We start from the raw sequence: 62314 nt of genomic DNA on the forward strand, positions 1-62314 counted from the left end.
GAAGACCCAAAGCAGCCAAAAATAAATTAATTAATTCATTAATTTAAAAAAAAAAAAAAAAAAAAAGACTTCTGACGTCCAGAACTGTAAGATAACAATTCTGTGTTGTTTTACGCCACCACCTTGGTGGTCATGGGTTACAGCGGTAATAGGAAACTAATAGAGAAATTTGGCAAACTATAAATGTATACACTCTTTGGCTCAACAAACCACATCTAGGAATTTAACTGAAGATACATTCACATACGTGCAAAATGATGCATGGTCCGTATTGTTGTTTGTAACAGCAAACAACTAGAATTCATGTAAATGTCCAACAAAAGGAGGTTGATTAAATAATATGATAAAGCCACACAATGTAATATTATGCAGCCATAAAAAATGAATAAGAAAGGTCTTTATGTCATGATACTACAAGATCTCTAAGTTATAGTAAATTTAAAAAGGAGGATGCTTTCAGTATAACAAGTACAGTGGGTACAGTATGCCAACAATTATATAGAAATGGGGAGGAGGGAAGACATATACTAATTTGCATATATACACATAAATATGTCTGGAAGACTAAATAATTAATAGTATTTGTTGCCAGTGGGGAACGGAACTGGATGGCTGGACATTAGAAGGGAACAGGAGACTTCTTACTATATACATTTTATGTTTTGTTGAAATCAGTATATGTAATATGAATAGATACTACTTATTCAAAAATTTAAATAAAAACAGAAAGAGCATAAATTAAACAAGGAAGAGATTTTGCAGCTTGACCAGGTCACCAACCAATTCAGTAAAGATGCCATTACAATCAGTGGGTCTCTGAAGAAACTTCTGTTATTTTTGAGGTAGGCAATGCCATGAATTCCAATCATTCTAGAACCTTTGGGGGTGGATTCATGGCATTCTCTGTGACGTAAGGAGCAGGATGAGAGAGGGATTTCATAATCAGGTGGGATGTGAATGGAGCCCGCGGTGAGCTATAACAGAGGTAACCTTACCTTGTCTCCAAATGAGGATCTATATTTGCTTTAAGCCATGGGCGAGAATTCTTTAGAAGTCCTTACAGAAACCTTATGCAGTCTCAGAAACCCTGTCGAGTAGGGTTGCCAGATTCAACAAGTAAAACTACAGGACACCCAGTGTAAATTTGAGTTTCAGATAAACAACAGTTAAATATTAAGATTTTTTAATAGGAGAAATATTTTTAAATTTTTAATCATTTGCCGTTTCTCTGAAATTCAGATTTAACTGGGCATCCTGTAATTTATTTGACAACCCTACCTCTAAACTTCCTTAGAGGCCCCATGATGGCCATGGACCAGCAGGTGAGGACAGACGGGCGCATGACGTGGATGCAGCCCCCTCTCCCGGCCACCGCCACTCACCCTTTCATAGACACAGCACACACCCTTCTGACAGGAAGGCACAGAGAGCTGAACAGGTTTGCATGGTAAGGCGTCGCTTCACCCAGGCAGCGTTACTGGCCAAGGACAAAGGTACGTGGCTCCAAGTTAAAGTAAGTCTCTGCTCATTTCTGGCCCTGGAAGTTCCTGAAGGTAATGTGTGGAATGCTCTAGAAGAAGTTTGGAATGGGGGTGGGGAGTGTCAGGCAACCTAGAGAAATGTTCTCCCAGCCCAGGTAATAAACGTATTCCTTTCCCCCAAAATACCGTTAAAGATGCTTTAAAAAAAAACACCTTAAAAAAAAAAAAAACCCTTTAAGCTGACCTCCTGCCAAAGTACACATCAATTATACAGCTTCAGTCAGGCGGATGCTCGAGGAAAGGGGGATAATGTTACACCCAGCTGGGCACTTTGTAGTTAGCACAAATGTAATATAAAGCACAGCAGAGTTCGTCAAGTGTCTGTCTGGATTTTCAGTTTTCATTAGTGCTATAATTAAAACCACATTTTCAGCTCTATTACCTGTAACAAGAAAGGAATGAGAAATGAGATTGTCAAGGTCAGGCTTTTCCAGCTATTTATACTGAGGATCTGCAGGCCACAAGTTGTTGGATTTGGTGTAAACCAGAGCGATGGCTGAATGTCGCACAAGGACCCATCCTGTGTGGCTTGAAAGGCACACTGATGAGGTCACTTCCTTTGAATGGCCACGGGGCCGTGTATGTCCACAGCGCATGAGAGCCTGGAGGGTGGGCGGGTGGGTGAATCCACTCTTGGCCACAGCCACCGGCCCCTGGATGGGTCTCTATCCCTTTGAGACCTGGTCACGCAACCTAAAACAGCCCCAAAGGCAGTCCTCGGACACTCTTGTTGAGGGCAAGAATCCTAAAAATCTAAGGCCATCTTCTTCTCACCTCGACTGTAAAGGTGCAAGAGGGCTGGATGGGAATGTAAATGTTAACCCTACCGCCCCAGTCCCGCCCCAACCTGTGCACACGCTCCACAGGGGCCACACTCTGCAGCAAATCCTGTTGGCCTGGCCTTCAAAACAGACCTAGAATCAGGTCACTTCTCACCACCACCTGGTCCATGGCGCCACCAACTCTTCCCTGAATTCCAGCAAGAGTCTCCCTCCTAAACCCGCGGTGGGGTGGGGGGATGGTGGTGTGCTGAATTGGGCGATTGGGATTGACATGTATACACTGATGTGTATAAAATGGATGACTAATAAGAACCTGCTGTATAAAAAAACAAAAACAAAACAAAACAAAAAGTCTCCCTCCTTCTGCTTCACACTCCCTGCGATGGTCTGAAAGTCTGTGTCCCCCCAAAATCCATATGTTGAAATACTGACCCCTAAGGTGATGGTATTTGGAGGTGGGGCATTTAGGAGGTGATAAGGTCATGAAGGCAGAGCCCTCATGAATGGGATTAGTGCTCTTATAAGAGAGGCCCCAGAGAGCTCCCTCGCCCCTTCCACCATGTGAGGACACAGTGAGAAGTCGGCCATCTATGAACGAGAAGGTGGGTCTCCCCAGATACCAAATCTGCCAGTGCCTGGATGTCGGACTTTCCAGCCTCCAGAACTGCGAGAAATAAATTTCTGTTGTCTACCAGCCACCCGGTCTGGTGGTACTTTGTTATATAAGCCCAAATGGACGAAGACACTCCTCCCACACCCCAGTGCAAACACACACCTCCTAGGAGCAGTCAGACCACGTCACTCCTGGACACAAAACCGTCCCGTGGTTTCCTGCTCACTCAGAGAAGAAGATGGAGCCCTCGCTGTGGCCCTCAAGGCCCCACTCCTCCTGGCCTTCTCCTACTTCTCCCCCTGCACCACCCACTACTCTCTCCCCTTTCATTCTATTCCAGGCACACTCCTTCCTCAGGGCCTTTGCACTGGCTGTTCTCTCTGCCCGGAGTTCTCTTCCTGTTATCTGCGTGACTTGCTCTTTATTCAAAAGGTAACTTTTCTTCCAGTGAGGGCTTCCCTGACCACTCTACTCCATAATGCAAACCACCAGCCTCCCACTCGCACTGCCAACCATGGCATTCCCTATTTTTTGTCTCACCTTTATTTTCCTCCTCGGCACTTATCACCAGATGGCCTATGACACTTTTTAAATCTATTTGTTTTCTTTAAACGTCTGTCTCTCTTCACTTCCCAGAATGTAAGTTTCTTGAGAATAGCAATTTTTGTCCGCCTTTGTTCACTGCTGTTTCCTCAGAATTAGAAAGAGCCTGGCACAAAATAAACATTCAACAAATGTTTGTTGAATGAATATATGAATGCAATCCAGAGATGGCTCAAGCCAGCACCAAGTGAGTCCTCTTTGGGTGAGTGATTACTAGGTTCCTGAGGCCCACCCAGCTAAAAAAGTGGGCCTTTTTTTTAGAGTCACTAAAAAGTGGGGTGCTCACATACCCCCTGCCCAACCAAAAGATGGGTCTCAGGCAAATGCTTGTTCTCTGGACAAACCACACATTCTTAACCACAAGCACTTCCCTTGGGGAGCCGACTGGTAGTAATTTACAGTAGATGGGAGCTGGACTCCCCTCGCCAAATGAGAAATAGAAAGTTCTCCAGCAATACTGCCCTCTTTGCATTCCAGCCTAGCCCAGGTTGGACCCAAGCATCAAGTACGGGCTTTGATGGTTAATTTTATGTGATAACTTGCCTGGGCCACAGGGCTCAGACATGTGGTCAAACATTATTCTAAATATTTCTGTGAGGGTATTTTGGATGTGATTAACATTTAAATTGGTGGACTTTGAATAAAGCAGATTACTCTACCTGTGGTAATGTGGGTGGGCCTCATCCAATCAGTTGAAGACCTGACTAGAACAGAAGACTGACTTTCCCTGAGCAAGATGGAATTTTGCACAGATGGCATTCAGACTTGAGCTACTATCTGGCTCATGCCTGGGTCTCCAGCCAACCAGCCCACTCTGCATATTAAAAAACAAAACAACCCTCTCTCCCTTTCTCTCAATCTCTCTCTCCATGTATATATATGGAGAGAACCCTGACTCATATACTGCCTAAGCTGTTCAGAGGCAGTTCTCCTGAGGATCAACCCTCCTGCAGGAAACCACACTCTTCCAAGTGCCAGCTGCTCTGGAAGCATGAACTGCTGTCCCTGACAGGAATCCTTCCCTCCATCCATGCACAATAGCTAACACAGCCCAAGGCATTCCAAACAACACTAGCTGGTCACATCCCTAGCCGAGAGGGCAGCAGAGAATCCCATTTAATAAAGACTGCTGCTCTGCTGCTCTGCTGCTCTGCTAAGAACTGCAAGGAATATTTCTTTATTTATGGTATTGTTGTTGTGAACAATCTTAACAATGCAATAATATTCACATTTCATGCAAACATTACACTGAACTTTGAGCAAACACATAGCTGTAACCTAAGAAGCTGAACAGAGAGTAAAGCGGTGAAGAAAGTGGGCCCTGGAGTCTCACTGCAAGACTCACTGCAAGCCGGCCAAGAGCCGGCTGGGTAAAATGTGTCTACTCCCTAGGCCTCAGTGCTCCCATCTTCAAAATGGGATGATAATAGCAATACCTATCTCACAAGGTTGTCATAAGACCATTGAAATAAGGGGAAAAAAATGCAAATAGCACACGCATTTCCATGCCTGGCCCCGTGACCCATGCTTCGTGAATGTTACTGTTATTATTGCTCTGGCATGATCCCAACCCTCAGAATCTTCTAGAAGCCCAGTGTGGCACTTTGTTGAATGGGATTAAATCAGTTATGACCTGTGGGTTGCAAGTGAAGAACAGAAAATACTTGGGGAAGACCTGGAGCCTCAAAGAGCTGCTCCTGGAAATGTAATGAGTAAAAAGATTTGCACAAAAGTGTAAGAGCTGTGGACTAGAAGACCTCTTAGAGGTCATCCTGCCCCAGGAGGACTCTCTTCTGCAAGAGTCCCAGGGGTGATCACACCACCACATTGATTCACTCCCACAACAAGAGGCTGAGCTCACTGCATTGCTAGGCTGACTGCATAGGAAAAAAACTCTACTCATATTCATGGAGCCTGAGAATATATGATAAACAAGGAAACAAATGAATGTGGGCCACATATATACAAGGGAATATTACTCAGCCATAAAAAGGAACGAAATTGAGTTATTTGCAGTGAGGTGGATGGACCTAGAGTCTGTCATACAGAGTGAAGTAAGTCAGAAAGAGAAAAACAAATACCATATGCTAACACATATATATGGAATTTTAAAAAGCAGTACTGATAAACCTAGGGGCAGGGCAGGAATAAAGGTGCAGACATAGAAAACAGACTTAAGGGCATGGGGGGGAAGGGGAAGATGGGATGAAGTGAGAGAGTAGCATAGACATATATATACCACCAAATGTAAAATGGGTGGCTAGTGGGAAGTTGCCGCATAGCACAAGATCAACTCAATGCTTTGTGACCACCTAGAGGGGTGGGATAGAGAGGGTGGGAAAGAGGCTCAAGAGGGAGGGGATATGGGGATAACAACGTATACATATAGCTTTGTTGTACAGCAGAAACTAACACAACATTGTGAAGCATTTATACTCCAATAAAGATGGGAAAACAAAATATGCATATGTGCCAGAAAGGAAACAAACAGGGTGCTTTAACAGTTCAAACGAAGTGGGTGTGAAATGTCCAGAGTAGGCAAATCCATAGGGACAGTAGGTAGATTAGTGAATATGAGGGGCTGGGAGGAATGGGGGTGAGGAGTGACTTCCTAATGGTATGCGATTTCTTCTTAGGGTAATGGAAACGTTCTGAAGTTAGGTAGTTATGACAATTGTACAATCTTGTGAATAGACTAAAACCTACTGGATTGTACACTTTAAATGGTGAATTCTACACTATGTAAACTGTTATGTGAATCATAATGCAATTCAAATTTTTCTAATAAAAAAAAAAGCTGGGTGTGGAAGGACTTATTTTAGGTAGGGCAGACAAAGAAGAAAACCTCTCTGAGGAATTTATATGAAGCAAGGGACTGAGAAGTGGAAAGAAGCCAGCCATGGGAAGACGGGTGGATGGGCTCAATGAGCAGATAGAGCAGCAATTGAGGAGGACATTGAGTGTGGACCACTGAGCATGGTACATAAACTGTCCCAGATTCTGCCTGGGCAGCAGGGAAGGAAAAGAGAGAGAGAGAGAGAGAGAGAGAGAGAGAGAGAGAGAGAAGGTTGACAAGTCGAAAGAGGCTATATCCTACAAGGCCTTGGTCAGCACAGTAAGAAGGGGGTCGGGGGGGTTCATTCCAAACGAGATCAAAAACCACTAAAGGTTTTTATGCAAAGAGTGTCCTGCTCTAGTTGCCATTTTTGGAAGATCACCTATAGCTCCCTGCACACACAGTATCAGTTATCCAGGGGCAGGACCAACACAAGGTATAATATATTAAAGAGGAGAATTCTCACTGGGCAGGGCTGGTGCACTTTTAACAAAACTGTAACCAAAGGATACAAATTAGATGAGTTTATTCGTAAGAAGAAAGAAGTTAGAGAGGTAATATGAAAATTAAATGCACCTTATATCCTTTCCCATAAAATAATCTAGTAATAAAAGGTTACTCTCTTCCCACCACCTCACTGCTGCTTCTAGCAGCACTGGCAGTGCTATTATTAAGACATGAGCGCCCCCTACAGTTATGAGCCTAGATTGCATTTTACTATTGAACGGACTAAGCTTGGAAAAATGTCTTCTTTTATTAATAGTGTGACTGAAAGATTACCATCCCCAAAGCCCATACCACCCGTGATAAGCTAGCTCCTCCAACATTTTCCTGAAAGTGAAAAATATAAAAAGGAAGTGAAATTGGCAGCTTTCTTGGACAGTCATAGTGTAAACAGAGATTCGACTCTCTGCCCTTTGGGGTAATAAGCTCCCTCCACAGACCAAAAGGAGGGTTTGTGTGTGTGTGTGTGTGTGTGTGTGTACACATATACACATATATTCTCACTGCCAACATTCCATCTCATTATGTAATTGCAAGGACAGAACATGTGTTTGAATGATCGTCTCGTGTTCATCAAAATACTTGGTAGCAAGTCAATGAAAAGTACTTGCCATAAAACAACAGATCAAGGAGGTAAGGGACTGACTTCCCCTGGCCAGTGACAGTGGCAGGAGGCCAAGGGGAGAGCTGGCAACCACCAGTTGAACATGGTATGGACATGTTTGAAAATGCAATGGAAGTCTGAGAGGGTGGCCTTGAGTGGGAAAGTGGAGAAATGAGTGGAGAACAAAGATCTGTGTAAGGTGGTAAAAAATAATACCCAGGGAATTCCCTGGTGGTCCAGTGGTTAGGACTCGGCACTTTCACTGCCGGGTTCGATCCCTGGTTGGGGAACTAAGATCCCACAAGCCGTGCGGCCATAAAAAATACATATAAAATTTTTTTTGAATTTTTTAAAAATAAGAATATCCAAGGAAGGGATTTTTAAAAAAAAAAAACACACACCCAGAGAGAGGCACCATGCAACAGCTGGAGAGGGCGTGAGGAGAGGCTCTCTGTCCAGATTAACGCTGTTCAACCGGGACTGAGCAACATGGAAAGTGGGAAATCAGAATTTGTAAAAGGCTTTGATTGCTGCCTCCACGGTCTACTCCTCACCCCCAATATTCTTAGGCAAAGTTTATTCAGGAAGGAGAAAGAACGGGGAGATGTACTGGGCATCTAAACAGGGCATATGCGAGTTCAGAACCCAACTCAGTTTATAAAGCTTCCAGGGCACGGTAAGTACCAAGAAAGAAAGGGGGAGATGTCCCTAGGAGCCGGTAGAGACGTGGGCAAGGGGGCAGAAAAACAGACCCCTTCCCAGCGCTGCTTTCCGCTGACCAGCACGGCCTTTAAAAAATGAAATCTGTTCCCTAGACAAAATAGAGTCAAACATTCCTGCGCGCTCCAACCTTTAAGCAGATTTAAATATTGGCCTGTCTTCTCCGTGTTTGTTTTGGTTCCCTCAGCCCACACTGGAGTCCACGGGCTCTTTCCCTCACTCATCATCTTGCCTCCCGCTGGTTTGGCAGAGAATGGAGTAATAATTCAGCAAGCTGTTCGGGGCTTCTCATCCCGGGTTTTCACAGCCCCACATTCCAGTGGCGCTCGGCTCCCCGGCCAGCAAGCCGCGGGGAGGGACCTTGCTGCAGTGCGCTCTCCTGACGAAGTGAAAGCAGTTTGGGAAGCAGAGGAAGGAAAGCGCTTAAAAAGGACATCAATTTCTCCTTATCGGCTCTCACAATTTCTTAGGAAGCTGGACTGTCTGTAGCTTATACTTCCATTGCCCCAGTGGGGAGGGGGTCAGAAGCAGCTTTTAAAAATATATACAATCATATCTCAATAAAGCTGGGGGGGAAAAAAAGTGAAGATCATGTAGAGGCTGGTTGATAGATGGCTTAAAAATAAATGACTGATTTTCTTTTCCTGAGAGCAACGTGCCATGGCCTTTGGAGTGCTTCTTTCCTGTCCTTGCGTTTGCTTCTGTTTGAGCTAAAAGAGCCTGCTGGAGTGCCACCTTTTGGTTTATCACCCAGCACATCCTTCTCCCTTGGAGGACGCAGGAGCCTGATATTCATCGCCATTGGAGGATGTGTTTGTACCCAGAACTCTCCAGAATAAAAAGGTTTCCAAGTGCTTCACTATAGTGATTTAGTCACAAATGAATTTTGACATGTGAGAAAAACATGAGTATTTTGGAAGAAAAGGCGATCCTCCCCCCACCCCCCATTAAAACAGAAAGAAGCAGCATCTGAGCTCTGTAATACACTATCCAAAATCAACGTAATACCATTTTAACAAATAAGGGCCTAAATCAAGCTCGGCAGGGGCCTCTGGTCTGGTGATTTCTTGGAGAGGACTTAGTATCATAAAAAAAGCTTTTTCCCAATGTAATGTGGATTTTTTTTAAATGGACTTTTTTTTAATGGTTTATTTGGTTTTGGTGCTGGAAAACAGACCAGGGACTCAGCTCTTTGCACAGGGCTAAGTTTGGAACTTTTGCATAATGAATGCAATAAGAGAACCATGACTGCCTGAAAATCGTGAAGAACAGGAAAGTAGGATGATCAAGAGAAGGGCTGCACCAATGTTCACTGCAGTACTATTTACAATAGCCGGGTCATGGAAGCAACCTAAATGCCCATCGACAGACGAATGGATAAAGAAGTTGTGGTACATATATACAATGGCATATTACTCAGCCATAAAAAGGAACAATATTGGGTCATTTGTTGAGATGTGGATGGACCTAGAGACTGTCATACAGAGTGAAGTAAGTCAGAAAGAGAAAAACAAATATCGTATATTAATGCATGTATGTAGAACCTAGAAAAATGGTACAGATAAACCAGTTTGCAGGGCAGAAGTTGAGACACAGATGTAGAGAACAAACGTATGGACACCAAGGGGGGAAAGCGGCAGGGGGGTGGGGAGGGTGGTGTGATGAATTGGGCGATTGGGATTGATATGTATACACTGATGTGTATACAATGGATGACTAATAAGAACCTGCTGTATAAAAAAGTAAATAAAATAAAATTTTTTAAAAAACTAATACTAAACTTTCTTTGGGTTATTTATGTGGAAATACGTTAATATAAATGTTTCAGACATTAAATGAAATTCCTAAAAATCTTATATGTTCTGGTATAATGTTATATCATAATTCTAGTTATTACTTTAAAATGTGTATCTCAGAAATAACTAAATTTCCTTGTCAATTGCATTATTATGAACGTTCATCAAATCTTTAACCGTGGTCATTTTCAAGTCTTTTGTCATTTACAGACAGTTCTGGGTGTACTCTGATGCTTTTGCATAAATCTTCCTATAAAAGGGTTTCATCTTCAAGGAATTCATGGAAAAGACTCTGACAAGTACAGGTTTCTGGTAACTGACTGTACTGCTGAACTGAATGAATAAGCATTTTCAGAACTCTAATGGAAAACTGATGAATTCATAAAAGTGCTAACAAAAGATCAAGATTTAAAAAATTAATTACATGGGATTGAGTGAACTGATGAGGATGATTATAATTTTTGTGACTTTCTGTTTGAATAAAAAAAAAAAAAAAAAGAGAGAAGGGCTGCAGCCAGTACTCAGGAAGGCGGCCAATTCTCTAAAAATCACTCTGACAGTAATTAACTGGCTAAAAGCCAATGGTACAGGATTATAGTAAACATTGATAGACACTAACCGTAACTACAGAATTGTGAACGGTAAAAAAAATAATATGGTTAACAATCCTAAAAATGTTAGAATGGGCAAAATAAGAATGAATAAGGAAGCCACAAGGAAAACCTTATCACATATAATATTTTGACTACTAATTCCTAGCAATAACACTTACAATGATACAGTATTATCAAATTGACCAATAAATCTTTGAAACTACTAAAAAGGTTTACTGAACAGGAAAGGTGACTGAATAGGAAATATTTTTATGTGTAATATATAGAGAGAGAGAAAAAGAGAAAAAGTGAGAGAGGGGGGTCACAGGAAGACTACCCACTGTGGGTAAGTTGATAAAGTTAAGCCCATAAAGGCACAAAGTTGAGGGGGAGATCCAAGCGACCCGCCACGTGCAAAGACCCATAGCCACGCATGAAATACCGGCCAGCCTTGTGGTTGCCGTCGTCTTAATTCACTTAGCAGGCAGTCAATATTTACTGATAATTCAGCTTTAGCAGCAACAGTAGGAACTGTCAGAAGTTTCATTGTTTCTTAAATTGAAAGCCCCAAAGGGCAGGAACTCTGATTTCCTGGTTCGCTTGTCCCGTAGCACAGAACTGCAACAGATGAGGTTTTCAAGCATTGTCTTTATTTTCCCATCACTTTCTGTTTTTCAGCTTGTTTGCTTGAGGTATGTATTCATATGTACATATGTATGCATTTTGCAGATAATGAGAGCTAACATTTACTGTTCGCTGTGTGCCAGGCACCATCCTAAATGCTGTGCACACATCAATTCATTTAACGCTCACAATAACCGTATACAGGAGGGACTCTGAATGACCCCTCTCTTTGCCAGATGAAAAGACTGAGCTCCAGAGAGACTAATAAGTCTACTCCTCATATTCTCTATCTCAAGTTCCAGTTCCACCTGCTGGCAGAAATTACACTCCTGGCTCCCAAGGACATTTAGCTATTTCAAGTTTAAAATCAGTCTGGAGTTTCTCCTCCCCCTCCTTTTCCCTGGGTGGTTTTCAAGCTCCTGGGGCTCGTGCAGCATCATGACACCTGGAGAAGGCATCCTGTCCCTCGTTGCCATTATCTGCCGTACACCGGCTTCTGCTGAGATGTTCAGCCCCGTCTGGTTCTCGGCTCAGACGGATGACCCCGCAGGCCAGCGTTTGCTGAGGGGGCTGAAATCCCATCTGGTCCCCAGCCACACAGCACATACTCTCACCACGGCTGGTCTCCCGACCAAGAGACCCCTTCAGGCCCACCTGCTCTCGCTCTGCTTCTTGGCGATCTCCCAAGCCCTTCTAGAGAGATGTGAAACCGTGTCTGCTCTCCTAAGGCATGCTCGGCCAGGAAGCCAGCCAGGCAGGCTGTGGAGGCCCTCTCTGTGTTGACACATTCTGTTGCCTTATCTACATATCCTCAGGGACATCTCACCGGTGCAGTAGGAAAGCCTTGCTTTCTCAGACCCAACCCTGTACATAGTCACAAGTTCCCTCCTTCCTCATATCCCCTTACACATCTGAATGTCCTAGTATTGCTGACCCTCCCCCAGCACATAAAGCGAGTGGGAGGCAGCCGCTGCTCCTTTCTCTGGGAACACAGTGGCATCTGATCCTCTCATTTCTGCCCCTAACTATCAGCTCATAGGGGAAAAAACCTGACTCCTATATATGCTTTGCAAATCTTACTTATACCCATGAAATGGCTTTTGTTTTGTTTTGTTTTGTTTTTTGCGGTACGCGGGCCTCTCACTGTTGTGGCCTCTCCCGCTGCGGGGCACAGGCTCCGGACGCGCAGGCTCAGCCGCCATGGCTCACGGACCCAGCCGCTCCGCGGCATGTGGGATCTTCCTGGACCAGGGCATAAACCTGTGTCCCATGCATCGGCAGGCAGACTCTCAACCACTGCGCCACCAGGGAAGCCCACCAGCTTTCTTTTGATTTCCATTTGCATGGAATATCTTCTTCCATCCCCTCACTTTCAGTCTGTTTGTGTCCCTAATTCTGAAGTGGGTCTCTTGTAGAGCTCCGCGGCATGTGGGATCTTCCCGGACCGGGGCACGAACACGTGTTCCCTGCATCGGCAGGCGGACTCTCAACCACTGCGCCACCAGGGAAGCCCAGGCTTTTGAATATAAAGTGAAGGATCAGACACTTGTGTCCTCTGATTTCACACCAACAACCTTTCCCTACATCGATAGTGACTAATATGTTGTGTGCCCAGGCTCTGGGCAGGGCCTCAGTGTGATACTGAGGAGGTTCAATGAAGCAGAGGGAGATGGGTACACACAAGTTAGGACCCCAAAATATCATACCCCCAAAGAACCATTAGGAAAACAGTTTCATAAGTGATAGGGACTGTTGAAGGCACCCATACACTCTAAAAGCAAAGATCAAAACATCTCATTGAAATCAAAAGGCTACAGACTATATGATTTCATTTACATGACATTCTTGTAAAGGCAAAACTATAGGGACAAAGAAATGGATCATAGCCATACAATGGAACATTATTCAGCCATAAAAAGGAATGGAGTACTGATGCATGCTACAAAGGGCATCAACCGCCAAAACATTAGGTTAAGTGAAAGAAGCCAGACACAAAAGGTCACATACTGTATGATTCCATTTATATGAAATATCCAGAAGAGATAAATCCATAGAAACAGAATGCAGACTGGTAGTTGCCAGGGGATGGGGGAAGGAGCGAATGGGAGAGAACACTGCAAAGAGTTTTGCTTTGGAATAATGGAAATATTTTTGGAACTAAACAGAGATGGTGGTTGTACAGTATTATGAATATACTAAATGTCATGACATTGTTCACTTTAAAATAATTAATTTTATATTACATGTATATCACAATAAATTGTTTTTAAAAAAGATCAGTGGTCAAGGGGGAGGCTTGACTACCAAGGAGCCCAGGGAAATTTGCGGGGGCAGGGGGGCTATGGAACTGTTCTGTATTGGGTGTTATGGTGGTTGCACAGCTGCCTACATTTGTCAAAACTTGCAGAACTGTATACTAAAAATGGTGCGTTTTACTGTCTACAAATTATAGCTTAATTTTTTTAATGGGGCAAGAGAGCTATCTAACATATAAAAGCTAAATAAATATTGTTTACTGAAATCTGCCATATATTATTTTGCTAAAGAATGACTCCTCTATAGAAAGGACCATAGGAAATCTTTTCTATAATTTCATTCTAATGAAATGAAAAATGCACTGGCTACTACAGGATGGAATTTATACTGGAAGTTTTTCATCAGGACGTTATTCGCTGTGTAAGAATTTGATGTGTATGAGCCTGTCAGAAAACTTTACTAAGATTTTTTAATAAATATGTAAATGTATCAGGAGTATATAACTCTCCAAATGAAGGACACTGCACATTTAAAAACTCTCATTGAAGCATGAGGTCTAGTAGGTTCTCTGTGAAATAATGTAGCACAGAACTCCAAGGTCAGTTGTAGCAAGTTGGGTTAAACTATCCTTAACATAATTATTTCAAGCAGAAGATTTTATTCACCTCTAAGATGCTCTGGCTATTCATCGCTGTACAACCACGGCAAAACTTAATTGGCTTATAACCTAATTGTATCTCACGCAGATTGTGTGTTGAATGGGCTCAGCTGGGCAGTTCTCACTTGGGATGTCACACAGTTGCACTGCAAAGCTGGCTATGCCTTCCACCTGCAGACTATTGGGCTAGATGTCCAATATGCCCCACTCCCATGCTGGTGGTTGATGCTACCTGTTGGCTGGGAGCCCAGCAGGGGTCTATACATGGCCTCTTCATGTGACTTGAGCTCCACACAGCACAGCAGCTGGGTTCCCAAAGAGAGTAAAAAAGAGCAAGAATTCCAAGAAACTCAGGCAGAAGCGGTAAGACCTCTTCTGACCCAGGCTTGGAAGTCATACAGTGTCCTTTCCACCTCATTCTACTGATCAGAAAGCAAGTCAAAGGGCCAACCCAGGTTCAAGCGGTGGGGAGCGGGGGGCGGGGGGAACCACACAAGGGCATGAATACTGGGAGGCAAGTTCATTGGTGGCCATCTTTGGAGACTGACTTGCAGAAGAGGCATCAGTATGTATGAGGATCTGGGAATGATATTAAGTTTTCAACTATAAAATAACTTTTTGGCACTTTTTGATAAGAATTAAAGTGAATGTCAATTTTAGAAAGTATACATCTTGGCAACTAACTACTGTCTAGTTTATTCACTCAACAAATTTTTATTAAGTGGCTACTCTGTGCCGATCACTGTGCACGTCTTGAGGGTATATGGATAAGCTTTACTGCCTGAGGGCCATCAAGGTGGAAGGCAACTGTGCACATGAGTCTGAACTCAGAAGAGGTAAGGGCCAGAGGTGGATATTAGGAATTCATGGGCTTACTGGCAGTGGAAGGACCACTAAGGCAGCCAACGGTGAGTATGGGGGGGTTAGAAGAAAGCCAAGGAAAGGACCCTGAGGAAGGCCGAGTTTCCAGGACAGAGGAGGAGGAATTGGAAAAGAGGAGCTAGGAGAACTGACAGCTGCTGAACTGAGGGAAGGGGAACTTTCACAAAGGGATGGGTCATCATAATCAAAGACCACAGAGAAGTCACCTGCAATGTCCACTGCATGTGACAGGAGGATGTCATCAGGAGGGAACCTGCGCAGAGCACATCAGAAGAACTCCAGAGGTACAGGCTGGCATTCTGAGCGCGGCTGACGGGAAGCTAATTCTCCAACGAGATACTGTGTTGTGTTTAGGATTCAGGGGGAAAAAACCCAGAAATTCCTTTATAAGGACTCTGTCATGGGAGGAAGAGAGCATTTAGAATTGTTCCCTTTAACCAGGAGGAGTCTGCATGGCCTTTCAATACCTTTTTCAATAATGCTCGTTAAGAAAGATTAGCAAACTCTATTCTTCATCAACTGGTTCATCTGAAGGACCATCATTTCTTTTCACCGAGTCAGTCCCTCAACCTGAAAACAAACTCCAGTACAAGGGCTCCAGATGTGTATTTCCTCTTGGGTTATAAACAATTTTTACAATAAAACATTGTTCTTGTATTTTTCTCTTTTGTTGTCAAGGGATTTTGCCCATGGAAAGTTCTGTGATGACAAAATGCAAGGTGACTTGGGATTCATGCTCTTATCCTAAGAAATCTACCTAGCAAGGAAGAAAAATGTCTGGTTCCATTCTTAAAGGAGAGACATATTTTCTGATTTTGTATTTTCCTTCTGAAAGAACATTTTTTTCTTACTGAATTTTGCAAAGGAAAATCGATTTAAAAGAAGTGAGAAGGTAGAATCTCTGAATACGGACCTTTCTATTGAAAAACTAGGCTCTAAGAGTAAAAGTGATAGGGAGCAAGTTTGCAGGGGTTGCGCAGGGGTATTTGTTTTGGGGTATGGGTGTGTGTGTTTGTGTTTGTGTGTGTGTGTGTGTGTGTGTGTGTGTTGTGTGTGTTTTAATACTGGAATGACTTGAGCTCTTCTATGGGCTCTGCGGAAGTCAATAGTGAGGAGCTGGTGGAAGAGAGGAAATAACTGGTGCTACAAGATTCCACAGAAGGGAAGGAGTCTGTCCTACATAGAAGGGATTCAAACTAGGGGAAAAGAGGCGAGCATTGCCGTGGCCACATAATGTTACAGGTGCAGACAAAGGAAGGTCAGGCCATGTGCCGAGCCGGGAAGCAGGGCTACTTCTAGAGGAGAGGGGTGAAGGCTGGGCGACGAAGGGAGGCAAGAGGGAAGAGTGAAAAGATTGACAAGTGCCCACAAGGCCCCCATCAAGGTGGCCATATTTGCTTTCAACTTGCCCCATTTGGTAGAGAAATGCTTTTAAATGCCTTCTGTGTAAACTGAATAAAAACAGAGTGAGAAAACAAAAGAGAGTAAGGAATGGACAAGATGATATTTACTGTGCAATTAAGAAGAGGGTGGGTGGACTTCCCTGGTGGCACAGTGGTTAAGAATCCGCTTGCCAATGCAAGGGACACGGGTTCGAGCCCTGGTCCGGGAAGATACCATATGCCGTGGAGGAGCTAAGCCCGTGTGCCACAACTACTGAGCCTGCGCTCTAGAGCCCATGAGCCACAACTACTGAGCCTGCGCACCTAGAGCCCACGCTCTGCCACAAGAGAAGCCACTGCAAGGAGAAGCCCGCGCACCGCAACTAAGAGTAGCCCCCGCTCGCCGCAACTAGAGAAAGCCTGCGCGCAGCAACGAAGACCCAACACAGCCAAGAATAAATAAATTAATTTAAAAAAAGAAGAGGGTGGGCTTATAATTATTTATTCACTTATTTATTCATTCAACAAATATTTACCGCGTGGCTCTTTCGAGCCAGATGTTGGTCTAGATGCTGTTCACAGTCATTGAGAGACAAAAATTCCTGCCTCAGAGAGCACACATTCTCGTCCTCTCCAGATATGCCAAGGTAGTCCTAGATCAAATTCCTAAAAAGTGTTAAGTTTTTGCACCAGCTTCCACTGCTATACAGAACATGCCACGTGACAGCCTCTCTTCCTAATAAAGGGCTGCAGCACAAAGAACAAGTGTGAATCAGCTACAGTGAAGGACAGGTTGGTTAATACTCATACAAATTAAAGCGGAAGGACATTTCAGAAAAAGAACACCATGACTCAGTTCAGGATTTGGCCAGGACTCCAATTTAACAGTCTCTGAACAAATTAGCGTTTTCTAATAATCCATCTGACACGTTATGTTCAGAATGTGATTTTCCAATTAAGGTGCTAGGCACAGAACTACTTCTTGGTAACTCTGCAGACAGACGCTGTAAAGCACATGCAAGGTCCCCCAGGTGTTTGCTGCAGAAGCTGAAAGGGGCAAGGGATGTGGCCATATCCTTTCCGGTCAGGTTTCAGGATAAATAGATTTAAAGGATAGAACTGTAACCAGGATTTGGCCATCTTGGGAAGGAGCATGGTGTTTGAACAACATTCTTCCCAGACTGAAAGTTGTTCAGACATGGATCGTCATTCCAGGCGCTTGGCACACTGGTTTACACTAGCATCCAAGTGCATAATTGCCAGGAACTGGCCGAATCCACAGAGACACCAGTCACTTCTGAATGCTGAAAAATGTTTGTAATATACCGTAATGAAAGTAAGCCTGACTCATTTAATCAGATCTGAGTCCCACTGGGGATTTCTGCATAGGAGGAAGATGTTTTCTGAAATCCTACTTTTCTCGCCTGCTATCTCCCATTCCAGGAAGAACAGAACTATAATCAGGTTGGCCTTGCCAATTTCAGTTTTATATTTTAGATCATTAATATGGATGCTTATAACATACCTGTTTCCAACTCATTTTGAATTCACTTCGATGTGATGAAAATAATGCTCTTTCTCCTTATTTTAGATTCTATTTTTTTTTGGACCCTTTTTTCTCTTTATTTTTAAATTTATTTATTTTTGGCTGTGTTGGGTCTTTGTTGCTGCACGTGGTCTTTCTCTGGTTGCGGCGAGCAGTGGTGCGTGGGCTTCTCATTGCAGTGGTTTCTCTTGTTGTGGAGCACGGGCTCTAGGTGTGCAGACTTCAGTACCTGTAGCGCACGGGCTCAGTAGTTGTGGCTCTCGGGCTCTAGAGTGCAGGCTCAGTAGTTGTGGCTCACGGACTTAGTAGCTCCGTGGCATGTGGGATCTTCCCAGAACAGGGATCGAACCCGTGTCCCCTGCATTGGCAGGCGGATTCCTAACCACTGGGCAACCTGGGAAGTCCCTATTTTAGATTCTATTGAAAATAAACTAAGTATTACTGAAAGACAGAAATTTAAGACTCTTCTCCATTCCTGGAAAATTTCTCAAACTGGTTTCCCAAAACCAATGAGAGAAGATGGGGGAAAGGTGCTAGTGACACTCCTCTGTGAGAAGCTGTCTGATTAAAGGCCTCTCTGGGCTGAAAGCAATTGGGACAGGTGAATAGCCCAGCTTCAGGAGCTGGCCAAACTTTCTCCTAAGATGACAATGGAAAATCCAGCCAACTGTTCCAGTCTCTCTTCCCCAGCTTCTTTTTTGTAGAGGCTTGATTCCTCAAGTTCAGAAATCTGACTTCCCAAGGATTATTCCAGCCCCAGATAACTGATTCATAACCGAACAAACTCACTAGGAAACTCTCTGAGCTCGGAAGTCAATTCATTCATTTTCAAGCAGCGATTCCATTTCACATGCTACAGATGAGGAGATTGCAATTCAGGTCAGCTGATTAGGTGATTAATCCAAGGTCCCACAGCTCATTGCAGAACTAGGACTTGAATCCAGGTCTTTTGACTTCAAGGCCCTCTCCCTTCCTGCTAGAGCACCCCACCTTCCTGGTGGGAACCCAGCATGCAAGGGCAACCAGAGGTTACAAAACGGCTTCCAAAGAGCAGAGGACACTGACGGGGTGCAAGCAGGCAACAGGGTAGGACAGGCCGTGTTGAGAAAGCTGGCCGTGGACAGCAGAACCCATGTGACTGAGGGTCAGGAGCCAGAATTCAGGTCCAGGGCAGGCCAGGGACAGGGGAAATGGCAAGAGATCATCAGGGCTCCATTCAGAACTAAGATATGATCGAAATAGAAACTGTGTCAGGAAGACAGCAAAAGCCAGATTAGCAAAATTGGGCCCAGACCACGCCAGGTAGGCCCCCCACCGCAAGTATTAACCTCCAACTGAGTTTCAGAGTCTTTTACTCCTACTCCTTCTATCTCCCTGTGAAAAGAAGAAACCATGAAAACCAGAGCAGAAACCAGGCTGTAGGTGGAGCCAAGTGGCTGCCAGCCGTGGGGCTGAGAGGAAAAGCAGGGGTAGCGAACGAGGCCGTAGCTGCAATGCCACACCCAGCCTTCGGCGTTCAAAACCCTTTCCTATATATTCTATCTCTTGACTGTTCTAAAATGTGCTGTTGATTCTGTTTTACCTCTGGAAAACTTTCCTAAAGATGGCTGGAGAGACAATGTCCATATAATTTACTACCCCACCCTGGACACTTTTGAAAGTAAAAGAGAGAGCTGTTAATAATTACGCCAGGGCAACCAACAGTCATAAACCAGGACTAAGGTTTAAACCGGACATGAGGTCACCCCAGCTTGAGACTAAGCACTCGGGACTCAGACATACGTGAGCACAGCTGGCAGAGGGTGAGATAATCTTGTCAGGATTGTTTCCCAGAGAGGCCAGAGGACTCCTGGGAAGAAACTCACCCTAAAGGAAGAGAAAGTCAAAGTACACAAATTGGGTTCCATGACAACAAGACAGAGCCAGAGGGGAGGGACAATTCTCAGTACTGCCCAGTGTTGGCCACCCCTAACATCCTGTGACCCAAGTTCCATGGCTGTAAACAGCCAGTGAAACTAAAAAGAGCTATTTCATTAAAATCTCCAGGGGACATTGAAGATGCAAGTGTTAGCAAAATCCTGTGCCAGCAATTTCAGCAGCGACAGAGAAGGTGCAGTTGGCACTGCAGATGGGTGTGACGTCAGTGGTCAGCGGTGGTCCCAGCACCTTCGGCGGGTGTCAGCATGGTTGCTGCTCCAGGTTTGGGCAGTGACCTGACAAGCAAGGGAGAGCAGGAGAGCCAAAGACAGCGGGTGCCTTGCTCTTGCCTTTCCGAGCATATGGGATGTCATCCATGAGTATGCACTGGACACTAGCATGAGGAATAAACAGGGGCTGCAATTTCACAGAGTAGATAGACTAGGAACCAGAGAAATATTATTTCATAAAGGATGGTTATTGTGACTTTAATTTTAGCCCCAAGCTGGGGATGCCTGGGAAACTTAAGTAATATTTCTCCCATCACAGTGCGAGGTGCTCACTGATGAGGCCTAAATTTGGGAAGCTTCCTAAATTGAGGGCCACTCAGTTCATATCAGTAGTTTTACGGTCTAAAGTAGGCATGTACCCTCAAAATATAGACACTGCAATGATATGGACATTTATAAAATAATGTATAAAATATTTACACATGATAACATAGTACAAAAACATTTTCCAAAACTTCCTAAAAATTAGGGAACTTTTTCTACCTCTTAAAGAATGGCATCGACTGATTCTCTCTGATATCCAACTGATTAGTGTTAGTCTCTTGACAATTTGAAATTAGCACCCACTGAATGGCTAAAATGAAAAAGACAGGCAATACTAAATGTTGGCCAAAATGTTGACCTAGAATTCTAACACAGCCCGTGGGAGTGTGAACTGGTACAACCTCTCTGGAAAACTGGCCGTACTGACGAGGAATGAACATATGCACCTCCACTCCTAGTATATACTCAACAGCATTATGTACATATGTTTACCAAAAGACGTGGACAAGGATATTTTTAGCAGCACTATTCATAAAAGCCCAGCCCTGGAAACTACCCAGTGCCTATCAACAGTAGATGAGATGAATAAATTATAGCACATTCATACAACAGAATACTGCCATGATAATGAACAAGTACAACCCCACACAACAGCATGAATGAATCTCACAAACACAAAGTTGGGCAACAGAAGTCAGACACAAAAGATACCATTTATATACAACTTGTAAGCAAGCAAAATTAAGCAATGGTTTCAGAAATCAAACCAGAGCTAACCTTTGGGGTGGCTAGTGGACGAAGGAGACTTCTGGGGGCTGGTAATGTTCCATTACTTGATCTGGGTGCTGGATACATGAGGATGCAGTTTTATCAAGCTTATCATTGATCACTTTGGTATATTCTACCAGTCAAACTAGTCACTAAGGCCAGCCCATATTTAAGAGGAGTATTATACTCCACCTCGTGACAGAGCATCGCAAAATCACAGGATAGAAGAGTCTGTGGAATGAGCAAAGTTGTTACATCCATTCCCACTATAAAATACAATAGCATTTTAAATTTTAAATAATATTTTAAATATATTTTACAATCTACTCCAGTTATCCAGTGCAAATTAGAACTCATCATCATTCTGGGGTAAAACAGAGACCTTAGGAAGGGAAAGAAGAAAATAAGAATACCAGCAACCAAAGTACACAAGACAAGGAAGGATGTTCCAGTTGGGGTCACATGCATTCCCTGAACCATTAACTGTGACCAGAGGAATAGGGTACATTTATGGATCAGTCCCAGTCACATGCCCAACAAGACTGCATGAAATGAGACAGGAGCAACTCACCAAAGGAAGAAGCAATTGGAAAACAACATATGCCTACTGCAGATGTTATATACTGTAACCGATGGTCAGCACAAGAGAAATTTTTAAACTTGGCATGTCAAGAATGGGGAGGTATGATCTCTCCAAGTTGCAGTCAACTCTAAGATTCCAGTGTTCTCTCCCTAACACACATGTCAAATCCATTAGCATTAATATTAAAATATTTTAAAAATATGGATCTATTTGTAAAACATACATCCAAGTACAACCTCTGATGGCAATCATGTTTCATTTCTCTTTGAGCGTCTCTAAAGATACTCATCTGTCTGTGAACATATGTTAACACTTTTCCCTCTGATGGTTTGGATAAATCCTCCACATTGTTTTGATCACACACATTTCTGTTAACAGCCATGAGTCACACACCAAAAAATTAACTGAAGACTATAGGTGTGGCAGGCTGAACTTCAGCCACCACTCCTCCTCTCCAGGGAGAATCTTGGGGATTAGAGAGGAACTAGGTTACCATGATGCCATTTAACCAGATAGTTCAGCCATAGCCCTTGTCAGTTTATGTGGGACCCCCATAATGAAGGGACCAAGCCGAGCAGAGGAGAATGTTTTAGCATAATAAGGCCAGGATTCTTCCTTTGCAAGAAACAGAGTTAAAATCATGTTACTAGAAGAAATATATATTTCTCTCATATATATCACAGGGGTGGGCAAACTTTTTCTGTAAAGGACCAGAGAGTAAATATTTGAGGTTTTGCAGTCCATACAGTCCCTGCTGCAACTACTCAGCTCTACCACTGTAATGCAAAAGTAGCCACAGATAATACTTCAACAATCAGGGGACTTCCCTGGTGGCACAGTGGTTAAGAATCCTCCTGCCAATGCAGGCGACACAGGTTCAAGCCCTGGTCCGGAAGATCCCACATGCCGCGGAGCAACTAAACCCCTGCACCCCAACTACTGAGCCTGCACTCTAGAGCCCGCGAGCCACAACTGCTGAGCCCTCCTGCCACAACTACTGAAGCCCGTGCACCTAGAGCCTGTGCTGCGCAACAAGAGAAGCCACCACAATGAGAAGCCCATGCATAGCAACGAAGACCCAATGCAGCCAAAAATTAAATAATTAATTAATTTAAAAAAAATACTTAAGCAATGAGTGTGGCTGTCTTCTAATAAAACTTTATTTATAAAAACAGGCCTGTGAGATTTGGTCCATGAGCCATAGCTTGCCAAACCCTGGACTAGACAAAAAAGAAAACCCTATATCACAGAGGTGAGATATATTTGTCTCTGGGTAGAGAGAAAGCCTAGACCGGCCCTGCTGGTGGAGAGAACAAACAGAAATTGTAATGCTCCCAGTTTACTCCAGCCCTCCACCTTCTACCCTCTTCCTACCATGGGACTGGAGCTCATCCTCCCCTCTCTGCAGAATCAGCAGGAGCTAGAACAGATTGAGACTATGTTCACATCCAGCTGAGGCCAGAGGTGGCAGAATTTGTACCATACTCGAAGAGGCTGGGATTTCATTAATTCCAAGGGGGGGAGGTATGTTCTGAGGAAATGGAAGGGACGTCTGATATTGAAGATTAAAGCGATTTGTGGAGACAACACTGGGAGAAGAGGAAAGGAGGAGAGAGGTAGGGAATGACGGAGTATCAAACATCCTGAAGCCCACCCAGAAAGTACGTACCTGGAGCCCAGATCCCAGTCTTTCCTTGGACCCTCTCTCAATGCTTCAGAAAAGAGGCTCTTAAGCCTCCCACAAGGCCCTGCTTCATTGCCTACCTCTCTCAGCCTCACTCAATCAGCTTCTCCCATACTGGCCTCCCTGCTGTTCCTTGAACACACCTAGCATATTCCCACCCCAGGGGCTTTGCATCTCCTTACTCTTCAGGCAGACTGAAAACTCTTCCTCTAAATATTCAAATGGTTCACTCTCTCTCTTCATTTGGGTGTTTCTCAAGTGAGGAAAGCAGACTTCCCTCTATACTGTGGGTGGTCCTGATTGAATCAATTGAAGGCCTGAACAAAAAGGCAAGCGGGCATTTTGGAGCAGATGGCCTTTGGACTTCACCTGCAATATCAGGTAGTCCTGGTTCTACAGCAGATTGCCTTTGAACTCCAACTACAACTATTTCCTGAGTCTCCAGCCCCCCCCCTAGACTCCCCTATCAGCTTTTGACTTGCCAAGCTTAAAATAAATCTCTTCACGTACATATCCTATTGGTTCTTTTCTCTGGAGAACCCTGACTAATACAGTCGCTAAGTCAAACTGTGCTATCTTCTTCTTTGCTAAAGAATCCTTCCCATTAGCTCTCTACCCACTGGTTTCCACAACATGAGTCAGGGAGCTGAAAGCTCTGCATATTTTTGTCAGATCAGCAGGTAATATTGCTCCAGGTGACCTTCTTCCCCATGGCCAACTAAATGGGGACTGGAGAATGGAGGAGAGAATAATCAAACATATTTTTTAAAGATAATAGCCAATTACTTAGAAACTGGCACTTAAAACCATCTGGAGACTTTATCTCCTCTTCATAACACACTATTTCATTGATATTTTGTTAACAGGAAGGTTGATCTACATCTTAACCTGTATATATCCTGGAATGGTAAGGAACATAAAATATCAAACATATTAGGTATGTTTATATTCTGGATTTTGGGCGGTTCCCATAGTATTTATATGACTAGATATGACCACAATTATAAAGTCTACAGGATGTGGTGTGTTTTCACAAGATGCTCCAGGTCAATGCTTCCCATCATGCCCTTAAAAAATAAAAAATAATTTAAAAGAACAAACAAAATTCCCTACCCTGGTACCACTTCGGATCCTGCCTCGAGAAAGTACAGCTTCCCAGCATCCCCACAGCGCTGGGGCGGCCTTTAGAAGATATCGCTCCGCCCCTCTCCCCGCCCCACCCCGCTCCCAACCGCGGGGAGGAGGACGCCCTTCCAGCCAATCAACACTCAGCAGGGCCCTCCTCCGGCGCGTGTTTCAAAGGCCCCGTAGGAACCAATGAGCGGTTAGAGGCCGAGCCTGGGCACCGGGGGCGGAGTAAGAAACAAGGAGAGTGTCCGATTGGTTCCAAGAAGAAGCCTCGCCCCACCTCACAGAAGGATGTACCAATGAGCTGAGCGGAGGGGCAGACGGCGCGGGGCGGAGGCTGAGACGCTGGTGCTGCCCGAGGCAGGAGGAATCCTGTCTGGATGTCTGGCGGCCAGCTATGAAGCCGGTGAGTGGGGCCGGGGATTGGAGGAACCGAGCCGCAGGGATGGGAGCGGTCCCGAGGCCATTTATTGAGCCCAGGGACAGCCCCAGCCTGGTCGCGACACGACTCGCGCAGTAACCGTCCAGGGAAGGGGAGGTGGCGCTTCCCGGGACCTGCGAGAAGGATAGCAGCGAAGGAGTAGGTTCGGAGGCGGGCGAGGGGAAGACAGATATTCGCTGTGCTCCTGTTGTGGGCTGTGAGCTGTCGCATGCGGGGTGTCCTAAGCCTCACGACAGCCCTGCCAGAGAGGGCTGAGCCCCGTTTTACGAAGGAACTGAGGCATAGAGAGCTTAAGTGTCTCCGTGCATCATTCAGCCTGATACCCCAGCCCCAAAGCATATCCTGGGATGCCTGGATCCCCTGGGGAGCAGTCCTCTCGGCGGACAGGGAAAACTTCCTGAAAGATGATTAACACCCCCCAGCTTGTGGGTGTGTCACCACGGCCACCATTCCACGGGGCCACCTGGCACTGCGTCCCTTTCCCTGGAGTTAAGAATCTCTGGGCTTGGGGAAGCGGAAACATCCAACTCTGTTAGGATTTGTAAAGCTGGCTGGGAGAGCCTGAGTGAATGGGCCACGCAAACTGAAACTCTTGAATCATCAGAACTGCCTTAAAGAAAGAAAAAACAGGCTTAAGGAGCTGAAGCCCCACCTGACTCACATCACCTACCACCACAGCTGACAACCTGTTGAAGGGGCTCCATTTGAGTTGAGTTGATAATAATAATACAGACAGATCCAAAGCAACTCAAATCCATGGCCTAAATTGGCTCTGTAAAGTGATCTGGTAGTTACAAATAAGACCATCATAGAATAGAATATAGCTTCAGAGCTAGAAAAGACATTAGGCGTTTACACTTGCTGATCCCCATATTTCCATGTGGAGGGACATCAGCTGTCCTTCACTCCTGGCCTCTTTCTACACTTGTCCCCAGAAGGGGAAGAGTGAGTGATCTGATCCCTGAGTTTGGGAGGAACTGAACACAAGTAGCTCAACCCTTCCTTCCCTTCTCTTTGCAGAGAGTACTTCTGGGGTGCTCTCTGCCACAGGGGAGCCATGGGCTGTCCATCACTGCCTGTGCCTGGGTGGATAAGTCCAATTCTGGAGTGAGGAATTGACAAGCCCACTTGACCTCAGCTTTAAAGCCACATCCTCCATCCTCCATCTGACACTCAGTAATAAAACTGATATATTGATCTCCATTTGCCTCTCCAGTGTCTAATCCCTCAGTTGGTTCCAACTAGGAAGTAGAAGAAAGGTGTGTTTTTTATTGGTCCTATAACACATCTTCCATGTAGAAATGCTTCCCACGTGATTTTCAACTCCTTAGATCAGCACACAAAGTTCATCTCAGTCTCTCTAGTCCAGTGATTCACAAAGTTAGGGACATGTTATTCCACCTATACTCCCACCCATCCACCAACCAAATTGCTAGGCTGTTTGGGGGTTATTTATTGAGAAATGGGGTATAGAAAACTACTTCTTTAGCTTCCTCTTCTCTGCTCTGATGTCACAGTTCCTGGATACAGTCAGCTCTCGGTGTCCGTGGATGTGGAGGACCAACTGTCCCATGTTGGTCCTTTTTATGTAAGGGACTTGAGCATCTGGGGATTTTGGAACCCGCGGTGAGGGGAGAGGTCCTGGAACCAACCAATCCACCCCACCCCCCACGGACACCAAGGGACTATACTGTACAAAGCCCTTTCTCTTTTTGCCTTAATTGCCTTAACTTCTCTATCTGCTTAAAAACCTCGTGCTCATCCGTCAAAACCCAACTAATGGATCTCTCCTCTGTGAAGCTTTCTCCAGCTCCCTAAGCAGTCAGTCACTCCTCTGTCTGCTCTGAAGGGCATAGTGCCATTTTAGCACTTCTAATTTTTTGAATCTATTTACACATTGTCTCTCCAATTATACTGAAGGCAGGCTATTTATTTTATGGATCTTTGCATCTCCAGAGCTTGGCAAATGAAGGTATCCAAGAAATGTTTGTGAATGAATGAATGAATAAATCTCACTTTATAGTTTTGGAAAACTGAGATCCAGTAGAAACTGACATCGCTTGTCCAAGTTTATACAGTAAGTGGCAGAGCCAAAACCAGAAGACAGGTTTCTTGGTTCCCAATCCAACACTCTTTCCACTACATGGGGCTGTAATTATTAATAGGACAGTAAACAGCAATAGCTTATTATTGATATCGCTGATCTCTCTGATATTCCAGGTTGAGTAAATTGCAAATATGCATCAGTTTGTCTTTAAGCAAGGATCAGCTATACTAAAACTATATGTAAATATTCTTTACAGTTGTTTAACATAACTGATTTCTTTTGAAGCCTAGTTCAGTGCAAACAAGTGAGTTTGACTCATCAGACGAAGAGCCTATTGAAGACGAACAGACTCCAATTCAGATATCATGGTATGTTACTTTCTGTTCAATGATGAGCTAAAATATTCGATGTGTACATAATAATCTTTGTAGAATTTAGTCTACATATTGAAAATGATTCTCTTCTGCTGATTATATAATTCTTATCTTTCTTATCTATGGTAGAATAAGGCTTTTGGTGGGGGGTAAGGGGAGTGGTGGGAGTTCCTTCCTTATACATTGAGAAAACCACAGTAGAAACAAGGAGTTAAGATTTGAATGAGCTCCCATTTAGTACCAAAACCTTCTTATTCTTTTACGACAAAAGAATAGTGTACCAAACATAGGATGAGATACCCTATGTTATCATTTATTCCAGTCCTAGAACTACTTGCCACAATAATGCATCTATCAGCAGACCCTGTTTAAGATAAAAGCCACATCACCATAGATACAATAACAAAAACAAATGTTTTTATATAAAATCAACTTCTGAATTTTGGCAGTGACTTACGGTTACAGCAGATTCTCTACAATCCCTGTAAGTGTAATAATCTCTCTCTTTAAGCACTGACCCTGCTGTAGGAAGAGAAAAACAGTGTTGTCCCTATAGTTCTTTTGTTATGCCATCAAATAGCAATTGACTTTCGTTTCCCCTTCTAAGCCACCTTCGAACTCAAAAACTCATCTAATTTTCAGAGTCAGGTGGTATTTATACAATGCCCCATATTTTCCTCTAAATTCATCTTCTGTTTTGCAGACAAGGTGAGCCTCTGCCCGCTTTGTCCCCAGGCACTGCAAACTGGGAATAGGATTTCTTGAAATTATTTCATTTTAACCAAAATCCATCACAACAAAGAAGAGGTAGCCTGTGGTTTTTATTCCATGAAATTGTATCTGTTTAAGGAAGTCCTATAAAGAAATCTTAAAATAGTAATTTTGAATGAGTGCTGGAGATGAAATTGTCAGATGGTCATTTTCCAGCTTATTTTCTAAGGTTACTAACACAAAATGTCTCAGGTAACAAACCACAGGATAACTTAAGTACACTTTACACTAGCTGTAAGCAACCTAGGCATTACTGTCTTTAAGTTAGTTTAAGACTTAAAATGCAACAAAGCAAATGATAAGTTCCTATTTTAAAACTCCTAGTCTTTCTAAACCTTTCTGTGACCAATACATTGATATTTAACTATGAATTTTTGTTTTGTGACTGCTGTAAAACTTGAAAACACCTTCATTTAGTGGCAGGCACACACCTTTGTATAAATATCCATCTATAACTTTAAATTGAACTAAACTTGATAAAGTTTTATTCCTTACAGGCTACCCCTGTCACGAGTGAACTGTTCTCAATTTCTTGGTTTATGTGCTCTTCCAGGTAGGTGACACTATTGATATATTAAAAATTATTTTTTATATAATTCTCTGTACTGAGCAGTAAGAGAATTTCACAGACTATCAGCCTAGGAACTCAGTTCTGGAAACCCTCTTGGTGGGCTACAGATAAAGGAACATAGACCCACTCTTCAACCCTTCCACATCCACATTCACAGTTCTACGTTTCTGATTTACCTATCTTATAAAATGTAACACAGGCGTACAACGTGAGGCTAAGGACTACAGCCAGTTACTTGTTACAGAAAGGACACAGAATAAAGAATCCTTGGATTAAGAGTTCCTTTACCTGGGATCTATGAATCCCTGGAATTATATTCCTAAGAATATAAGAAATTTAAATTCCCATTCAGAATGGAATTGAAGCATATAAATGATCATGTGTAATGACTTTCTACAGTAGCTATATATGTGTTTAATATGCTTGTTATTTATGACCAGAAACTGACTCTTTCACTTGCCTTGTTACTACTTACAGGTTGTAAATTTAAAGATGTTAGAAGAAATATCCAAAAAGATACAGGTAGGTGTAATATGACAGAACCATCTTAATAGGTTCTTAAAAAATAATACTAAAAATCTCTGTCAAAAAGAACAAACTGTAGTCTCTTCTGAATTTTCCAAAAAAATGTTTGGTATTTCATAAAGTTTCAAGCTATAGACTTATTCTAATATGTGAAGAGGTATTTGTGAAGGGCAAAGAAGACTCATCATTTACTAAACATAGTGTTGCTTTTCACTGATTGTTGTAGTTCTATACATAAAAACTGCATTTGAGTTATAATGTATAAGTTGGAGGGGGAAGAGTATGTAAATAGAAAGCTGACACTGCACTGCCCAGATCTTTGAACATACTGTTCTTTGCAGACTTGACTGTGATACTGGAAATTAAGCCTGAGCTGGGAACCCAGAGGTAGTATTGAAATTGTCCATCCCACATAGAAAATTTACAGAACCAGTGTCTAGGTGGATAAGATGGAATAGGGTCTGATCTCTACATGCCCAAGGATGTTCTTAGCCTCAAGTCTAATAATCCTACAAATATCCCGATAATCTGTCCCAATTTGGAATTTATATATTGTATGATACTAACAAATTTAGACTTGCAAAATATTTTATTCTGGTTGGCCTGGAATATCTCAAGCCTGATAGTCCTACCAATGTCCTTATAATAAACCAATACAAAAATGTATATAGTTTGATTCTGACCATTATAGATTTTATAAATCTTAAAATTCTTCCTAGCTATCCTAGAATATCAATTTGCTAATATACTTTCTTTAATTTACCTACCAGAAAAGACTAATAGATTAGTTGACCCTTGCAGTATTTGTAAAGATTTTCTGCTCTAGAGATACCCACAATGGTAGGAAATTTCCATTTGGAGAACATTCAGTTATGAGCAAAATATCATTTAAATCATTGGTTCAAGAACCAATCTTGCACATTTTGGAAAGCCCTATTCATTTAGTCTCTTCTGTAAAAGGAGTTTCCAATTTTTTACCAAACCTTTTTTTCTTCCAATGAAATCTTAAATGGAATCCAATATACAAAACAGATGACAGTGTCTGAAGGGGAAGACCTAGACTCTCCTGGCAGCACTTCCTGTGTCCGTCCTCAGAGTCCTTTCCGGGAAAGTTGAAATCTACTACGTAATAGAAATTATTCAATGCGTGCAAGAGGCAAATAGGAAATTTACCTACTCTCTTAAAAATGGTTACGGATGTCAACTACAAGTTAAACCCCTTTACAAGTACAAAAGCATAATAGTATTATCTAGAGCAGCACTGTCCAACAGAAACATATTAGGAGCCACAAATAGAAGCCGTATATGTACTTTTGACATTTTCTAGGGGCCACATTAAAAAAGTAAAAACGGGTAAAATTAATTTTAGTAACATAACTTGATTTAACCTCATATAGGCTAAATAGTATCATTTCAATGGGTTTTAAGTATAAAACAAATTATTGAGATAGGAGTTTTTTGGTACTTGGTCTTTGAAATCAGATACGTATTTTACATTTACAATACATCTCAATTTGGACTAAGCCATATTTCAAGTACAGGTTTAGAGTTTCATGATAAAAAGTACTTTGTACTTAAATAGCTAAATGTCCTAGGATTTAGTGGGTGGGGAGAGAAAAAGGAGAATCAGATGAGTCAATTATTCATTATGAACCAAATGCTCTGTAGTGAATATTGCCCTAAGAAAGCTCCAGTGAACAGAATGGCCTGCAGTACTCTCGCTTGGTTCATATCATTATACTGAAATTCGCTAAGTCACATAATTTTCATACAGCTAATACTTTATTTCCTAGAAACCTAGTCCATAAAATTAAATACATAATGGTGTGGTACAGTGCAAATATAGGTGAGAATACAAGAGCTCTGGCACCATGGCTATGCTGGAGATTTTATATACAGTGCTTAGGGTAAAACAAAATAACAGAGACTTGTACACAGCTAACACCATTGATTTGGTGAGAAGAAAATGGGAAAAAATGTGCTATCATTCCTTCTTATTTTGAAATATTAGGTGTTTTACAATTTATTTTAAAGCAGTATTTATTGTAAAAAAAATTTTTTTTTCAAAACAGCAATATAATGGATGTCTTACAATCCAGTAAAACAACATTTTGACTTATAAAGTCAGGTTTCATTTTAATAACCTTTTGGTTCAGATGTTTCTAATTACTATTTTGTGCTTAGTGACTTGGTTTTTACCTTAGTTTGAAGACAGATCAGTATTGTTTTATATTATCAATGAGCACTTCAAAGGTTATCATTTGTTATTTACTTAGTTTGTTTGGCTTAAGGAACTTAACTCCATATTTTCCCTCCTGACTGTATTTAAATTTGTAATGTTTTGTCCATGTGTGTCCTTGTGTATCTTGGTCTATTGGCAGAAGAACTAAAGAGCTACGGTATACAAGACATATTTGTTTTCTGCACCAGAGGGGAACTGTCAAAATATAGAGTTCCAAACCTTGTGGACCTCTACCATCAGTATGGAATTATCACTCATCATCATCCGATTCCAGATGGAGGGACTCCTGACATAGCCAGCTGCTGTGACATAATGGAGGAGCTTGAAATCTGCCTTAAAAATAACCGAAAAACCTTAATACAGTATGTTTTCCTTTTCTCCATATATTACATGAAAAATGTCCCAGTCAAAATGATTTCTCAAATTATTGCATCCTTATGCAGTTATTAGCTACCTTATAGTTTGTTGCAAGGATCAAAAGGAGATAATACATGAAAAGTACTAGCACCATGCCTGGCACAGAGCAAGCACTCAGATATTTGCCATTATTACTTTCGAAGAGTAAGGACAATAAATGAGTAGATTAGGAAATTTTTAGGATAGGGTAACAGGCTTTTTTTTCTTTCTTTCTTTCCTTTTGTCTTAGACCTTTACTTATGATTTTGGGACCCTCTCCTTCCCAAAAAAGGTGAGGGCATCATTCTTGTTATGTAACACCATACCTACTGGTCGGCCTTTCAGTTGTTTAGTTTCTTCCAACAGCAAGAAAGTCCATTTTTACAAAATTAGCAGCAAAGGAATTATCCCTAAGCAATGAGCAATCCTAAAAACAGACTTGAAAATTATATTTGATGATATGAATTTGCTACCTGAATGAAAGAGGGACTCTCATCGTTTGTCAGTGGCTGTAAATAAGCTGCTGGTGTGAAAGTTTAAAACAAAAGAAAATGGATTAAGGGGAAAAAATGAGAAGAAAAGAAAAAAGTAGCTTGGAGAAAGGAAGAAGAAAGTGACAATCAGCAGTAGACAGTAGCATTGGCAAGACTCTAAGTGGTGCCATGGAAAGGAACATTAGTTATACCAGAAGTGAGACCCACAGAGCAGAGGGGAGCCAGCCACAAAGAGAAAACTATAGACTTATTCTAATACGTGAGGAGGTATTTGTGAAGAGCAAAGAGAACTCATCATTTACTAAACATAGGTCTTTGTGCTTATTGGGGTTTTTTTTGTTTTTTTGGTTTTGGGGATTTTTGTTTGTTTGTTTGTTTTTTGCATCCTAATCTTCTCAATCCTTTCTGGAGCAAGTTAGAGCATTAAGTAGTGTAATACCTCAAAAGCTCTAAGGTCACTGCTTTGAGCTAGAAAGTATACAGACTATACCAAATAACTGAGTAGTCTCAGGCACCTAGGAAAAGGGCAAGCCCAGCCAGCTTCTCTCTCCTTAGACCAAGAGCCCCAGGGCTTCGTGCCAGTAGCTCATGTTCTGAAAGCAAACCAACCAGTACAAGGGTCTTCGGGGACACATATCTGTTTGTGACCAAACTAAACTCTGATATAGAGAACTATCACCTGCAAAGTAGGGGAAAAAGAACTAGAAGCCATCCTACATCCTGCAGTTTCCAAACTTTATAGAAACACATCATCTCTCATCTAGTACTAATTGTAGAAGCAAAATTTTAGAATAAATACAGTTGCCTGTGCTAAATTTTCTGATAAATCTAAGTAAAATAGCATTAGGTGGTTAGATGGAGCTAGTGAAAAATATTTTACAATATTTGAACCCATTTTCAAACCAATTCTGAGATTTTTTTTTCAAATGAATCTTTGAAAGCAGCCTCTACTGAAAGATTATACTAGAGATCAAACCAGCTCAGTTTAGAAAAGCTTAACAAAATCTACTCCAGCAAGTTCTAGCAAACCAAATGCTCTGGTGTTTGAATACAAACATAATGGAAAGGTGGATGGGCAATCTTGCATATGTCAGATGCTTCAGGCTCCCATAAAATAAAGCATCTGATGACTGGAAATTTCCATTGGCCTAGAGCTTTCAAAGGTGTCCCTACACTGACTAATAATGTTTGTTTGGACAAAGATGATTTTCTATCCTTTCTACTATCTTTGGGTGCCCACACTGCTAGACAGCTCTAGAGTTTATCCCTCAGAAACAGCATCTTTTTTTTCCCTGTTCTGTTGTCTGTCCTCCCTGGACATTTTTGTTCCTTTATAAAGTCAGTGAACACTGCTCGCCTATTCTGTTACATCATTTCCTGCAGCTGTTGTAACGAAGGACCACAAACCGGGTCGCTTAAAAAACAGAAGTTTATTCCAGCCCAGTTCTAGTGGCTAGAAGTCCAAAATCAAGGTGTCAGCAGGGCTCTCTTCAGTCAGAAACCGTGGATAGAGTCCTTCCTTACTTCTTCCTAGCTTCTGGTGGTGGCCGGCAATCCTTGGCATTCTTTGGCTTATGGCTGCATCACTCCCCTCTGCCTCTGTCATCACATGATTCTCCCTGTGTGTCTGTGTTTTCATATGGTGTTTCCTATTATAAGGACACCAGTCATATTGGATTAGGACCCACCCTAATGACCTCATCTTGATTATATCTGCAAAGACCCTATTTTCAAATAAGGTCACATGCACAGTACCAGTGATTAGGTACAACGTATCTTTTGGGGGGGCACAGTTCAACCCATAGAACCTACTGTGTATGAAACATTGTGAATATAAAACACACACTCTAGACACAGTCCCCACCCTCAAGGAACCCACAGCCAACGACACTATCGTGTAAGTGTAATAATAAAACAGGTGTATACGAGGCAGTACACAGGATGGCAGTGGTTTCTATGGGGGCACAGAGAAATTTCAGAAGTTGAAATTTGAGCTAGGTTTTGAAGGATGAGTAGGAATCAATCAAACGGGAGGAAAGATAAAGCTAGCAAGATATAAAGTGGTAATCTTTTTCTTTTTTTTCTTTTTTTGGCTGCGTTGGGTCTTCGTTGCTGCGCTTGGGTTTTCTCTAGTTGTGGTGAGCGGGGGCTGCTCTTTGTTGCGGTGCGTGGGCTTCTCGTTGCGGTGGCTTCTCTTCCTGCGGAGCGCGGGCTCTAGGCGCACGGGCTTCAGTAGTTGTGGCTCGTGGACTCTAGAGTGCAGGCTCAGTAGTTGTGCCGCACGGGCTTAGTTGCTCCGCGCCATGTGGGATCTTCCCAGACCAGGGATCGAACCTGTGGCCCCTGCATTGGCAGGCGGATTCTCAACCACTGTGCCACCAGGGAAGTCCCAAAAGTGGTACATCTTAATCTTGCTTTCAAGCCACTAAAATGTTCTACCTCTCTCTACCTTTATACAGTAGAGCCTCGTCCCTGAAACAGGCCTACAGCTGGGACACTTTGTAGAAAGCAAGTTCATCAGTTATCCAGGGGTCAGTACCTGTTTGGTCCTCTGTTTCACATCCTATCACAAGACATGTATCTACAGCTCCATCTACAAATACACCACAGTAACTGATGCTCATGATGAGTTGTCAGCACTGAATTAGGATCAGTTCACCCTCTGAGAAAGTTAGGAAGTATGGAATACACTTTTTTAGGATCTTTGAAACTGATTAAAGTGAATGGTTTTATTGCTTAAGAATCAGTCCTTGTTTTTCTAGAAAATCCAGTTATACAGAACTGCTCATTTCTTCACAATGCCACATAATAGCAGCTAACGTTCATTTACCTCTTACTCTGTGCCAGGCTCTGTTGTGAGCTTTACAAATGTTATCTCATTCAGTCCTCACTGTGACATAGGTACTGTTGCCGGCCCCATCTTATAGGTGAAAAGGCTGAGGCCCAGAGAGGTTAAATAACTTAGGTTCACACATCTAATAAGTGACAGATTCAGGATTCAACCCAAGGCAGTGGGGCTCCAGAGCGCAAGCTTTAAACCTCTAGGACACACTGCCTCTTTACTCTTTCTAGATGAATGAAGAATTATCATACGGACCTGTCCCATAACCACTAAGGTTTTGTTTAGAGAAAAATTAAGTGGCAGTTGGTAACAGTAGTCTGATTTCTATCAATTTAGTAACATGTTCCACTCCTCAGATGTTTAAAGAGGTCAATAAAAAGGCCCTGCCTTCTTTGTCCCTTATAGGTGTACAGAATACCTCCCAAGAAACAAATAAGCACACTTTGCTCTTGATTGATTTATTCAAAAATATTTATTAATCTCTGGGTACAAGGCACTGTGCTAGGCATCAGAGTAGAAATAGAAGGCAGAAAGAGCAAGTCTCTGGTTGTAATTGTTGGGATGGAATGAAAATGTACAAACTTCAAAACTGTACTTCCCTTTCAGCTGTTATGGAGGACTTGGGAGATCTTGTCTTGGTAAGAAATATATTTCTATTATTCAGTTGTTTTTTTTTTACCTCGAAGTACGAAAACTCGTGTTTCTGGGCCATATATATGCTCACTTTATATGAAAATGAGATGAAACACAATATATTATCTGCTAAGACCCAAAGGATTATTTAAGGCCCTAAGTTTGGTGTTCCCTAGAAAGCCTAGGTGGGAGTCAGAGGTATTTTCAGCATTGTTTTGGAGGATTCTACAAAACATAATTTACAGGTCTTAGCACCTGCGTTCTTGTGTTTTGTGTTCTAATGTTCTCCCTTTGCAGGTGTTAAGATATGGACAGTAACTTCTAAATAATATCCATGGGTAACATAAGCATAAAAACAAAGTTATATATGTTAACTTTAAACTTTTAAAAAATGTATTCGCGGGGGGAAACAGCTAATGAAATACCACGGTGGGAGTAACAGTTATTCCTTTTAGTGTTGGACAATATCAAAATTACAAAGTTTTGTGTTTCAAAGACATTATCAAAATGAAAAGACAACCCACAGAATGGGAAAAAAAAATTTGCAAAACCATATATCTGATAAAGGACTTACCCAGACTATATAAAAGAACTCTTACAACTCAATAGTAAAAAGACAATTAAAAAATTTAAAAATGAGCAAAGGATATGAATAGACATTTCTCCAAACAAAATATACAAATGACCAATAAGTGCATGGAAAAATGCTCAACATCTTAGTCCTCAGAGAAATGCAAATCAAAACCACAGTGAGATACCACCTAACACCCATTAGGATGGCTGTTATCCAAAAAATGGAGAACAAGCTTTGGAGAGGATGTAGAGAAACTGGAACCTAAATACACTGCTGGTGGGTGTGAAAAAGGTACAACTGCTTTGGAAAACAGCCAGGCAGTACTTCCTCAAACAGTTACACATAGAGTGACCATACGACCCAGCAATTTCACTCCTAGGCATATACCCCAAAGAAATGAAAACAGGTCCAGACAAAACCTGTGCACTAACACTTATAGCCACATTATTCATAATAGCCAAAAAATGGAAACAACCTAAATGTCCATCAGCTGACAAATGGATAAACAAAACAAAATGTACAGCCATACAATGGAATATTATTCACCCATAAAAAGGAATGAAGTACTGATATGTGCCACAATATGTACGAATGTTGAACACATTATGCTAAGTGAAAGAAGCTAGTCGCAAAAGACCACGTATGAGTCCATATATATGAAATGTCTAGAACAGGCAAATCCATAAAGACAAAGTAAATTAGTGGTTGCTTAGGGGAGGGGAGATCGGTGATAGAGGGATGATAACAAAAGTATACAGGGTTTCTTTCTGAGGTGATGAAAATGTTCTAAAACTGACTGTGGTGATGGCTGCATTTAACTGTGAATACACTAAAATCCACTAAATTGTGCACTTTAAATGAATGCATTGTATGGGATGTGAATTATAATAACTCAATAAAGCTGTTTAAAAAAAATGAAGCCAGTGTTAAATTTTAATTCAACCACAGTCATTTAAAATCATAATTTGTCAAAACACATACTAAAAGGCCTCAGTCTTTTAATTCATTTCCCAAACTCAGTCTTCTGCACCAACAGAAGTCTGAATTAAGTATAAGCATATCATTAATTTATAATATACTATAAGAGTATAACACGTAGTATACAATTTTCGTCTCATGTTCTATTTAGTAGCCGCTTGTCTCCTCCTATACCTGTCTGACACAGTATCACCGCAGCAAGCCATCGACAGCCTGAGGGACCTGAGAGGGTCTGGAGCAATACAGACCATAAAGGTAAGGAGGGTGACCGTTCCCGTGAGGCTGTGGTCAGGGGCAGACCGTCACAGTGTAACACCTCATCAAAAGGGTAATGAAAATCCAAAGCATTCTATTTTTCATGTATCACCTGTTTATATTTTGATTTTTTTAAAAATTTACATTTAAATATAACCTGGACGTCTGAAAAAGTTCAGTTTTTCAAACAAAATAATGAAAAATTTGAACTTTCCAGTTTACTCTTTCAAGATCCACTACTGTTCAGTTTTTGCCCATTCTGTTCTGGGAATGGATCCTCTCACCTGGAAAAATGAGGCAGTTACTATAAACTTGGTAGTTTCCTGGGTGTGTATATATATATATATATTTTTTTTTTTTTTTTTTTTTTTTTGTGGTATGCGGGCCTCCCTCCGCTGCGGCCTCTCCCGTTGGGGAGCCCAGGCTCCGGACGCGCAGGCCCAGTGGCCATGGCTCACGAGCCCAGCCGCTCCGCGGCATGTGGGATCCTCCCAGACCGGGGCGCAAACCCGGTACCCCTGCATCGGCAGGCGGACGCGCAACCACTGCGCCACCAGGGAAGCCCTCCTGGGTATAGTTTTGACCAAAAAGATCTCATGAAGATCCCATTACTGTATCACCAAAACATTTAACAAAGATAGACGAATGACTGTAATAGAAAAAAATGTAAAACCATGCTAATTACCCTTTGCTGTGGATAACCTAAGTGACTTCTTTCCCATTTACTTTCTATTTAACACCAAAACACTGCAGTAGCAAAGCCCCAAGGATATTATTGATTTGTAGATCTGTAAAGCTCACTTGCCTTCCTTTCCCAATTACCCAGTCTCAACTTTAGGACTAAGCCTGAGGAGCGGGTTCTGAAAACAGAGAAGAAGCTCCCTTTATTATCTGTTTTTAACAAATGATGCTTCATATTCAACATGTTCCCAAGTGTCTCTTTGACACAAAACAAAATACATGGTCAAACATATGTATATGCATGTTTTACATCTTTAATCATAGAGAGAATTAAGCCCACATTAATATGGGCTGTCAATTTATCACCTCAGCATTCTGGGGCAAACGTGCTTTTTCCATCTCTGTGCGGATGTAAGTTAGCAGTATGCAATTTCAATTTCTGAACAGTAATACAAAATGAGATTATTGGCAGAGTGAGAATATCCTCTGGGCAGCTATTAAAACTCCAAATGAATTATTATTATTTTTTTTTTTTGCGGTACGCGGGCCTCTCACTATTGGGGCCTCTCCCATTGCGGAGCACAGGCTCCGGACGCGCAGGCTCAGCGGCCATGGCTCACGGGCCCAGCCGCTCCGCGGCCTGTGGGATCCTCCCGGACCGGGGCACAAACCCGTGTCCCCTGCATCGGCAGGCGGACTCTCAACCACTGCGCCACCAGGGAAGCCCCAAATGAATTATTTAAAGATTTTATTTTGCTTATCTGTTAAGATTAGTGATTTTATTTTAATATTATCTACTATGAAAATTGTTCCAAATGGATTTTATCATCACCAAAAGCAGAAAACTAAGGCTTCTGTAAATTAAGAAATAGATTTTCTTGAATACGCTGCCATTAATTGCTGCAGAAAGTGCCCTCTCCCCTGTACTTACTCCCCAGGGGAAAATGCATTAGCAAAAAGAATATCTTTGTGTTTTTAATCTTATTTCCTCCTGCCAGTAAAGGGAGAAAGGATTTTAAAGACTTATAAAACACTGCTGTTATTTCATGCTACCTCCTAATTTTTAGAGTTTAAAACAAGTTTTTCACACTATATGTAGCTTTATTGAAAGATAAAACTTCCTCAAGATAGAAACACCTCCTTCCGCAAAAGGACGTAGAACTGTTTTTATCACGTATTTTTTTGATTCCTGATTCTGACTAGTATGACTACTCTGGTAATCAGCTTTCTATAATGTATTTCAATATATCTTTACTTTTTTCAGCAATATAATTATCTTCATGAGTTCCGGGACAAACTAGCTGCACACCTATCATCAAGAGATTCACTATCAAGATCTGTATCTAGATAAAAGAATTTCAAATAGCATATATATATGACCATGGCAGAAATTTGAGTTCTCTAACATTTGTATTGAGATGAAACTACTATTGTTATCAAATTGAATGTAATGAATGTAGATGTATATGTGCAGATATTCTTAAAGCTTTTATTGACAAATTTCACTGCGTCTCTTTCATCTCTTACAGGAGATAGAAAAACTGGTATACAATTTTCCTTTTAAAAATGCACTAGCTGCTCTGTTGTATTTTACCTGGAGGCAATGCTGAAAAAAGCATATGGAAAAATATATTTTTATTTTTTACCACACTCTTACCTCATATTATCGGTAACTACTGGGTAGCATATGACATAGTAATACATATGAAAATTGGTATGAGCAGCCATGTTAAAATTATTTAAATAACTCTTACCCTCTATTCCTCTGAAAATTTCTCCCACTGTTTTCTCTACTTCATAGACATACAGAATTGTGAGAGATCCTATGAATCATCTCGTCACCTCCCTCCCAATACCAGATCATCCCAACAGGTGTTTATCCAGCATTTGCTGGAACTTTCCAATTGGTTCAGACAGCTGCTCTGTTTTTACAGCATTCATTTTTTCACCCTAGGAACTACACAGGATGAATTTAATCCCTCCTCCACATTTATTTTATAAAAGCACTTATCTACAGATTAAGTCTCCAGTTCTCTCACTCCTTCACTTCACTCTATGCTTATGAACATGTCTTTTTGTCTTTAAATTCCATGTTGAGCTACCGAAAGTAGTCATTTGTAGACAAGGATCATACAGTGAGTCAAAGTTAAGAGACCTCAGTGGTTTCACTGCTGCAGACTGCCATGGCTCTCTTGGCTACTGGTAGTCACAAACGTGACCAACAGTCAGAGGCACTTCCACACAAGACAAAGCAAATTTCACTACATCAACGCTTAATTTTAAATAATCATACAATTACCAAAAGTCTTACTCTGTCTCTCAATCTTCTTGCTCTGATGGACTACTTTAATTTCATTAGAGAATAAAACAATTACTAGTGCTGTTTGGGAACTTCAGACCAGAGAGCCAGCATGTACCATAATATAAAATCAATGTTTTAATACTTTTATATACATAGTGCTTCTAGAACTTAAGGTTTTATAAGACTATTAAGGAAGGTGGGAGAATCGCATATCCCTAGGGATTTCTTACCCAAGGTAATAAATGCCAAAACTTATAACTAGAAAGTTATTTATTTTTTTTAAAGTACAGGCTGCAATAATAGACTGACCTTCCTCATGATTTTGGTATTATAACCAAATACAGTTTAAAAATCACAACATTCCATTAAACTTTAAACAGTCATTGAAATTGACATTACCAAATCTTATATTAGCTTTCTCCCAATATAAACATATAGCTTACTCATGAATACTTAAGAAAATGGAAGATAAATATTGGCATGGACTAATCAAATCCTTTAATAAGCAACTGAATTTTCAAAGTGCATGCATCTCTTAATTTCCACTGCAAGTGCTTGTTAAGCGTTCCGCATTTAAAATGCTTGACTAAACTATTTTAATACTAGGTATAAGGAAAAACATCAATTATTCCATAACAAAGAAACATGGGATGTCACTAAAATATAATTATCCAATTAAGTTTAATAACTGTAATTCCAACATTCTTGGAAAAGGATTTTCTCTGGTTAATCTGCAGGACAGCCCTCAAAACAATGGGGGAGGGGAGACAGAGAGACCAGCTAGAATCCTGGTCATACACAAGCCAGTTAGTTGCTGAAATAGAATCAACACAAACTCAACTGTTATCCACAAACTACACAAGGGAACATTTGAGACAGTTTTTATTAAATATACAAAAGCAAAATAAAGCAAGCAAGCTCTAAGAAGGCAGGACGACATAAGGGCACTGTCTTTGGATGGTGTACAGCACCATTAAGGTTAACTTAGATTTTAAATCTAAAACAAACCATGAGCACAGATGGCTAACTATATTCGGTGTTTCCCTTAGTAATTTTAAGACCTACCTAGTCATCAATTTATTATTTAAGAAATTTTTCTTCTCCAGAATATAAGAACACGATAACCAAAGAAATTTAGGAAAGCACTGTACGATGAACGTTAACGTATTCATTCTTTTCCATGTCAAGATGTTCTCTACATCTTCCACAATGTGTATTAATGAAACTAAAGTAGGGTAAAACCTTCACTCCAATCCCACAGATCACCTTAGGTGGTTAATACTATTTTCCAAAAACAAGCAGAACAAGCAACAGAGTTGTTTACTCCTTTTAGACATTTAGCTTTAAAACCATTAATTTTAATCAAAGTAAAATTGTTCTAAGAAAGCTATTCAACATATCCAGAAACAGAACCCCATTTTCTCTCTTAGCATCGCCCCAGAGTATTAGTTCAGAACCATCTGCTAAGCTACAATACTAGTGCCAGAGACTCATTAGCTGCTGGTCTGACCACAGATCAATGACCGGTTTGAACAAAAGAGCTTAAATTATTCGACATTACTTTCTTTCCCCTTTGAAAAGTGTTGTTTTAAAATATTTCGGCTGTCAAAACTTCTGATTTCCAATTATACTGTACAACTGATTATTGAGAGATGCACATTTTAAATAAGTAACTTAGATGAAAACTTTTAAATAGATTATTTTAATGGGCTTGATGCTGCTATGCTATAGCCATACCTGAAATGAAAGCCCACCCTCCTCCAGGGTGTAAGAAGAAATCCACAGAAGTCATTCTTTGTACTATGGCAATAATATTCCATGAACACTGTTCAGAAATATATATAATTGGAGGAAAAGAGACGTGTTGTATCAAGGAAAATAATTTGCTAGTTTCAAAGTGTATCTATATCTCTTATTTCCTTGCTATGTAATTATCTGAAATATTTTCAAAACATGTTGATCTGCAGAGAAGATGACAGCTATTAACATAAGTGGTCCTCAAGTTGGAAAATACTGAACAGGCTTTAAAAGACACATACTACAAACTGCCATGCACTCTGTTGCTTTGTGTAAGACCATTACCTGGGTATCTAAACTTGACTGGTAGGTCTGGCATTTCATGGTGTAATCCATGAGCCTTCTCAAATGCTTCAGTAATACCTGGTATGTGTCAAAAGTGGATCATCTGGTCATTTCCTATCTAGTGATAGGAAATTAACCCCCTTCCCATGAAAAGTAATTCAAACTTCAAACAAATTAGCAGTTTATGTACACCCAACTCTCCTCTATCCTGGGACAGGGAGTGGGTACTATCAGTTGAATACTGTGAAAATCATCAAACATTATTAATTAAATTCAGATTCAGGCATTCAAGTAAGTTTCTACCCCTGTACCTCCTTAACACTAATAGGACATGTAGGCATGATATAGTATTATATAGTATTATTATATATAGTATTATTACTAAGTAGAATAACTGCTAAATAGACTACATTTGTTATATAAGATTTTTAATGCAGGAGAATCTGTACCAACAGCAAGGAGTTGCTGATACAGATAAAAACCACAGTGTGTTACACTAATGGTTTCAGAGAGTTGGAATGCTCTTAAAGACAAATCAAAACACATAATAGCAAAAGTAATTGTAACAAGGGAAAAAAGAATTCCTAAATAAACAGCTGTGGCTACACAGGGTGCAGTCTGACTAAAGCTGGAAAGGATTACAAACCCAGGCTAACTACGTTTCAGCTGGGCATGCAGGAAAAATAGAAATATGGCTAGGGCCACCCAAACCAGATTAAAGGGGGGAACAGAGCAAACTCAGAGCAAGGGAAAGAACAAGTGGGATACTGTCAAATGCAAATATTATGTTTCTGCTTTCTCTTGGTAAGTGACTTAATTTCATAAAACACTGGAAAAGGTAAAGATGAGTAGATATTATGAGAGCATCCAGGTACCCAATCACATGCCTAGGAACTAACAGTCTACCACTGAGATGGGTGAACCTCAACTGTCAATCATCTTTGAGGAATCAGCAAAGGCCTACGTATCTAATTTTTGAAGCATGAGAAGGTGGCTTCCACAAATTACAACCAGTAAACCTTGCATTAATCCTGGAGAGTATTATGGAATACATTATTAAAAGTATGTTAACTTAAAGGAAAGTGGTGTTTGCTAAGAGACAGCAAGGGCTCATGAAAATGCTATGACGAATACAAAAGTAACTGCCCCAGGAAACCTATGTGAAGTACAGAAGACTTGGCCAAGTCTCTCATGATCAAAAGTTCTTGTGAACAAGAAAGAAAAATGAGTGCAAGCTGGTACAACTGGGTGGATTAGAAACTGAATTATTGCTTATACTCAGATCATGAGTCTTCAGTGCCTAGCAAGGGCTCAGCAAACAATTTACTGCAATGAACTGATGATCCCTCGAAGCGTGCTCCAGACTACAAAAGGCAAGGTCTTTAAAGCGTCTCTCATTGTGAAATGGTTGGACTCTCCTCACTCTTCTAGTTCTACATCCTCTTCTTCAACATATTCATCCCCACTACCCAATCTCAAAACAGTAACAGCCACTCTCCCAAAGGTGGAGAGGCATTTTTTCACTAGTAGAGAATAAAACAGTGCAGCATCTAATTCAAGGGGTACTTAGAGTAAGACTTCCACAAACACATCCATAAACTCCCTTGATCATTATGCGGAATTTCTGCCTATGGTTTTCTTTCTTTGATCCTTGAAGAAACTTTGAACCACTTAAACTATTTTCAGTTGCCTTAACTTCCTCATCCCAAATAAAGCACAAGAATGCTTACGGAAACATGCAAGCCATAATTATAATTTACCTGCCTTATAAGCAGCAGCAAAAAAAACAACTTATAAGTCATTTTACCTTAAAACATGCTGTTTCAAAAAGGAAAAAAATATTTTAAACATTTTAAGTTTCACAATAATTTTTTTAATTGGTAAGAAAAATGATGATGCTGTGCCATCAGTGTTTATGAATCTTGTCAAGTGACAAAAGAAGGTAATATGCTTAACCATTTAAAAATCTTCCTTTTTAGATCCAAGCATGGTATTTAAAAAAAAATGTAATACTCTACTATCTTTTTAAAAAATTGACAGTGATATGTCTTTATTTGGAATAAGCAAGTTTAAGAATAGCTATTTGTAATCTTTAAAACAATGCACTGAAAATAAGTCTTAATTTCAGAGTTTTATTGTATTGCACTAAAGGAACAGCAGGATGGTTATACAATGTTCTCTCTCATTCAGTTTTGAAAATCTAAAGTACTTGCAAACTCTTAAGAATATCTTTACCACCAGATTAGAACACAAAGTATAATAACCAATTTCTTAATAAGTAATGTCTCACAAATTAAAACACATTTAAAATAGCTTTAAATGCATTCATCACAAGTAAGTCAGCATATATTTTTGTATCATGTTCACTTATGCTTAAGAATTAAAGCAAGTATATTACTCTGGTGGAAATATGGGAAATCTCTCATTCATGCAATATACAGGGGTAATATTTCAAGTCAAAGGGAAAAAAATCCCACTCATTTTTTTAATGCATCCATATATAATCACCTACATGATAGCTGAGGAAACCCATGAAGTTTCCACAGGTCAGATATATATTTTCAATTCATCAGAAGCACCTGATATCTACAGCTAATTTATAATTAAATGGCATTTCAATAAAACCAAAATGAGCCCTACAACTTCTATAAACAAAAGCTTCCAATGGACTAAGGATAGTCAATAATTAATGCAGTCATTCAAGGGATTACGGCTGTTCCTTAAGGAGTGCAAGTTCAAACCTGTCAACACCAGAGGTATCATTTTATATTAATTTATATGTAATTCCATTTAAATTCTTTATCCGAGTATAACATATGAAAACAGTCTTTCCACAAGCAAAAAATGTGGAAACATTTAAAAAATAAGGAGTCATTTTTTAAAGTAACTGATCAGATTCCATAGGCTACTCTTGGAAACAGGATCTTGCTGGATAGAATCCCTTCGTTTGGTGGCTTTTTGCATGCACTTAACTGGACCAGTTCTTCTGAGTGTTGTTCTAAGAGCTCACCAAAACATAGATCATGCTGAAAAGAAGAAAAAGGCTATTGTTAACTCAAACATTCCTAATTATAAAAACTAAGAGCACCAAAAAGTTGAGTCTGTTTTATATAGCAAACTAGTTTGTGATATCACACCATCACAGAAAATGGAAATGGAAAGACCAATGAATGACAAGTTCACAGTATGATTTTAATCTGCATTTATGGACTTTTGCCTAAGGTAGGATTGGCTCAGTGCATGTGCTGTAGTTGTCCCCTATTTCCTTTCCAATTTTAGCAAGTAGAACAGCACAGCTGAAAGCTTAATGGGGATCAGAGCTTAGAGTAGCAATCCAAACAGCACACTGCTCCAGAGCTATGTCTAAGAATAGGAGTGAGCATCTCCAAGGGCTCACTTCATGCCAGGCCTTCTGTTAGGTCCTAGGAGGTAGGGTAGGTACCATTATCCCCATTATACAGACAGGAATGATCAAGGAACTTTCCCATTAGAGAAAGGCTCTAGACAATAGCAGCAAGGTTAAAAAAGAAAAGGGGACCAACAAGCAAAATAAAAAGCAATAACCATTTGATCCTACATGAAGGGCAAGGTGGGAGAGGCATGGTTCAAAAGCATGTGTGTCTAAATGGAAATACAAAGCAAGGAGGTGAGCAAACTTGATAGACTATTTTTTGCTATCATTATTTAATTAATAGACTTTTTAAAAGAGCAGTTTTAGGTTTACAGAAAAATTGAGCTGCAAGTAAAGAGACCTCTCATGGACCTCCCGCTCCCAGCACACAGACAGACATACAGACAGACACACACACACAGTTTCCCTGATTATTGGCATCTTACCTTAGTGTGGTATGCTTGTTACAACTGAACCAATATTGATACATCATTATTAACTAGAGTCCAGTGTTTACATTAAGGTTCACCGGCTGTTGTACATTCTGCAGGTTTTGACAAACGTGTATTTGCTTGGCAAACGTACCCACCCTTACAGTATCATACAGAATAGTTTCACTGCCTTAAAAATTATCTGTGCTCTGTCTATTCATCCCTCCCTCCCTGCTAATCCCTGGTGACCACTGATATTTTTACTGTCTCCATAGTGTTGCCTTTTCCAGAATATCATATATGTGGCTTAAAAATTATCTGTGCTCTGTCTATTCATCCCTCCCTCCCTGCTAATCCCTGGTGACCACTGATATTTTTACTGTCTCCATAGTGTTGCCTTTTCCAGAATATCATATATTTGGAATCAGACAGTCTGTAGCCTTTTCAGACTGGCTTCTTTCACTTAGCAACATGCATTTAAGTTTCTTTCATGTATTTTCATGACTTGATAGACCATTTCTCTTAATCTCTGAATAATATTCCACTGTCTGGATGGACCACAGATTAAATATGATGTTTATCCATTACTATTGCTTTTTTCTTTTTCTGGCCCCGTTGCCTGGCATGCAGGATCTTAGTTCCCCGACCAGGGATCAAACCTGTGCTCCCTGCAGTGGAAGCGCAGGTTTAACCACTGGACTGCCAGGGAAGTCCCTACTATTGCTTTTTAAAGAAAGACAATGGGCTTCGTTAAGGGCTGGGCTCACAGAGGTTCACAGACAGCCTGGGAGGGGGCCCAATGGGTCAATGGTCTTGGTGCCCGGCCTGAGGGCAGATGATGGAGACAGAGTGGACTTGTGGGCTCTCGCGATCCGGGCGACTGTTTCCATTCTCCTCGTGCAGACAGCTGGCTGTCCCTGGCTCTTCTCAGAAAGGCCTTTCAGGTGGGGGTGATACCCTAACTCCATCGATAGGCCTGGGACGTAGTTTGCTGCTCTTATGGGGGCTCGTGGCTGATATGACCCCCAGACTGGGTGTCTGCCCTTCTCTTTCTCCTCAGTCAAGGCGCTGTGTTGGCTGGGCCTCCTGCCTGGACACGTGTGTGTGTGCATGTGTGTTGACAGACAATTTAAAACAAATGAAGACCCCCAGACTGGGTGTCTGCCCTTCTCTTTCTCCTCAGTCAAGGCGCTGTGTTGGCTGGGCCTCCTGCCTGGACACGTGTGTGTGTGCATGTGTGTTGACAGACAATTTAAAACGAATGATGCAGTGCCACCATCTCCTGGTGAACATTTTCCCACAACTCTACATGTCCAATTTTATCATTTATTCAAGCATTCATTTATTTTCCTTCTTTCAACAAATATGTTTTAAGTGCCTACTATATGCCAGCACTGTTCCAGACACTTATTATAGAAACTAAAAACTGAAAATTAACAGAAATTAAAAGGACACATGGAATTTCACTTTTCAGAACTTTTTCACTATCTTTGCTTCATGTATGAACGTCTCTAGGTGTACTAACGGACACTCATTTTTCACAAATATAATGTCTAAAATCGTAAAAATACATTTTCCATAAATTTAAGTCTAGCACTTCACCCTTTTCCATAATGGAAATTAGTATGATGTAAACAAGAAATAAGCAAGTTTTCAAGTAACAAAAAGGAGAGGGAAGAGAAACTTAACTACTGCCAAAATTTCATCTAATACAACTAATTTTCTTCATATTTTGACAATCAGGTAGAAATTCCTCTCCTGTTGAGTATTTATCAATAAAAAATGGGAAAAGTGTATTTATAAAGCTTAAAGAAAAATTATAACTCCATACTCACTCGTGTCCATTTCTAGTTTTAATAAGCAGCCGTTTTCCTCCACCTACAGTACACCTAGAACACTGCCTCTCAACCAGGGCTGATTTTGCCCCACAGAGGGCATCTGGCAAACGTCTAGAGACATTTCTGGTTATTATGACTGGGGCAGGGGGAAGCTACTGGCATCTAGTGGGCAGAGGCCAGGGATGCTGCTAAACATCCTACAGTGCACAGGACAGCTCCTCACAACAAAGATTTATCCTGCCCAAAATATCAACAGTGCCAAGGTCAAGAAACCCTGACCTAGAGGAATGATGATATGAGTCCATCACAGTATAAAGGGAGGAAAATCAATAACTGCAGCATCAAGACTTCCCTGGTGGTCCAGTGGTTAAGAATCTGCCTTCCAATGCAGGGGATGTGGGTTCAATCCCTGGTCGGGGAACTAAGATCCCACATGCCTTGGGGCAACTAAGCCCACACACCACAACTACTAAGCCTGCGCGCCTCAAATAGAGAGCCTGCTTGCCACAAACTACAGAGCCCTTGCACTCTGGAGCCCGCGCGCCCCAGCTAGAGAGAAGCCCACATGCCATAACGAAGATCCTGTGTGCCACAACTAAGACCCGATGCAGCCAAAAAAATAAATAAATAATTTAAAAAATAAATAACTGTAGCATCCTATATGATAGAACTTTTCTTTCCTTCATCCCATTCGGGTCATGCAAACCAGAAAATAAAGGGTAGAGCATACAGTTTATGAAGAATGATAAAGAAAAAATTAAACATAATCTTGAGACAGACACTGAAGCCAAGCAGAAACTTTTTTGCAAACGCACACAGCCATGTCCTCTTGCTCTGCCATGGAGAATGAGGACTGTCCTTCACTGACTGTCTGAGACTTTGGAGAAGCAGCATCCCTGACCCAACTTTCTGCCTCTGAGTGCATATCAGCTGGTTGCCTTGACAAGTACCAGTTTATTCAATGTGTGTGAATTTGATAGTGTGCACTGTGCCGTTATCCGTACTACCGTTCAAGACATGAGTTATTCTTTAAGTGGATTTTAAGGTGTTCAGACCATAAAGCCTGCAAATGTTTCCAGCAGCAAAGTGAAATCATATTTTCGTTTTGTTTTTTAAACTTACCCATATAGGTAGTAAAAAAATGCTAGAAGATAAAAAGCTAATTTGCACCATCCTTCTTTCTGACAATATGCTAGAATATCTGCATTCATGATGGTTGTAGGGTCATAGAGTCCTGGTCCACTCATCACTGGTCTACTCATATACCTGTAATAAACACAGTTGATTAGCCACTCAGAATGGAAGCTAACCTTCAGGATGGAAAGGAGCATTCTTCTTCTCAAATAATATTTGTTACAATGAGAGGTGGTCCACATTGGGAAGCATACTTTTAGTTCTAGGTGGAGTTCTTTCCTTTTATCATCTTAATTTTAAAACTGGAGCCCCTAGGGAGGGTGGGAGGGAGGGAGACGCAAGAGGGAAGAGATATGGGAACATATGTATATGTATAACTGATTAACTTTGTTGTAAAGCAGAAATTAACACAGCATTGTAAAGCAATTTTACTCCAATAAAGATGTTAAAAAAAATAAAAAATAAAAAATAAAAATAAAACTGGAGCCCCTACAGAGAACAAGGTGGTTAAACAAGTCATATCTGGTCTCCTCTACACTTTCAGAAATCCAAGAAAATTAAGAATAACTGTAAAAAGGAAATACAATTTTTTCTTTCAACTTTTTATTTTAACATAAGAACACTTCACCAAGATATTCCAAACGTTCACATTTACCACACAGCTTTGTCCTTCTCTTTTCTGTTCTCTCTCTAAATACACGTACATTTTTTTCTGAGCCATTTCAGAGCCAGTTACAGATGTGAAACCACTTTACTCCTAAATACTTCTTCCGTATGTATTTCCTAAAATCAAGGGCAATCAGATTTTGACATGCCTATCTAAAACAAAACACTCTAATGCTACATAGATCAGATATAACATTTAGAAGTTACGAAATATGAATCTTTTATAAATAACCAAATTTAAAGTCATAAAGTAAACATGGAGAAAGAAGTTAGACACACACTGTACAATTTGATTTACATGAAGTTCAAAGATGGACAAAACTAATCTAAGCTGCAAGAGATCACTGGTTCTCCTGTGAAAGTACAGGACTAACTGATTGGAATGGGACACAATGGACTCTTCTGGGGGCTGGAAGTGCTGTATATCTTGATCTGGGCGGTAGTTTCACCAGTGTATACATATGTAAAAATCCATTGAGCTGTACACTTTAGACGTGCACACATTATCGTATGTAAGTTATACCTCACTTTAAAAAAACCCTTTAAAGAATAATAACATAAGCTCCATAAGAGGTATTAACACAGTTATTTGTGCATCCATGTGTTTTTAAAAATAAATGCCAAATAATTTTGTTTAGGTGACTAGCATGTAAGATAACCATATCAACCATAGTATAATTAAAATTTAATTAGGAAAAGTATTAGAAGTGTATCTAAATATTACCTCCAAATATGATATGCCAAGAGGGGCATATTGAGACCCAGTGTAAGCCACTCTGCTGCACAAAGAAACATGACACAGAAGAAAGCATGGATGAGGTACTCTGGAAGGACAAGCTGGAAGAAAAACACAAGCCAGTTATCAAAATGCCTTGGCATTAAATCAACTGCTAATTTGGAAAGCAGGTGGCAACTAAGTTTCAATAATGAAAAATCACTGTTTTCCTAGAATCAGAAATGAAAGATGCTACTGAGTTTTACTTCCATATTAAGCTTTTGAACAAAAGCAGGATTATATGCCAACTGACCAGAGGATATAGCTTGCACTAAAAGAATAAGATATAACTTAAAATTTAAAACCCAAACTCTTAGAGCAACAGGTTAAATTATACAAAGTTACCACCCAGATTGTTCAAACACAGTTATTTGCTAATCACTCAGAATATTTTTTCTTTCCACCATTCAAGAATGATGAAAATACAAAAATGAAACATCTGATCACATGCAACATGATATAAAAAAATCCACAAAAACAAAACTCCCCTTTAGAAGTTTACACATTAGTGTTTTTAAGCCTTTAAACAGAAACCAGGGATGTTACATATACAATATTTAGCAAACCACATCACATTACCACAAAAGTAATTTTTCAATGGAAAGCCAACAGCCAATAATCTCAGCACAGTCGGGGGGGCAAGAACATTAATATGCACAGATGCAAACGATGTGCTTTCTGCAATGTAGGAGGGAAAAGACTAAGATCTGAACCATGAAATTGGAATTCTCCCGGTTCCTGAGCTCCCATTCCTACAAGGCCTTCCTATTTCTTTCAGCCTGCTTTCTCCAATGAAGGGCTACAAACACAGCAGACCAGTAGAAGCTCAGAACTCAAAAACAAAATACATCTTTTGATAGCAGGGAGTATTAAGTGAGGAAAAATTAGTTCAAGCAAAATGCTTTTTATAAAATGACCAGGAGTTCATGCTTTACTTTAAATTATCTTTCTCATCCTACAGATTTCAGCCTAATGACCCTGTTAAATATAAATACCAAAACCTTTCATTTCAAGTTTCAGCCAAAGAGCTTCCTACAAGTCATAGCTGCAAAGCCAGTTTCTCAAATGTGCTGCACTGTCCCATCAGATCTTTCCTGAGGGGAAACTATAGCTGTAGAAATAATATATTACTTATTCAAGTCCATTTTCTAGTACTCCCAAATTACTTTTCCCGTTCAAAGCTGTAAAGCAAAGTTTTTAATTAATACTATTTTAAATAAAATTCCAGTAAAACCAATTAATCTATACCACTAACCAGATATTGTCTACAAATTTAAGTAATATAATAACAAGATAAACTCTGCACGTATATATAGACAAGTAAATAACATGGACCGTTAAGCCAGCGTTTAATTAAGATCAAAGTTAAACATCTGCAAGAAAATATCCATAGGAAAATCTTTGGAACACAAAGACTACAACCAGGACAAACCAAGAAAAATACATAATACATTTTATTAGGAGTTCTACTAAAGCTGCTGCTTATAATACTAGTTTAAATTAAAAGATTTTTCTTTAAAATATAATGAGCCTATTTTGGCCCTCTAAAAGCAAGTGATCTAACAATACAAATCATCATCCAAGTTTTCCAGACTAGGGTATGGGGAGAAACTGATTTTGAAAGCATGATCCGTACTGCTCTTAAACAATATTCTTTAATAAGAGTGATAATAAAGATAATCTGCAACTCTACCAGTTTTAATATGAAACAAATGCCACACTCCCTCCCTTCTCCTCAAAACAGTCCAGATACTTTTTCTATGCATCTCTCATGAAGACCAGTCCTCTTCAATCATTCTTTAATGACGAAATTTCCCCATTAGTGGCACAAAATGATTCCATTTAGGAACCCACATTTACACAAAAACTAGTATCCATAAACACCTCATGCAAATATGGCTGAAATGATAGTACTTAAACATGCAAATCATAATATTCTGTAGTTAAGGTTCACATTTTTAAATATAATGGTATTTGTCTTCCCCCATACTTTGGCAGAATTGTCAAAACAAATTTTCAATAGGGAAAACTGTCAGATGCACTGCTATTAAGCCAATTATCGGCACCCTATCCAAAACACAACTTGTGCTGGTGTAGAAACTTCCTTCCAATCCACTGCAGCATTAGGATGTCCCAAGCACAAAGTGAGAATTTCTTTCCATTAAAAAAAAGCCAAAAATCACACTCTATATTTTAAAATGAAATTAGTCCCTCTTAAGTTTATAGTAAATTAGGAAAATACAGAATCTAAACCTAAAAGAATCAGGCTGTCTGGGTTTGAATTCTGACTCTATGTTAGCTCTGTGACCCTGGGCAAAGTGCCTGAACCTCACTAAGCCTCAGTTTACTCTCCTATTCATGCGTATAATATACTCACCTCTTAGGATTGTCATGAAAACTGAATGAAAAAACCCAGGTAAAGATGCTTAGCACAGAGCCTAGCACCCAGGAAAGCCCTCATCTGATTTCAGCTATTATCATCTTCATCATCATTTGGTTATTTGAAGTAATGAAAAGCCAAAGAAGATAGAATACTATTAATAAACAGCCATCAAAAGGAGAAATTTCAGTTTCTTAATTTCTTGGTAACAATTAGTTTAAACAGTAAGTTGTTTTACAATGAACATTATTACTTTCCAGTGAGAAAGCAGATTCATCTCATATTTTGCTTCATAAGAGTAGAGAAACAGTAAGTTAATATTTTTAATTGTACCTACATCAAGTCTTACTGTAGCAGTTCTTTAGAGACAAACCAGGAATCTATTCCATCATGGCTATTTATCTAGGAAACAATGATAAAAGTAGCAATCCGGGCTTCCCTGGTGGCGCAGTGGTTGAGAGTCCGCCTGCCAATGCAGGGGACACGGGTTCGTGCCCTGGTCCAGGAAGATCCCACATGCCGCAGAGCGGCTGGGCCCGTGAGCCATAGCCGCTGAGCCTGTGCGTCTGGAGCCTGTGCTCCGCATCGGGAGAGGCCACAACAGTGGGAGGCCCACTTACCGCCAAAAAAAAAAAAAAAAAAGTAGCAAACCAACTTTATAGACCCTTTCCAAATAAAATCCCTCTAGCATGCTAGTGCTTTACAGTTTTACGCAACTATAAGTCTATACATGTTTTCATCTTCATTAAGTAATTTTTAAAGATGAATTATTACATTCTATTCCTTGAAGACATACTCACTGCTTTCTTACAAAAAACCTTTCAGTTTCTGACCAGTTAGGCAAAAATCAAACCTACAGGCTAAAGGAGAATCTTCCTGTAAACTAAATGAAGTCAAATATACATATAAAACTCCTAAGCACAACGGGGCCACATTATAACTAAATCCAGAAGAGCTCAGAACTTAGTGTAAGACAGGTCTGTTTTAGAAACTTAGAGTGGATATATACTAGAAATAACTATGTAGACATCTGTATACAAATTGTTATCCACCAAATTCTGACAGCATGAATCCAAAGGTAAGCCTTACTGCAAGATTCCAGAGCCTAAGAACAGAGCTATCCACCTAAAAGGCACTGAATAAACAGCTGCTGAAAGAATAAATAAATTCCAGAATAGACAAAACCAAAGATAAAAATAGATATGGTACTAAAGACTCCACCTACAGACTACCTCAGAGTAAGTTACAACAAAAGAAATCTCACCTATTAAAGTCATTTCATGTTAACCAACTTTCAAACACTGAACCTAATAATTTAATATCGAAGTGCCTATGGCTATAACATTTTTTTAAATGCATGAGCATTTAACAGCTTTCCCTACTTGACTGGGCCAGCAAGCAAACATTTGCATAAAATATGAAATTTCATGAAATCATAAACCTCAACAGGCATATGAACAAGCACACTGAACAGTTTACAAATACAAATGCCCTAACCCTCCCCATGAAATGAATGTAGCATTAAAACATTAAACTAAAAAGCAGTACACACCTTTAATGCAATTTTGACTCTTTTAATCTTTTTGACCTTTTCAACTGTCTTTGGCCGACAATGTAAAAAGCAGATTGGAAGAATGTTAGTATGACAGCTGACAAGATCACCAGCAGATTAATAATAGAATAGTCAAGCAGGACAGGAAAAAGAATATTTTTTAAAATTCTGCCTACTTCAAAAAGTACAAATTTATCATGCTACTGAGAATATTGGCCATTTTCAAGTTATATCAAGTTAAAAGCAAAAACAGTTTAAAAATCTAGAGAAATAGCCTATATTATAACTTACAGGATTCAGGGTATTACACTGGTCTATAGGATTCTTGTAATCGGTCTTCAGCTCATCAAATGCTATAATCTAAAATAAAAATAAAATAGTTAGGATCTCTCACTTTAATAAAAAGCAGCAATAAACCTGCCCATCAAACAATAACTGAATAAAGTTGATAGGACAAAAGCTTAAGTGTAGCAACTTTATATGTACCAGTTTACAGTAAACTCAATATATGGTCATTAATAAATAACTAGAATCACATTCAAAGAACTGAAAACACTTGTATATTGTTATCGTTAAAATGATCTGATATCACTGTGATAAATATCTTCAATTTTCAATTTTTTCAATGACTCCACTAAAGTTATTTTCTCTGCTTGAAATAGTCTTTCCCTCAGCCATAACTATTTACAGAAGCTCCTCTTTATCCTAAAAAAACATTTTTCCTATGTCAACTCCTCCATGTAGGTCTCCCTAACTCCCTTGGGCAGAAATAATTGCACGCCTGTCTAATCTCCACATAGCACAAGGCTTTATAACGCTATCAGGCTGGCATTTCTCATACTGGAGGAGAGGATTTAAGTTCAGGTTTGTGTCCCCCCACTAGACTGTGTGCCCCTCAGGGTGAAGTGTTTTTAGTCATCTGTGCATGTCCCTCCCTTGTCACAGTGTTCAGCGGGACACTAGAAATGGACTTGTATGCTTCAATTTGTTCCCATTTGTACCTAAACACGTACATTTCACGGTCCTGCTTCGATTTGGAAATTCAAGAAATAGCCTCAGAATAGAGGAACACTAAGAGAATATTAAACTTCACAGCCAGGACCACCACATACAGTACTGCAGTTTCTGCACAGAACAAAAGGCCAGGTGGGGACACAATGCCACGCACGCTTCTGCTGCCAAGCACCCTGGCATGGGCTCTGCACCAGGGGCTATTCAGGAGGGAGGACTTTTCTAATCCTCTGCCTCAAGAGGCATCTTATTCTAATTCACCTTAAGGCACCACATAGGCAAGAGCAGGCCTGTTTAAGGGCACTGCAAAAATGATCAATCTGACCACCTTTCATGTCCTCTGTATATTCCTACCACATGCAGGTCCTTTCATTTGGTCACCAAACTAAAGACTGAAGAAGGGTAAAGCCCAGATAAGGCCAGCTTCTCATGGTGTGATGAGTGAAACAGTTATAAATATGATAAGGGGAGAAAGATCTCATCCACTTAAAATGCATTGCAAGGACTTCCCTGGCAGTCCAGGGGTTAAGACTCCGTGCTTCCACTGCAGGGGACACAGATTCCATCCCTGGTCGGGGAACTAAGATCCCGCATGCCGTGTGGCGTGGCCAATAAATAATAAATAAATAAAATGCATGGCAAGAGTAAATCAACTATACTTTAATATAAGTAAATAAAAATTTTATATCATACGATTAAAAAAACAGCAAGAATCAAGAATGTTTCTGTCCACACTCTGAGAAGAAATGTGGCTTTAACATTTAAGGTCACTGAACACAGAACTTCAAAGGCAAAATGCACTAAAAATCAAATAGGGGTGACACACCACTTTGTGTCAAAATAAGAAGCCAAAGGCCCCAAGTTTATGGGGGAGCTATTTTAGTTGCTGCCACCAGTCACCCAGGGGACAAAGAATTTAATCTGCCCTTCCTCTGGCGGGTTAGGACTAGTATTTTTATATGTGAGACAGTGCTACTCAATATCACCAGTAATCACTGAAGTCATATATTTCTAGCTTTTAATATACTGGCTTACCCTGTTCAAATTCTTAGCTTCATAAAAAGATGAGTTATTTTAATTTCTAGAATTTTATAAAATTACCAACCTGGCCTAATAAAAATTTTAAAGAAAGTAGAAATAGAAGGAAAATAATTAAACATTAAAATGTAAGTTCCATGAGAGCAAAGATTTTTGCTGTGTTCACTGCTATGTCATAGGGCTTAAAATAGTGCCTGGCACCTATATAAGTGTTCAATCAGTATGTACTGAATGGGACTTCCCCAGTGGTCCAGTGGTTAAGAATCCGCCTTCCAATGCAGGGGATGCGGGTTCGATGCCTGGTCAGTGAACTAAGATCCCACATGCCCCAGGCCTCAACTACTGAGCCTGCATACTCTAGAGCCCATGTGCCACAACTACTGAGCCCGCACGCTTCAACGAAAGACCCCGCCTGCCGAAACGAAGATCCCGCCTGCCGCAACTAAGAGCTGACTCAGCCAAATAAATATTAAAAAAATATATTTACTGAATGAAAGGGGGAAAAAGGAAAAAATAGTCCTATGCTTAAAAAAAAAGTACAGAACTCACCAAAAAGCATTTTCCTTTGCTAATGACCCCTAACACATATAAATATTAAAAATATAAAAGTACAAATAGAAGATACTAATTTCTGATTATTTATGGATATAATTAGTCAATTACCTGACATTAGCTGTGATATATTCCCAATGCATTTTTTTTTTTTTTTTTTTTTTTTTCGGTACGCGGGCCTATCACTGTTGTGGCCTCTCCCGCTGCGGAGCACACGCTCCGGATGCGCAGGCTCAGCGCCCCCTGCATGGGCAGGCGGACTCTCAACCACTGCGCCACCAGGGAAGTCCCCAATGCATTTTAGTAATAACGTTTAAGACAAGGACTGTGATCACAAATACAATTACTTCCCTATAACAAGATCCAATTTACTAGCAGAGTATGAAACTTGTGCTTTAACTTTTTTCCCACTGAACGGTTTCTTCAGGTGATTTCAAAGGATCTTTTAATGCGCATGTTGCTGAATGGGTTTCTGTTTGAGTGCTATAAGCTAGAGCTGTCAAAACTCTTCTGAAAAGATTCTTAAACTAGTGGTTTTCAATTCTGTGACTGTGGGTCTGGACAAAGGCGTTCACAAAGTTTTCCACAAAAGTGCAAAAAACAAACAAACAAACAAACAAAAATCCCTAAAGAGAGCAAACTACACAATTCAGGATACCTTCAAATTCGATGCACATCTTTGGGGAATGACTTCTGCATTTTTAGCTTTCAAACAAATCTATACTCCCAACTCTATTCTCCAAAAAGCATCAATCACATGAATTAGGACTAAACTGACAGACGTAACCATCAGCATAAAAAAATCCTCCATACAACAATTAACATAAACTGGATTTTCTGAATTTATACTTGAAATTTCTAGATGAGTCTTCTGACAGATACTTAAAATGACCTAAGAAGATAAACCGGGGACCTCCCTGGTGGCGCAGTGGTAAAGAATCCACCTGCCTAATGCAGGGAACACAGATTCAAGCCCTGGTCTGGGAAGATCCCACATGCTGCAGAGCAACTAAGCCAGTGCTCCACGACTACTGAGCCCACGTGCCTAGAACCCATGCTCTGCAACAAGAGAAACCACCGCAATGAGAAGCCCGTGCACCGCAACGGAGTAGCCCCCGCTCGCTGCAACTAGAGAAAGCCCGCGTGCAGCAACAAAGACCCAATGCAGCCAAAAATAAATTATTTTTTTAAAATTAAAAAGAAAAAAAGTTTTTTAAAAAGAAAAGAAACTGAAGGTTACATAGTTAACAGAAAAATTAAAACTATATCTTTATTTTATTTATTTATTTTATTAGAATTTTCTATTTTTTCCCAAAGGATGCACAATCCTCTGAACTACTAGAAATCCCTAAGGATATAAGCTCTCCACTAATCTGTGGAGTACAAACAAATTTTTAATTCTGTAACAGGACTTAAAATCATCTACTTCACCCAAACACATATTCATTTAAATTACCCATTTTTTTCTTTAAAGTGCAGTTCAGGTTTTCTTAGCAAAACACAATCTAGTTCAAAATGTAAGCCATCTACAGCTCTCTTCTAAGAATCCTCATCAGCTCAGAAAACAGAGTGCCCATCAAGCAGGAGGTGATTAAATCCTCATCTACAAATGGCAGGGAACCACACATTTCAGTTTCATCAAAGGCTTACTAAGGCAGAACTAGTTTGCATCCCAAATTATCTTTACTTATTGTCTTTATTCCACCAAAGAAGAGCCCAAAATGCTCTTCAAGTTATGGGTTCCTACTGACAAAGCATTTTGAGGGAGTAGCCTACATAAGCATTCCCCCACTACACAAGCAGTTGGGTTTCAAATAATTATAAATGTAATTACACTCCTTAGCAAAAGGGAATGGATTTGAGAATTTTTTTTTTTTTTTTTTTTTGCACAAGACACTGCTACCACGTAAATCACTCTGCCCCTGTATGTTCCATAACAAATCCCTGCTATGGGCATGATGAAACCTGACTGAAAGTTTACATGAGAGTGAACATGCCCAATCATTCAAACTAAGACCAATATTCCAGAAGGTACTAGAATATGGAGGGCAGAGCAAAAATAAGATAAATTTTTAATGAATGCTTATGTCCAAAAGGCTGCTTCTAATTTTGTGTTAGAGAAACAGGAATCCTTAAAAATCTCTTGTATTTCACAGGGAACTTAACTTGTTCCTTACAGGGACCAGTAAGGATGTGCTTCTGTCCTGCACCATGATGTGATTAAAAGAGAAAAAAAAAAAAAATTATCCTAGAGAAGCGTAAGGTTTCTGAGCATTTTCAAAATCAAATTAAAACTACCTCTACTAAATCAAGCTACTCCGAACACAGAGGTGGCTAGGAAGTCTCTCGAGAAACCTGTCGGTCAAAGTATCATTTAGGGGGAAAGTTCGGAGATAGCGGTCAACAAAGTAATCAATTCAACCGGCATCAAAGTTCACCAGGAGACAATGCCGGGGGCGGGGGGGTGATTCTTCTTGAAGAGCACCCAACAAGTGCCTGAAAAGTAGAGCTGGAAATTTATCTAAAGTAGGTTATAACTACCTCATTTGGGCCACACTCCTGTGGACACCAGAAAACAAAGGCAATCTGCATTAAATAATAATATTTCGGCAAACTTCATTCCGGCTCAGCACGTAGCACGCCCCTCTGCGCCCTTGACATCCTCCCGAGGGACGAGGGAACGCGGGGATGCGGCGCCGGCCAGCTAAGCGCTGTCCCGCAGGGCCCGCTCGGACCGCGGCCGCCCCACCCGGCGAGGGAGGAGTAGCGGCGCGCGCGGCCTGCGGCAGGACACAGCGGTCGCAGCCAGCCAGCCGCCGGACGCCTCAGCTCCTCCTGGACCTGCAGCCCCCGGTTCGCGGACCGAGGGCGCGCAGGGCCCTGGCCGCGCGGCCGGCACCGCCCCGGCCTGGCCCCATTCCCGGTTGTGCGGACCTCCGAGGGCCGTGGCCGCCCCGACCACAGGCCCGGGACGAAAAGAGGCTGCGCCGCCACCTCGCCCTTCTTTCCCCGGCCCCGGCTACTCACATGCCAAATGGCGAAGAAGATGAGTGCGGCGGTGAGCAGCAGCGCCAGCATGTAGCAGAAGGCCGCGAACGTGAACGCCATGGCCGGGGAGGAGGAGCAGGGAGCAGCGCCGGAGCCAGCGGAGAAAGGCGGCGCAGGGCTCTCTGGGTAAAACCATTCACTTCCCGCGACCACAACCCACACCGCCGCCTCTGCCGCCGCCGGGGCGCCAGCCCTCCCAGCACGCCTGCGCACCAACCCCGGTGCAAGGCGCCCTCCGGTGGCCGGAGTCCGCCATGCACTTGTATTGTCTGCCTAGAGGATTAATTTATTTTGCCTACTTCGCTCCTTTATTCTTTGAACAAATATTCATTGACTGAGTGCCAGTATGTTCCAGGTACTGTGCTTCTCCTTTGAGATACAAAGGTGAGTAAAATAGTACTGGCACGGAAAGAAGTTAGTATAGTACCGGAAATGAATACGTAAATAAATCATTACAGTATTATTACCTTGTTAACGGAAGTCTGCAGCATGTTATGAAAGGTCAGAGCAGGCGCCAAGCCCACCCTGGAGCGTTCAGGAAAGGATTCCTGGAATAGATGTCTCTTAAACTGAGGCTTACATAATTAGTAGAAGTTGTCCAGGCAAAGAGACGGTAGGATCAGCCGTCCAAGGAGAGGGTTCAACGTGAGCAAAGGCACAGGGATGAAAGAAAGAAAAAAATTTCGGTGTCTTAGGTGAAACCACCTAAGCAGTTCTAAATTAGTGGACAAGACAGTGCTGAGAGTTAGGGGTCATCAAGGGTTTAGATCATAGAGGGCCTTATATGCCTGGTTAAGGAGCTCAGACTTCATATCCCATAAGCCCATGTTTTTCAATCGCTTTTGCTCACCACACACAATTAGACTTTTTCATTGCAACACAGCAGAACATCATACAAACGTGGAATTATAGAGACATGGACATCTGGATACAGAGACAAAGAAATACAGATATAACAAACAAAGATTTCACAAAACTAAATATCCACAAGTACTTGCCCTTCTATTCTTTTTTGCTGTCTTTATAACAAAGTGAATCAGCTGTACATATACATATCTCCCCATATCTCCTCCCTCTTGCGTCTCCCTCCCACCCTCCCTATCCCACCCCTCTAGGTGGACACAAAGCACCAAGCTGATCTCCCTGTGCTATGCTGCTGCTTCCCACTAGCTGTCTGTTTTACATTTGGTAGTGTATATATGCGCATGCCACTCTCTCACTTGTCGCAGCTTACCCTTCCCCCTCCGGGAGTCCTCATATCCATTCTCTACATCAGCGTCGTTATTCCTGTCCTGCCCCTAGGTTCTTCAGAAACTATTTTTTTTTTTTAGATTCTATATATATGTTTTAGCATACAGTATTTGTTTTTCTCTTTCTGACTTACCTCACTCTGTATGACAGACTCTATGTCCATCCACCTCACTACAAATAACTCAATTTCATTTCTTTTATGGCTAAGTAAGAGTCCATTGTATATATGTGCCACATCTTATTGATCCATTCATCTGACGATGGACACTTAGGTTGCTTCCATGTCCTGGCTATTGTAAACAGAGCTGCAATGAACATTGTGGTACATGACTCTTTTTGAATTATGGTTTTCTCAGGGTATATGCCCAGTAGTGGGATTGCTGGGTCGTATGGTAGTTCTATTTGTAGTTTTTAAAGGAACCTCCATACTGTTCTCCATAGTGGCTGTATCAATTTACATTCCC

At 40.9% G+C, this 62314-nt stretch overlaps 2 protein-coding genes across 3 annotated transcripts; one reads left to right on the top strand and one right to left on the bottom strand.

The window, feature by feature from the left end:
* Nucleotides 1–24898: 24898 nt before the first annotated feature.
* CDKN3 (cyclin dependent kinase inhibitor 3) lies at nt 24899–43893 on the top strand. Of its 2 annotated transcripts, XM_007102478.4 has the most exons (8): nt 24899–24980; nt 27349–27431; nt 28706–28761; nt 29257–29301; nt 31686–31908; nt 35885–35916; nt 37615–37718; nt 39664–43893. In XM_007102478.4, exons 1-8 carry the CDS (start codon nt 24972–24974, stop codon nt 39748–39750), a joined length of 639 nt encoding a protein of 212 aa, XP_007102540.1. In that variant the 5' UTR covers nt 24899–24971; the 3' UTR covers nt 39751–43893. The 2 variants fall into 2 exon arrangements, with proteins under 2 accessions (XP_007102540.1, XP_007102539.1); XM_007102477.3 differs by lacking the exon at nt 39664–43893 and having other exon boundaries at nt 24915–24980; nt 37615–38068.
* A 740-nt stretch (nt 43894–44633) lies between these two features.
* CNIH1 (cornichon family member 1) lies at nt 44634–60746 on the bottom strand. The gene is made up of 5 exons (XM_007102479.4): nt 60579–60746; nt 55242–55310; nt 50968–51080; nt 49566–49709; nt 44634–45809 (listed from the first exon to the last, which is right to left on the bottom strand). The coding sequence occupies exons 1-5, from the start codon at nt 60657–60659 to the stop codon at nt 45782–45784; spliced, it is 435 nt and encodes a 144-aa protein (XP_007102541.1). The 5' UTR covers nt 60660–60746; the 3' UTR covers nt 44634–45781.
* Nucleotides 60747–62314: the final 1568 nt, after the last annotated feature.

This window comes from Physeter macrocephalus, chromosome 11, assembly GCF_002837175.3.
Source record: "Physeter macrocephalus isolate SW-GA chromosome 11, ASM283717v5, whole genome shotgun sequence".
NCBI classification, from domain to species: domain Eukaryota; kingdom Metazoa; phylum Chordata; class Mammalia; order Artiodactyla; family Physeteridae; genus Physeter; species Physeter macrocephalus.

Bases quoted from the DNA above. Each gene is read 5' to 3' on its own strand.
- CDKN3 (XM_007102477.3), top strand. The intron at 29,302-31,685 runs GTAGGTGTAATA...GTCTATTGGCAG, and splicing joins AAATATCCAAAAAGATACAG to AAGAACTAAAGAGCTACGGT. The intron at 31,909-35,884 runs GTATGTTTTCCT...CTTCCCTTTCAG, and splicing joins AACCGAAAAACCTTAATACA to CTGTTATGGAGGACTTGGGA.
- CNIH1 (XM_007102479.4), bottom strand. From the start codon at position 60,659: ATGGCGTTCACGTTCGCGGCCTTCTGCTACATGCTGGCGCTGCTGCTC. The intron at 49,710-50,967 runs GTAATATTTAGA...TGTTTATTACAG, and splicing joins TTGGCATATCATATTTGGAG to GTATATGAGTAGACCAGTGA. The intron at 45,810-49,565 runs GTAAGTTTAAAA...TCTTCTTTTCAG, and splicing joins TTTTTTTACTACCTATATGG to CATGATCTATGTTTTGGTGA.